At 33.8% G+C, this 72,089-nt stretch overlaps 2 protein-coding genes and 2 long non-coding RNA genes across 6 annotated transcripts in view; 2 read left to right on the top strand and 2 right to left on the bottom strand.

The window, feature by feature from the left end:
- Positions 1-2,818: 2,818 nt before the first annotated feature.
- Positions 2,819-20,252, top strand: LOC143073597 (heparanase-like). 3 transcript variants are annotated; one of them, XM_076249258.1, is made up of 11 exons: positions 2,819-3,117; positions 4,883-5,105; positions 5,751-5,929; positions 6,243-6,416; positions 6,646-6,820; positions 7,156-7,206; positions 7,645-7,842; positions 15,605-15,719; positions 18,357-18,472; positions 19,151-19,291; positions 19,760-20,252. In XM_076249258.1, the coding sequence occupies exons 2-11, from the start codon at positions 4,933-4,935 to the stop codon at positions 19,932-19,934; spliced, it is 1,497 nt and encodes a 498-aa protein (XP_076105373.1). In that variant the 5' UTR covers positions 2,819-3,117; positions 4,883-4,932; the 3' UTR covers positions 19,935-20,252. The 3 variants fall into 3 exon arrangements, with proteins under 3 accessions (XP_076105373.1, XP_076105374.1, XP_076105372.1); XM_076249257.1 differs by having other exon boundaries at positions 2,820-3,117; positions 4,897-5,105; XM_076249259.1 differs by lacking the exon at positions 7,645-7,842 and having other exon boundaries at positions 4,897-5,105.
- A 17,739-nt stretch (positions 20,253-37,991) lies between these two features.
- LOC143073599 (MICOS complex subunit Mic60-like) lies at positions 37,992-55,166 on the bottom strand. Its single transcript, XM_076249262.1, has 11 exons — positions 55,044-55,166; positions 50,150-50,259; positions 49,372-49,545; positions 47,426-47,513; positions 47,015-47,174; positions 45,887-46,026; positions 43,923-44,020; positions 43,103-43,365; positions 40,557-40,780; positions 39,181-39,409; positions 37,992-38,712 (listed from the first exon to the last, which is right to left on the bottom strand). The coding sequence occupies exons 1-11, from the start codon at positions 55,080-55,082 to the stop codon at positions 38,093-38,095; spliced, it is 2,145 nt and encodes a 714-aa protein (XP_076105377.1). The 5' UTR covers positions 55,083-55,166; the 3' UTR covers positions 37,992-38,092.
- A 12,238-nt stretch (positions 55,167-67,404) lies between these two features.
- Positions 67,405-67,833, bottom strand: LOC143073600 (uncharacterized). Its single transcript, XR_012977551.1, has 2 exons — positions 67,748-67,833; positions 67,405-67,449 (listed from the first exon to the last, which is right to left on the bottom strand). It is a non-coding gene; the product is annotated as an uncharacterized LOC143073600 (long non-coding RNA).
- Positions 67,834-71,496: 3,663 nt separating this feature from the next.
- LOC143073601 (uncharacterized) overlaps positions 71,497-72,089 on the top strand; it is a 1,629-nt gene continuing 1,036 nt past the window's right edge. The window contains exon 1 of the long non-coding RNA XR_012977552.1: positions 71,497-71,931. This is a non-coding gene — a long non-coding RNA (uncharacterized LOC143073601). The remainder of the gene's footprint in view (positions 71,932-72,089) is intronic.

A 72,089-nucleotide genomic window follows, 5' to 3' on the forward strand; every position in this document is an offset into this window, starting at 1 on the left:
TATTACTGAAAATAATGATAAATCAAAGGATACACGAGATCATCTTAATCATGTTAATCAACAAAATGTGAAAGATAACTCAGAAAATCAATATTCTCAACATAATTGGGGTTATCAAAATTATTATCAAAAATATCCATATTATTATGATCATCAGAACTCATATTATATAAACAGTTATGGAACTGAAAATGAGAGTCATAGCGATTTAGAAAGTAGATGTGATTATGAAAATCAATGGCTTCAATATACGTCTCCGGACAATATTCAAACTGTTACTCATGCGAATCTTATAGATGTATTGGCGTTAAACAACCAAGTAAGGACAAATTGTACCTTGACCAGTGTTTCACAAAGTAATCGACCTGAGAACTATTTGGGACAAAACTTATATTTCCAAAGTAATAACATTGCCAAAACTTTACATAGAAATGATTTTTTTTATGGAAAACAAGCCTCACTGTCCAACCAACATAATGGAACAATTAAATCATGAAAGTAGAGAGAATGATAAAAAGAAAGAATTATATTTTAACTTTTAATTGTAAAAATATACAAACATGTGGTATGTTTTTTGATGAACTTTTTAACTCAACAGATATATTTTTAATTCAAGAACATTGGCTGTTTAATTTTCAACTGAATTTACTTAATGAACTCCATCAAAATATCTGTGGAATTGAAAAAGCTGTCGATGATAAAGATCCTATAAATCCAACCAATGTACCTCGTGGTTATGGGGGAACAGGAATTTTATGGAGAAAAGACCTTGACAATTTTTTAAATCCATTAGATATAGGATATGATAGAATTTGCTGTGTTGAACTTTTAGGATCCTCAAAGCTACTCCTAGTCTCTGTTTATTTACCATGTAAAGGAACACCATCTGATTCATTAGAATTTTATAACTGTACAGATCAACTACATGAAATTGTTCAAAGTTATAGCGACTCTCACTCCATTATCATTGATTATAATTGGTGGCGATTTTAACGAAAATATCTTAAGTAAAATTGATACGAAAAGAAACAAATATTTAATAGACTTTTTGAGTGAAAATAGTTTACATACTGAAGAAAATGGAATTACTTTTGTAAATTGTAGTGGTAAAGGGACTTCAACTATTGACTTTTTACTTTTTAAACAAGATTTTAAAGAAAATGTTATCAGTATGGAAACAGTGGACAATGTGGCTACTAACGTATCTGATCATTTTCCTGTTAAAGCGAAAGTGAAATATGTCATCAATGCAAAAAAAAAAACTGAAATGTTCAAATTCAAATATTTTACCCATGCCTGGAAAAACTCCATGGAAAAAAATAGATGAAGACGCATATAAAACTTTAGTTGAGAATGGTTTAGATAATTTTTCATCATCTTTAGAAAATAAATATGAAGTGGATCTTGCTTTTCAAAATATGAACAGTTTACTCTTCAATTCAGCAAAAAGTTGTTGCCCAACTCCACGAAAAAGATATAGAAAACCAAAATTAAAAGTAATGAATGAAGACATTTCTGGCGCAATTGCAATGAAAAAAAGGCTTTTTATCAATGGAAGATTAATGGGCGGTCTGAAGATCCATGGAATGAACTTTATATTCAGAAAAAAAAGACAACTTATAATTTACGTAAACATTGTCTCAAGGATGAAAGAGAAAAAATAATGGAAGCAAATATCAAAAAGAAAAATTCATTCTATAGACTTATTAAAAAACAGAGGGGAAGATTAAGTAATCATATAGATGAACTATCTGTAGGAGACACAGTGTATAGTACAGAAAACAACATTCTAAGTGGATGGAAACATCATTTTGAAAATTTAACAAAACATTCTATTCATGAACATTTTGATAACAAGTACCAACAAAAGGAAGAACAAGAATATATTGATATAATTGACATTTGTAGAGCTATTTTTCAGCACCAAAGTATTACTGAAAATGAAATAGTAGAAGCTTTGAACTTATTAAATTTAAATAAATCACCAGATATATTTGGAGCTTCAACTGAAAACTTCTTATATGGAGAACAATCTCTTATTTATCACATTAAAGAACTTTTGGATAGTACTTTTAGACTTTGTTATATACCAGACGAACAGAAATTAGGGATAGTAATTCCGCTCTTTAAGAATAAAGGAAGTTGTAAAGACAGTAAAAAATATCGTGGAATAACAATTACTCCAACATTATCCAAACTCATTGATATATAAAAATCAATACTGAATCAAGCAAAACTTTATACCAGTTTAAAATATTTATCATTTATATTTAAACCAGGTCAATGTCATCCTATTGCAAATACAAATACTATGAATTCAAGGGAAATTATTAGAATTCCTACAAAATTGAAAATAGCTACTTGGAGTTCAATGACATTCTACAAACAGTTAAGAGCCACGTTTACAAATAATACAGAACTGTCTATATGCAAACTGTGTAATGAAATAGAAGAAACTTTACCACATTTTTTATTAACGTGTAAAAGTCTAGAAGATATCAGAAAACCAATTTTGGAAGATTTAATTAATTCCTGCAGTGAAGAGTTAGCTGTTTTTTATATGAAAGATGAACATTTTGACATTTTACAACTGATTTTTAATCCCTTTGCTTACATGTCAATGTTAAGAAATGAAAAAGCTTTTAAAGTGATACAGAACATTATAGATCCAAAATGTAGACGATTATGTAACAATCTGCATTGTGAAAGGTATAGACTGTTGCAATTAGATGATATAAAGAAAAAGAAGAGAAAGACTAAGTAGATAATAACATTATATGAATCCTAAGTGACTATTTGTTGTCTACTCTTAAACAGTGATATCTTTAGATACATATTTTAGATTTTAAAGTATTTTGAAATGAGTTGCTGCTGCCTATATTGACATTAAGCCCAATTTTATCGTCAAGAATATGATGTACAATGTAAATAGTGAATAGTGATATTGGTGGAAGATATTTTTATTCATGTTGTGAACTCCAATACTCGGAAGAGGTGTGCCTACATTGGCAGAATATATATATGACAGATTACAGATTACTTCCGATTGTATTTTTTAAAATAACATTTAACATTTCGTTTCTTTCCCATAGCTCAATATGGACCATGCATTGAAAGGTAAACATCAAATATTAACGTATTGGGTAAATATCCATCGATTCGGAATCTAGAATTTCGACTAATTTAGAAATGATTAGAAGAGATTGTCACACCCAAATGTGTATAAGAGAGGATACCAGAGAGACAGTCAAACTCATAAATCGAAAATAAACTGACAACGCCATGGCTAAAAATAAAAACACAAACAGACAAATAATAGTACAGAAGACAAAACATATAAAACTAAAGACTAAGCAACACACCAAACACTGGGGGTGAGCTCAGGTGCTCTGGAAGGGTAAGCAGATCCTGCTCCACATGTGGCACCCATCATTATGGATCATTATGGAAATCACTGTCATGACTGTCACACAGCCAGAATACATTTATATAATTAAAGTAATAGCAATTAAAATTCTAGTGATAGGTTAACACCTTGCTAATTAAAAGTATGAATGCTTGATACATGTAGTTACTTGCATAATGTGAATTCAAGTGAAATTGACTATTTCCTGCAAAGGAAGAACAAGGAAGAATTTAAGATTCATGTGGACCCTTTGGCTAAAATGGTTGCATTTTCACATAAAAAATTACTCTGAGTACAGACAAAACTGTGTATCATAGCATGCCCTAGATAACTAGAATTCAAATGCATTGTACATGTATGATCATGATGATTCAGAAAATTCATAACTTGAACTCTTTTTCGTCCCTGCAGAAGATGATAAAATTAACAAACAGTTGACTTTTGCTTGATATGGTCAACACAGTACACATTTTAAATCACCAATTATTGTCAGGTATCTATTGTCCATCTACTGCCATGATGTCAAACAAAACAGCTCCCTTCAATAATTACCTGTGGGGAAGATCTCAAACCTCTTTCCCAACTTAGTTTATTTTGGTACATTGTACCTCCTGGAGAAATAAAAAAAGTGCACTGCAAAATCCTTTTAAGTTTTTGTTTTACTATAACATAGAACATATTTGAAATTTATTTATCTAGGGTATGCTATGTCTTAAAACTTTTCCAGATGCACAGATTTGTCTGAACTCAGAGCAAATTTTGAGGTGAAAACATGGCCATTTTAGCCAGAGGGTCCACATGAACCTTAAAGAGAAAAGAAGGGGGCATGTCTTCATAAATTCCTGTAAAAAGCATTGAATTCTTTCCTATATCTCCAAAAATATATCAATTCCTGAGTCCCATTGAATGTAAATTCTGAACGCCCCTTAAAGTTCTGTACTTCTCCCTTTTAACAATGAAAATTTTTATAATATTAAAGCAGATTCTGTGGTTATTTAAGTAAAATATAATTAACAAGAGAGGAGTATGCACAAGCAAAATGAACACAAAAAAACGATTGAAATGTTTAAAAAAAAATCTCTAGTTCTGAGACCTAAACCATGTAAACTGTACCTGAATTTTTCAAGTTTCTAGTGCCTAGGTAGTAGTTACATGTTGCATTACTCTGTCTCAAGTCTGATATTATTCTTCTTATTTTGTCGTTTCATTCATTATGTCAAAATATATATTCTTTATACTCATGTATTACATGGTTTTACTGGCACAACAGGGTTTACTAAAATAATTATGATTTTAATTGAACATTTTTTTTCTTCAAACCTGAGCTGATTATTCAAATTCCTTTTTATTATTTTTAATACTTTGTACACTCACTATACATGTTTTGTGATTTCTAGTACAAAAGGGGGAAATAAAGAGACTGATCTTCTTATTTAATCAGAAGGAAACGCTGCAATATTCATTCAAGTCACCTAGATTTCTCTTTACAGGATAAGTAATTAAAGACAGTAAAACAGGAAAAAAGAATGGAATTTGGATGGAAACTGTTCCTTTTTCTGTCCTTTTTGAATGCTGTAATTGAAGCCATTGACCTGAAAATTGCCACAGACAGAGCTGTTCAGATTGTATCAGATAAATATCTGAGTATTGCTATAGATACGGGTATCATCAGACATAACTGGGAACGGTTAAACTTCAGGTATGTATCACCAGGGACATAAATGTTGTTAACCATTTTAACAAAAAAGTAGTCATTTAGCATGTTTAGTAGAAATTTTGGAAAAATTAATGAAATAGAAAAAAGAGAAGATGTGGTTTGAGTGCCAATGAGACAACTTTCCAGTCAAGTCACAATGTGTTGAAGGTAAACAATTATAGGACAAAGTATAGTATACAACAGTGAACACAGATCCTTGGTGCACACAGAACAGCAAGCTAAAAAGGTCCTCAAATTGATTGTTGTAAAAAAATTATAATAAGGAAAACATCGGTCTGAAATTGACAATTTTACTAAACAAATTACTGATCTACAGATTAACCAAAGCAACATAGGTATAGATGTAGTACAAAAATATGTAGTCTTGTCTAACCTTTCCAATTTCCATGAAAATAAATGAATCCACAGTATTCAGACCTTTGCAGAAAAAAATTGTTTATGTGAACTTTTCTTTTCAATAAATGATTTTTTACAACTTCAACATGTTCAAGGTAAAAAAAGTGTCAGAATTAGGTATGGTTGGAGTGTCTACAGAAAATTACACTGCCTAAATTACCCATAAAATTATATAGAGCCACGCTAGATTTTTTTCCTTAGTTTAATGCCAGTGACATGTCTTTTTTGTAGCTCACCAAAGGTAGAGTCCTTAGCCAGAGCCTTGTCACCATGTTATCTCAGGGTAGGAGGGTCAGAGGCTGATTTTATGAAGTTTTCACCGGACACACACAATGTCAGATTCTACAATCAAAGTGACCTGTATATGTCGGATTATTATGATAATAAATTTGTTAATTTTACCATGTTTTGTAAGTAATGAGAATGTTTACTTTATTTCTTTTGGATATCTATGATGAGTTCATTTATACTATTTTTCTCATGTTTGGGAATTATTTTTATTTAAATCTTCTTATTAGGCGATTTATGTACTTATTAATAGGAAGAAAAATGTGTTAGGAGTCCTAAATTTTGTATTTTATAGCTTACATGTAGCTTTTTGACAATTTTTTCCTACTGGTCTGAATAAGCAGAGATATCAGTGTTTTTTTTACCACGAACCAATTATAATGCCCACACCTTTAAAACATGTTCATGTATTTCATTTTCACATTATTTTTTCAGCAAATCAATTTGATGAGCTGAATAATTTTGTGACAAAGGTTGGTTGGAGTCTGATCTTTGACCTGAACTCATTACTGAGAGAGGGTGGACAATGGCTACCAGATAATGCCAAACTGCTTATGGACTATACTTCACAGAAAGGTTACAAAATAACTGGATGGGAACTGGGCAATGGTGAGAATTTTTTAAATTAATGTAAATATAATTAATTTTTATTTAACTGAGGGAAACTGTAAAACACCTCTCTATAAATAGAATGACCTTAATTCAGAAAATGGACTTGACTTATACCACATCTTCTAATTATATCTACAAGAAATTAATTAAAATCAATTATAACCAATCAATTAGATAACCAGCAGATGTGTGTAAATTATGTACACTATTCATGATATCTTTGTAGAGCCTAACTCATACAAACACCATATTGGATATTCCATCTCTGGTTCCCAGAGAGCTAAGGACTACAGTAAACTTCACAGTCTGTTAAACCAGTACCCACAGTGGAGAAATAGTGTCATAATAGGCCCTAGTACCACACAGCTATCAAAGACATCAGCTGAGAAATATTTCACAGAGTAAGTTATCAAGTTAAGGATAAAGAATTATGTGTTTGTAGATAAAATAATTTCTTCTTTCAAGCTGTTTTGAAATCCATATAAGCAACAGAGTGAAAATCACAAAAATGAAATTGATCATTTGTTCAAATAAAGTTATAAAACCCTCATATTTATAGTAAATGACGATTGAATTTATCCAGTGGCAAATATTAAATGCATATCAGTATGAGAACTTGTGAACATGATGAATATGAAATGAAGATGAACTCTGCTTATAAGACATGTAAATTTAGAAAAACTATTACATTTTGTTTAATTCAATTAGAAATGATTTTGAAATATTGCTTTTTCAGATTTTTACAAACTGGAGGACCAGATATTGTTACAAATCCAACTTTTCATCAGTAAGTTTTATTAAATTGTAAAAATGTAATGAAACTGGTTTTGAAGAAAAACCTACTTGAACTTTAAAAAAAATAAACCAAATCTAAACAGATGGTTAGCAAAAATATCACACCAAAACAATTTAAACAAATGAACATCTGTCCAGTCTATCATGTCTATAAATATACTTAACATATCATTTACCATTGTAATGTTATGGAAATAGTTCAAATTTCACTTAAATCATTTGGAAATTATCCTTGACCTTTAGTGCTTTTGATCTTTGAATTGATGATACAGTTAATACAAATGTATCTATGTTTTAAATATTATTGATTCATTCCAATGGCTGTCAATTTTTAGTCAATTTGAAAAGAAAAACTAGCAAGATATTGCTTGAATTTTCCAAACTACAATGAGTTGTTTTTCATGCTTGCTGTATTTTTGTTTTGAAACAGGTATTATATAAATGGTAGAGAAGCTACAATTGACCAGTTCATGGATATTGACATCTTGAATAGTTTAATGCCTGAAATAAATAAAGGCAATAAAATAGCAAAACATCCTCCATATGGGAAAACATGGCTTGGTGAAACAGGATCAGCTTATGGAGGTGGTGCTCCAGGATTGTCTAATACCTATGTGGCAGGTTTTATGTAAGTGAAGGGACTCAGGTGATATGGAGGTGGTGCTCCAGGATTGTCTAATACCTATGTGGCAGGTTTTATGTAAGTGAAGGGACTCAGGTGATGTGGAGGTGGTGCTCCAGGATTGTCTAATACCTATGTGGCAGGTTTTATGTAAGTGAGGGGACTCAGGTGATATGGAGGTGGTTCTCCAGGATTGTCTAATACCTATGTGGCAGGTTTTATGTAAGTGAAGGGACTCAGGTGATGTGGAGGTGGTTCTCCAGGATTGTCTAATACCTATGTGGCAGGTTTTATGTAAGTGAAGGGACTCAGGTGATATAGAGGTGGTGCTCCAGGATTGTCTAATACCTATGTGGCAGGTTTTATGTAAGTGAGGGGACTCAGGTGATATGGAGGTGGTGCTCCAGGATTGTCTAATACCTATGTGGCAGGTTTTATGTAAGTGAGGAGACTCAGGTGATATGGAGGTGGTGCTCCAGGATTGTCTAATACCTATGTGGCAGGTTTTATGTAAGTGAGGAGACTCAGGTGATATGGAGGTGGTTCTCCAGGATTGTCTAATACCTATGTGGCAGGTTTTATGTAAGTGAGGGGACTCAGGTGATATGGAGGTGGTGCTCCAGGATTGTCTAATACCTATGTGGCAGGTTTTATGTAAGTGAGGAGACTCAGGTGATATGGAGGTGGTTCTCCAGGATTGTCTAATACCTATGTGGCAGGTTTTATGTAAGTGAGGGGACTCAGGTGATATGGAGGTGGTGCTCCAGGATTGTCTAATACCTATGTGGCAGGTTTTATGTAAGTGAGGAGACTCAGGTGATATGGAGGTGGTTCTCCAGGATTGTCTAATACCTATGTGGCAGGTTTTATGTAAGTGAAGGGACTCAGGTGATATGGAGGTGGTGCTCCAGGATTGTCTAATACCTATGTGGCAGGTTTTATGTAAGTGAGGAGACTCAGGTGATATGGAGGTGGTGCTCCAGGATTGTCTAATACCTATGTGGCAGGTTTTATGTAAGTGAGGAGACTCAGGTGATATGGAGGTGGTGCTCCAGGATTGTCTAATACCTATGTGGCAGGTTTTATGTAAGTGAAGGGACTCAGGTGATATAGAGGTGGTGCTCCAGGATTGTCTAATACCTATGTGGCAGGTTTTATGTAAGTGAAGGGACTCAGGTGATATGGAGGTGGTGCTCCAGGATTGTCTAATACCTATGTGGCAGGTTTTATGTAAGTGAAGGGACTCAGGTGATATGGAGGTGGTGCTCCAGGATTGTCTAATACCTATGTGGCAGGTTTTATGTAAGTGAAGGGACTCAGGTGATATGGAGGTGGTGCTCCAGGATTGTCAAATACCTATGTGGCAGGTTTTATGTAAGTGAAGGGACTCAGGTGATGTGGAGGTGGTGCTCCAGGATTGTCTAATACCTATGTGGCAGGTTTTATGTAAGTGAAGGGACTCAGGTGATATGGAGGTGGTGCTCCAGGATTGTCTAATACCTATGTGGCAGGTTTTATGTAAGTGAGGAGACTCAGGTGATATGGAGGTGGTGCTCCAGGATTGTCTAATACCTATGTGGCAGGTTTTATGTAAGTGAAGGGACTCAGGTGATATGGAGGTGGTGCTCCAGGATTGTCTAATACCTATGTGGCAGGTTTTATGTAAGTGAAGGGACTCAGGTGATATGGAGGTGGTGCTCCAGGATTGTCTAATACCTATGTGGCAGGTTTTATGTAAGTGAAGGGACTCAGGTGATATGGAGGTGGTGCTCCAGGATTGTCTAATACCTATGTGGCAGGTTTTATGTAAGTGAGGGGACTCAGGTGATGTGGAGGTGGTGCTCCAGGATTGTCTAATACCTATGTGGCAGGTTTTATGTAAGTGAGGGGACTCAGGTGATGTGGAGGTGGTGCTCCAGGATTGTCTAATACCTATGTGGCAGGTTTTATGTAAGTGAGGAGACTCAGGTGATATGGAGGTGGTGCTCCAGGATTGTCTAATACCTATGTGGCAGGTTTTATGTAAGTGAGGGGACTCAGGTGATATGGAGGTGGTGCTCCAGGAATGTCTAATACCTATATGGCAGGTTTTATGTAAGTGAGGAGACTCAGGTGATATGGAGGTGGTGCTCCAGGATTGTCTAATACCTATGTGGCAGGTTTTATGTAAGTGAAGGGACTCAGGTGATATGGAGGTGGTGCTCCAGGATTGTCTAATACCTATGTGGCAGGTTTTATGTAAGTGAAGGGACTCAGGTGATATGGAGGTGGTGCTCCAGGATTGTCTAATACCTATGTGGCAGGTTTTATGTAAGTGAGGGGACTCAGGTGATGTGGAGGTGGTGCTCCAGGATTGTCTAATACCTATGTGGCAGGTTTTATGTAAGTGAAGGGACTCAGGTGATATAGAGGTGGTGCTCCAGGATTGTCTAATACCTATGTGGCAGGTTTTATGTAAGTGAGGGGACTCAGGTGATGTGGAGGTGGTGCTCCAGGGTTGTCTAATACCTATGTGGCAGGTTTTATGTAAGTGAAGGGACTCAGGTGATATGGAGGTGGTGCTCCAGGATTGTCTAATACCTATGTGGCAGGTTTTATGTAAGTGAGGGGACTCAGGTGATGTGGAGGTGGTGCTCCAGGATTGTCTAATACATATGTTGCAGGTTTTATGTAAGTGAAGGGACTCAGGTGATATGGAGGTGGTGCTCCAGGATTGTCTAATACCTATGTGGCAGGTTTTATGTAAGTGAAGGGACTCAGGTGATATGGAGGTGGTGCTCCAGGATTGTCTAATACCTATGTGGCAGGTTTTATGTAAGTGAAGGGACTCAGGTGATGTGGAGGTGGTGCTCCAGGATTGTCTAATACCTATGTGGCAGGTTTTATGTAAGTGAGGGGACTCAGGTGATATGGAGGTGGTGCTCCAGGATTGTCTAATACCTATGTGGCAGGTTTTATGTAAGTGAGGGGACTCAGGTGATATGGAGGTGGTGCTCCAGGATTGTCAAATACCTATGTGGCAGGTTTTATGTAAGTGAAGGGAATCAGGTGATGTGGAGGTGGTGCTCCAGGATTGTCTAATACCTATGTGGCAGGTTTTATGTAAGTGAAGGGACTCAGGTGATGTGGAGGTGGTGCTCCAGGATTGTCTAATACCTATGTGGCAGGTTTTATGTAAGTGAAGGGACTCAGGTGATGTGGAGGTGGTGCTCCAGGATTGTCTAATACCTATGTGGCAGGTTTTATGTAAGTGAAGGGACTCAGGTGATGTGGAGGTGGTGCTCCAGGATTGTCTAATACCTATGTGGCAGGTTTTATGTAAGTGAGGGGACTCAGGTGATATGGAGGTGGTGCTCCAGGATTGTCTAATACCTATGTGGCAGGTTTTATGTAAGTGAAGGGACTCAGGTGATATGGAGGTGGTGCTCCAGGATTGTCTAATACCTATGTGGCAGGTTTTATGTAAGTGAAGGGACTCAGGTGATATGGAGGTGTGTTTTATGTAAGTGAAGGGACTCAGGTGATGTGGAGGTGGTGCTCCAGGATTGTCTAATACCTATGTGGCAGGTTTTATGTAAGTGAAGGGACTCAGGTGATGTGGAGGTGGTGCTCCAGGATTGTCTAATACCTATGTGGCAGGTTTTATGTAAGTGAAGGGACTCAGGTGATGTGGAGGTGGTGCTCCAGGATTGTCTAATACCTATGTGGCAGGTTTTATGTAAGTGAAGGGACTCAGGTGATGTGGAGGTGGTGCTCCAGGATTGTCTAATACCTATGTGGCAGGTTTTATGTAAGTGAGGGGACTCAGGTGATATGGAGGTGGTGCTCCAGGATTGTCTAATACCTATGTGGCAGGTTTTATGTAAGTGAAGGGACTCAGGTGATATGGAGGTGGTGCTCCAGGATTGTCTAATACCTATGTGGCAGGTTTTATGTAAGTGAGGGGACTCAGGTGATGTGGAGGCGGTGCTCCAGGATTGTCTTATACCTATGTGGCAGGTTTTATGTAAGTGAAGGGACTCAGGTGATGTGGAGGTGGTGCTCCAGGATTGTCTAATACCTATGTGGCAGGTTTTATGTAAGTGAAGGGACTCAGTTGATGTGGAGGTGGTGCTCCAGGATTGTCTAATACCTATGTGGCAGGTTTTATGTAAGTGAGGGGGCTCAGGTGATATGGAGTAGGTGCTCCAGGATTGTCTAATACCTATGTGGCAGGTTTTATGTAAGTGAGGGGACTCAGGTGATGTGGAGGTGGTGCTCCAGGATTGTCTAATACCTATGTGGCAGGTTTTATGTAAGTGAAGGGACTCAGGTGATGTGGAGGTGGTGCTCCAGGATTGTCTAATACCTATGTGGCAGGTTTTATGTAAGTGAAGGGACTCAGGTGATATGGAGGTGGTGCTTCAGGATTGTCTAATACCTATGTGGCAGGTTTTATGTAAGTGAAGGGACTCAGGTGATGTGGAGGTGGTGCTCCAGGATTGTCTAATACCTATGTGGCAGGTTTTATGTAAGTGAAGGGACTCAGGTGATGTGGAGGTGGTGCTCCAGGATTGTCTAATACCTATGTGGCAGGTTTTATGTAAGTGAGGGGGCTCAGGTGATATGGAGTAGGTGCTCCAGGATTGTCTAATACCTATGTGGCAGGTTTTATGTAAGTGAGGGGACTCAGGTGATGTGGAGGTGGTGCTCCAGGATTGTCTAATACCTATGTGGCAGGTTTTATGTAAGTGAAGGGACTCAGGTGATGTGGAGGTGGTGCTCCAGGATTGTCTAATACCTATGTGGCAGGTTTTATGTAAGTGAAGGGACTCAGGTGATATGGAGGTGGTGCTTCAGGATTGTCTAATACCTATGTGGCAGGTTTTATGTAAGTGAAGGGACTCAGGTGATGTGGAGGTGGTGCTCCAGGATTGTCTAATACCTATGTGGCAGGTTTTATGTAAGTGAAGGGACTCAGTTTGTGAGATTTAGAACAAGACATGAAGAGTTACATTGAAAATCGTCAGTTCATATCGTAAACTTGGATATGTATGATTGGTTATTTAGAAACTCTTGAATTTTACATGTTATATTTCAGCGAACAAAGTGTGATTATTGAAATTTTGTTATTTACCCTCATTAAATAACTTCAAAGTTTATACATCTTTTTTGAATTATCTTCTGGTCTTCTTGAGTGGTACAGCTCAATCAATTGTTGAAAATAACACCAATTACAGTATCATTGCAATAAGACATTTGGTTTTCAGGATGTCATTGTGTTCCTCTTTTAGAGGCACATGGAATATTGACTCATTTACAGAAAAGTGGAAAGTTACAAGTATTGTTTGACACATACTTAACATTGTAGAGGAGGTATAATCTACATATTATGGAAGTGCTTACGTGTTGTCCAGCACTTTCTTTTCAACAACAACCCTATATTTAGAATAGGTTTTACATGATTATTATATCTGCTATTGGATATTGATTTTATTGTCAAATGTGTAGTTTATCTGCAGGTGCTGCTGACAATGATTAAGTGTTAATTGTCAGTGTTTTGATTACAATTGTCCTCAGTCATTGTCAGTCTTTTGATTACAATTGTCCTCAGTCATTGTCAGTGTTTTGATTACAATTGTCCTCAGTCATTGTCAGTGTTTTGATTACAATTGTCCTCAGTCATTGTCAGTGTTTTGATTACAATTGTCCTCAGTCATTGTCAGTGGTTAAATTACAATTGTCCTCAGTCATTGTCAGTGTTTTGATTACAATTGTCCTCAGTCATTGTCAGTGTTTAAATTACAATTGTCCTCAGTCATTGTCAGTGTTTTGATTACAATTGTCCTCAGTCATTGTCAGTGTTTTGATTACAATTGTCCTCAGTCATTGTCAGTGTTTTGATTACAATTGTCCTCAGTCATTGTCAGTGTTTTGATTACAATTGTCCTCAGTCATTGTCAGTGTTTAAATAACAATTGTCCTCAGTCATTGTCAGTGTTTAAATTACAATTGTCCTCAGTCATTGTCAGTGTTTAAATTACAATTGTCCTCAGTCATTGTCAGTGTTTTGATTACAATTGTCCTCAGTCATTGTCAGTGTTTTGATTACAATTGTCCTCAGTCATTGTCAGTGTTTTGATTACAATTGTCCTCAGTCATTGTCAGTGTTTTGATTACAATTGTCCTCAGTCATTGTCAGTGTTTAAATAACAATTGTCCTCAGTCATTGTCAGTGTTTAAATTACAATTGTCCTCAGTCATTGTCAGTGTTTAAATTACAATTGTCCTCAGTCATTGTCAGTGTTTTGATTACAATTGTCCTCAGTCATTGTCAGTGTTTTAGAATGCTGTGGATTCATTTATTTTGTGGGTATCAATTTTTCGTAAATTGAAGAAAACTAACATTCTGTTGATATTTATTTTTATACGACCGCAAAAATTGAAAATTTTTTGGTCGTATATTGGTATAACTGCGTCATCGTCGTCAGAAGACATTTGGTTTTTGCACTATAACTCTAGTATAAGTAAATAGTTAAATTGATTTTGGGAGTTTTGGTCCCAACAGTTTAGGAATAAGGGGCCAAAAAAGGGCCCAAATTAGCATTTTTCTTGGTTTTTGCACAACAACTTTAGTATAATTAAACAGAAATTTATGAAATTTTAAAATTTAAGGTTTATGACCAAAAAAGGAAGGTTGGGATTGATTTTGGGAGTTTTGGTCCCAACAGTTTAGGAATTAGGAGCCTATAAATGGTCCCAAATAAGCATTTTTTTCTTGGTTTTTGCACAATAACTTTAGTATAAGTAAATAGAAATCTATGAAATTTTAACACAAGGTTTATGACCACAAAAGGAAGCTTTGGATTGATTTTGGGAGTTTTGGTCCCAACAGTTTAGGAATTAGGGGCCAAAAGGGTCCAAATTAAACTTTGTTTGATTTCTTCAAAAAATGAATTATTGGGGTTCTTTGATATGCCAAATCTAACCGTGTATTTAGATTATTAATTTTTGATCCTGTTTTCAAATTGGTCTACATTAAGGTCCAAAGGGTCCAAAATTAAACTTAGCTTGATTTTAACAAAAATTGAATTCTTGGGGTTCTTTGATATGCTGAATCTAAACATGTACATAGATTTTTGATATTTAGGCCCGGTTATCAATTTGGTTTACATTGAGGTCTAAAGGGTCTAAAATTGAACAGTATTTGATTTCATCAAAAATTGAATTCTTGGGGTTCTATGATATGCTGAATCTAACCATGTATTTAGATTTTGGATATTGGACCATAAAAGGTAAATGTCCAATTCAAAGTTTTTAAGTTTAAGTTCTTAGACTACATTCATTCTGTGTTAGAAACCTATGTTTTGTCAACTATTTAATCACAATCCAAATTCAGAGCTGTATCAAGATTAAATGTTGTGTCCATACTTGGCCCAACTGTTCAGGGTTCGTCCTCTGCAGTCGTATAAAGCTGTGCCATGCGGAGCATCTGGTTGTTGTTTTGGCAAAGTCTGCATACATTCCTTACGAGAACTTGTAATTTGTTGAACATTTAATTTGTGGATCCACTGTACCCACAAAATTGATGAACATGTGTATCAAACAAATATTAATAAATCCAGAGTATGTTACAAACTTTAGAATATATTTTTTTTATCCATGCTCAGCTTATTTTGATTGTTGTACTCCATTAATGGATTCATTTATGACAAAGAAAAATTATAATTACGTTAACAAAAATGAATTGTTGTTTGTTTTAATGCAATGCACCTATTATTTTCCTTAGGTGGTTAGATAAGCTAGGAATATCAGCAATAGGTGGATTAGATGTTTTAATCAGACAAACTTTTTATGGAGGACATTATTCCATTATAGATGACGAAACTAGTGATCCATTACCTGTAAGTACTTGTTACCATAGAAACATAAGACAAATATCTATGAAGGCTGACATGTCCTTATTGATGTACCAACATGTGATACATTATCTATAGGTGCTTGTCACCATAGCTATACAGGTGACATAGGTTTGAAACTTTTGATCTTTTTATTCTTTTAAAAATATAAATATCTAACATAGCAATTCTTTGCCAAATTCCCTCATTTACCCTTCAGAAGCCAATGTGAAAAGGAGTAGGTTTGATAAGGCTCAATTCTGGCCTCAAATTTCAGGTTTATCTAATGAAGGATTTTTGATACTTTTTAAACACTTAAATGTCTACTTCAGTCGATTCAATTAGTTTATGTGAAAGATTTGAACTGATTTAGTTATTAAAGATGCTCAAATTCAAGCTTTAATATGACTCATCTATCAAAAATGCCATAATATGTCACTTTTTAGATGGTTTTTGTCAAGAATGAAAGTGGCCACATCCTTGTTCACTCTCAACTTTTATATATGTTATTTATTATCATAAAATACAACTTACATTTGAATATTAGAATGAACACAAATGTGGCCACTTCCATTCAAGACGGAAACCACCTAAGATTGTGAAGATTTCAGTAACCCTAACCCTAACTTTTGTGACTTAATAATGCTAGTACCATATATATGTGCATTGTATTGTCAAAAGCAGCCCATATTTATGTTACAGAAGTATTCTACTTTCCAATAAATAGCTAAAAACTTACATTTTAACAATTTTATAAAACTGATATATTTTAGGGCCAAAAAGGGGTCTTACTTGACCTGGATTTAAGGACATACGATACAGTTACAGGGAAGTTAATGACGTTGCTAACATAAAATGTTATTTTCGCAACGTCAAATGGTGACATATCGGGAAAAGATGCTTTTTCAACTAATTTTAACCATTCAAACTGATTTAATTTGAAAACGAGTTCATGGACACCTCTTTTTTAAAATGACATATGGTTTGATTTCTTATGAAGATAATTTGTACCAATTTTCAAGAAAGTGTAAATAATGCAATTTTTTTTAATTTGATAAATATACAGCAAAAAATTATGTTTTTTTTTTCTACATTCATGAATATTTGATAAGTATGAGTTATTAGTAAAAATAAAATGCATAAATTTAAAGAACATTTTTATAAAACAGAAATGACAGATAATTAAACAAAAAACAGCTTGTGTTTTTCTTTTAAAATAAAAAAGTTATGTATTTCTGTCGAAAGGAAAAATATGTCCACAAATCCTAATTTTGAGTAAATATCTGAAATTTCAATCTTATTTTACTCAAAAAGTAGCACATGAAGGTATATTTTTTATTACATATTTGATTTAATCAGGTAAAAAATGGTCTATATGGAAATTTTTATCAAAATGTAAATACTGGATCAAAACTGTATCGTATGCCCTTAAGGGTCTAAATCAATTTTTTTTCCTAATATAGGATTTCTCTATATTTTTTCATAAATGAACTTCATCATATACTTAATAGAAAAATGAAATAAAAATATGGTGTCACCGTTCATTTAAGCTCATAATCTGCCTCCGAAAGAAGCATACATTTTTGTAAATGTCCTTTTTTTCTGTTGATCTAATAGGAGAAATAAAGGTAATATCGAAATAAAAAAAGAGCTAAATTACAGAAATCGCTAAAATTTTATAATTATTTAGTTTATGTAAAGCTTATTTGAAAACAATAATAAAAAATATAGGTCACCGATGAGTTAAAAAAGATATTTCAATTTTAATGCCCAAAAATGGCATTTTTGCACCAAAGGGAGATAATTTGGAGCTTTTTATGCCCCACCTACAATAGTAGAGGGGCATTATGTTTTCTGGTCTGTGCCTCCGTTTGTCCGTGCGTCCGTCTGTGCGTCCGTTCGCTTCAGGTTAAAGTTTTTGGTCAAGGTAGTTTTTGAAGAAGTTGAAGTCTAATCAACTTGAAACTTAGTACACATGTTCCCTATGATATGATCTTTCTAATTTTAATTCCAAATTAAAGTTTTGACCCCAATTTCACGGTCCACTGAACATAGAAAATGATAGTGCGAGTGGGGCATCTGTGTACTTGGGACACATTCTTGTTCAATGATAAAAACATTTTAAAAGTCATCTTGGGCCAAACCGAATCGATTTTTTTGGTTGATTTTTGTACCATATCATAAAGTAATAACTTATAGTGTAATAAATAAAATTTGTAATGAAAAAACAAATGTTTAATTTTTTGCCGAAATTTTTATACCCGCAACTAAAAGTCTTCAATAATGAGTAAAACCCATACTATTAAGTAAACTATAGAATGCTTCAGTTTGTTTAAATGTTTTAAAAAACACAAACAAGAAAACCAATGGCTTGATTTGTGACATTATTTGATACATAACTTAACAATTAGCTAGAATTGGGTAAGTATCTCTTGGAAAAAACTTTACAATTTGATTCTTTCAGTATTTTGTTAATTGTAAATAGATACCTCAATTTCACTTTTTATTTGAATGCCATTTTAGAGGAGTGATAATATATATCAGCACCAATAGATTTTCATTTAACAATTTCCATGGAATTTGAGGAGTTATATTAAATTTAGACCAATATAATATAAAACAAACCTTTTCTGTATTTTGTAGGATTATTGGTTGTCATATATATATAAAACTTTGGTTGGGAGATCAGTGCTGAATGTAACAGTTGACGACCCAGAAGGCTTGGTTAGAATGTATTCTCATTGTACTAATGTAAAAAGGTTGGTATAATAACTTATTATGTATTTATCAATACACACAATATCATTAAGTTATATATTTCTATTGGTTATCTTTTTAAGTAATGCCTTAATGAATTGAAAAGGAATTTGGTTTGTTTGCAATCATATCATAAGAATTTACATGTATATAGGGTTTGCATTTTGTCCAGTTAAGTTCTTTTTGCCGTCCTTTGAAATGGAAATTTGAAAATTGTATAGAATTATTGCATAGGAAGTAAGACATTAAGTTAGAGTTATGTTTTGGTTGAGCATTTTACCATTCATCAGTAAGACAATAGCTACTTAATGGTAGGGATAGTCCTAATCAAAATGAAAATAAAAATGTGTTAAATATTACAGTCAGTAGGAGACATTGTCTATATATATATATCGTAGCAATAACCATGGAGCATGCTTAATGAAAGGTCAACACTTTTAAATAACACAATATTTTAATAAAAACAGATATAGCCTTTTAATATCGGTCAATACAATGGAGAATGGAAATGGGGAATGTGTCAAAGAGACAACAACCTGACCAAAGAGCAGAAAAATAGTACCATTTTTATTATTGCCTTATTAAGGTATATTGACTAAGTCAATATACTTTAATCAGGTTGAGGAAAGACTAACATTGACTTTTATAATAAGAGATTATTGTATACTATTTTATTTCAGGTCTAATTATACTGCTGGAAGTATAACAGTATATGGAATGAATCTTGGTGACGACTTCAAAACAATAAACTTCCCACAATATGGAGATGATGTAACACTACATGTATATATATTACAGCCCCAGGATAACTTAAAATCACAGTAAATATAAATATATACTGAAAATATTATTCTATAATTTTCTTCATTCTTGCTATAGACGTAAGAAAGCAATTTTCTTTATGGAGTGTTCACAAAAGATAAAATAAAATCTGACTGAAGTGGAAGACATTATGAAAGTTAAAAAAAAACCAAATGGTTGGACTATCTGACTATACAGGAAAATTATGATGTGTAAGGGAAAAAAGCTGTACAACATAGTTTTTATATATGCATGCAAAAAGTGTCCTACATGACTGTTCTTTATAATTGAGTCAAATACATTGTATGTAGCAGTCATCCCAGATAAAAAGTAAATAATATGGGGAAAAGTCAAAAGGTTCTTATATTTCCTACAATGAACTATTAATACAAAGGATTTCAAATATGACTTGAAATTTTTAACTGATTTTATAAGTCATTGACCATTGGTTAACTTTGATAGAATAGCCTTATTTCTTTTCTTTTTAGGTCAGTAACACTGAATGGGAGACATTTAAAACTTAATGAAGATTTCACATTACCTAATGTGTTGACACCTGTGACAAGAACAGGAAATGTGTCATTCCCACCACAATCATTTGGATTTATTGTTCTACCAAATTTTAAAGCTAAAGCTTGTCAGACTGCATATTCATATTTATAGTTATTTGGAATTCATCTCATGCCTGAAACAGTGTCATGGAAACAAGACTTCTACGTGCTATTTCTGACAAAGGAAACATACAAAAATGTTGAACTTTGTAATTAGATTAGTTTTAGGGGAGACACATAATGGTAAATCAATGATAACTGGTGTTAAGTTGTCTTAGCATTGACAAATCTATATTAAGGCCCCTTAGTCATGGTCTATTGAATTTGAAATATTTGTATTGGTTTACATGGTGTAATATTTGCATATTTAAGTGTTGCCATTATTCAGTTATTTTTTGCATAATACCATAAAAATTACATGTAACTGAAACTTAAAGTTAATCTCTGTGTTAACAGTTTATTAGCTTATATCCATTGAGCATATATATAGAATCAAATGAGCTGTAATCATCACTTAAAGAGTCCAAATGTCTTAAGACAATTTAGTATCATAATGTTTCTGATGCAACAAGTTTATTTTCAATCGAAATATTATGAAACTTAAGGGAATTGATGATTGGACAGCTCTGTACAAATGGTCCTGATAAAAGGTGGGGTAAAAAAGTATATAAAAAATACCTAACTTAAAGGCTAATTCAAAAAGGGGAAGGCAACCATAAAATATAACGAAATCAATCGCTATCAATCAATGGAACAATTAAATGTTGATCATGTGGAAAACTTGGCCACAATGGTGGCACAACTTCCCATTTAAACCCTATGGAAAAACACTCATATTGCAATCCTTGAGTCAGTCTGCAACTACTTGGCAAGGTTTAACAATTTAACTTTGTTGAACTAATGTACAGGTATTTTAGTAGTTCTCCTTATTTGGTTTTGAACAAATGAACAAATGATCTGCAGGGTAGTCTTTGATCTTTATTGAACATTTATAAAAGATGACCTCCAAACTACTACCCATTAAGATGACCTCCAAACTACTACCCATTAAGATGACCTCCAAACTACTACCCATTAAGATGACCTCCAAACTACTTCCCATAAAGATGACCTCCAAACTACTACCCATGTGTTATGAAAATTTTACTGATTGATGATAGGTGATAATTCTCAGTGGCATATACAGTTTGCTTTTTTTTGTTATTTTACTTTATATTAAATCTTAAATTAAAAAGCTCCTAGTGCAATGCTCTATAACCTGCAGCTGTTAAAGTCACCAACAGTATATTGCCTTGCTTATGATATTTACAATAGGTTACTGTAAAATTGAGTTTATGAAGTCATCCAAAGTACAGGGTTGTGGAATTTTTAAGTTGTTCGCTCCAAATTTAAAAATGATGGTTTATGCCCTAAATATTTCATTTGGAACAGTTTTGGGAGTTACAGTATATAAAGAAAGACCACACATTGTCTCGTAATATTAATTCTATTTGTACTTGGCTCAAACAGGATAGAAATGCTTGCTTTGTACCTGTTTCTAAGCCTTGAACAAATAATTTTTTTATTCAAGACAATGTATGGTTATTCTATACATATAGTCCCTTTGATAATTAAAACAAAGATCATCCCCATCCTGTTGATTATTAAAACGAAGATTCCACATCCATTATCGCCTTTCATTAATTGTTCTTTCTAATATGAAATTCTAGGAATTTCAAACAGCAAAAAAAAAAAAAAAAAAATTGAAAGTAATTAAGATTAATGGTACACAATAATCAATTTCCCAATATACAGTTGACACATTTATAATACATATTTTTGGCAGTTCAAACAAATCTTTATATGAATCTCTTACTGTGAAAATATGCTAAAAAGTCTTTCTCTTTATGTACCTGTATAAAACAATGGTGATGTGGATAGGCATGATATGCCATAACAAAGATATTTAAACTGAGACACCGTTTGTGTAACATGGGGTGTGAAATAGGGTTGAAGTAAGCTTACATTATTTAAAATATAAACATTTCTGTCAATTTGGATCTTTGTAGACAATCTTTGTAAGACTCTAGGTCCGTAATATTTCCGTAAAAAAAAAAAAGAATTAATATTTTTCTCTAACAGAAGTTTGAAAGTTTGAAAGAGATTTATGTTGTTATTAGATAAAAATAGTACTTAACTGAGCTGTGAAGATAGATGGTCCTTCAGTTTGAACAAAGACTTTGATTGGAAAAAAGACATGACTTGGTATAAACTCCTTAAATTGTTTAAAACTTCATTGGTTCCATATAAAATAAAACACAGTATCTTGAGATACAGAAAAGCGGTGAATTTTCTTTCAGCAATTAAGTTTTTGAAGATTTTGAGCATATATTTTGAAAATGTCATAAAATAGAAGAGCTGCAGATAAAATTCCATGACTGAACCAAGCACAAATAATAATTCCTTTTAACAAGGATGAGATTAGATTTGGAATTTGAGGATGATTGGAAATGATAAAATTAGATACTCTTATCAAAATACTTCATTCATTGAACAAAAATGTGTGACAATCAAATAAAATTTTACAGGACTAAAAAATCTCTTAAGAAGATCTAATGCCAAATATATGTATATACAAAGAACATTTCCTTTAATTCAATATTTTTTACTGAAAGAATTTGGCACTACCTGCTGTAGTGTTACTGTGTTTAGCGTTATCCACACCACCATGTGTTTTATATATTATACATTTTATATTGTTATGTTTATTTTTGTAATTGTTATGTACTTTTGTTTAAAAAAAAAATGATAATTAGTTATGCTTATATGATTATTTTTGGCAGTGTTTTGAAAGCTGTATTTTAAGACACATTTAACTCTGGAAATATGTACCGGGTATTATAAAATTTTGATTTTCAGCAAGAGTATATAATCTTGCTGAAAATCCAAATTTCAGTGTTATTTAATAATTGTGTTCTTGTTTTGTATTCAATATGTAAAAAAAGATAGGCCTTTATTTCACAATATTATGGAAATAAGGGATACAAAATGATAAAGTAATGTATTTTTCAGAATTAAGAACACTAACAAGTATTTAAAAGTACTACCTAGTTCTATTCAATTCTACTTAGTGTTTTAAAAGACCAGTATTTTCTGTATCCAACTTACAATTGTTCAAGTTTTCAAGAAAGTATGATTCAATTAAAAGAAAAAAAGAAAGAACATGGTTATAATATCAATAATTAAATGTTTCATTTATTCTCTTTTAAAAGAAATTGATCCAGTACTAAGCATCACATATTGCTGTTTTTGTTTATTTTAATACTTATTAAAGGTCAAAGTTTTAACACACCAATAAATGACATTTATGTTCAAGTTTATTTTTGATAAACAATTTTGTGACCTTCACATTTATCCCAATATTTCATTGGCTAGTTTCCATTTTTCCATTTTTTTAATGTCTTTATATGTTTGTTTTGATAATTTTTTCAAGAAAAGATACTGACCATAGAAATTGATTAGATATTTAATTTATGTGACAGTGAGTACTTACAGGATAGGAAACTTTGTGTGGTGAATCACACACACTAAATGTCAACAAACATGACAAACGCACACTTCTCTGTAAATTGATTAAATTGTTTTTAGCACAATAATATTTCATTGTAAATTGTTTTTAACAGCAGTTAACTCAATGCAGGTAAGCATCTGTCATTGAAGTCATTAACACACCTACATAAAGTGTAAGTTTGATAAAAAAAAATGTGTGGTCAACAACATTTTAATTTGAGAGTGTACATCATGTTTTATCATATTTATACCTTAAATTCAAAGAGTTAAATTTTACAATAAAATAAATATTGAACAATGTTCATGCATGATCTTGTCATCAGATTCGAATGCAGAACATTAATCACAAAATGTTCAGACTACATTTTTGTTTGCAAATTTGACTGAGAATACCAATGATTAGGGAAGGTAGGGACCATGGGCCATAGACACACTGTAGCTGTAAATGGTTCATTGAAAGGAGAATCTTTAAGAACTTTGAAAAATAGGGACAGTCAAACTAATAAATCAAAAATAAACTGACAACGCCATGGCTAAAAATGAAAAAGACCAACAGACAATTATTATGCTAAAAATGCTAGAAATGACTCATTGCGAGAATTTTTTTCCCAACCACTGGAACATGTTTTAACAGACGACTGTGTGCCAATGTTTGAGAAAATAACATTTGTTTAGCCTTCAGGACTCCAATGATCTTGAATAACACTAAGAGAGTATGAAGAACAATTTATTATTGAAAATAGTTTACATCAAGATCAAATTAATATAACTAACCTTAATGTGTGTGTTTTGGTCACCACATTTGTAAACAGTTTTTTTTTTACTCCGTTGATAAAGATATAATTTGTATTTTGAACAAGATTAGATCTTCTTTTTTTTATATAGATTGTTATTTTATGTCATACTGAAGAGTTTTATATATTTTATATGCTTAAAGATATACACATATTTAATAAAATATATTTTTTCTAAAATAATATTGTTTTATATTGAAAAGAGATATGGGGTAAAAGTATATATAAGTTAGTTAGAAGCAATAGTAGTTTACAGATGAATCATAACTATTAAATCCATTTTGAATACATTATAACCAAGACAAAAACACCAGAGGAAATCGTGTGAACAAAAAAATGTATTGAGACTAGATGCATAGAAACTATAGATAAATAGTATCATTAGTAAAATGATGTTCCAATCTCATCAATCCATATAGAAATTCTATAATTGCATGAACTCCGAAAGGTGCAATACTGAGTGTGTAAATATCTCCTGATACAAAAGTATCACATGTCATTGGAATCTGTGACGGAAATACTTAAACACTATTTATTAATATAACAGAAGTTCACAGATCTGGCAGACACTACCATATATCAACATGTTAAAAAAGTATCAATTTGTATAATGAATTCAAAAGAAAAGTTATTTCAAAATATGAGGAAAAATAAATGCTGCTCATGCTGTTTTAATACCTGCGTCTTTTCAGAATGAAGTTAGTGAGAAAGATGTAGGATAATATTTTTGAAATAATGTAAAAGAAAAAAATCAAATCTTAGATTTAAATGTGTTATTAAATAATGAAATTGTTAATAAAATATATAAATATATGCATAGACAACTGAAAGTGTAAACAGATACTGACTGTACTGTATTCTTGTCATGCAACGTTGTCATTTTAGTGGTAATTTTAACATTGCCATTAAGCCCGAGGTTTGGCTAAACACAAAGCCAGGTTCAACCCACTATTTTTGTCTCGCCTTGACGGAGTCAAAAAGCGTAACATAGGTATGCCGTCTCATTTCTATGGAGATTTTTTGCCCCCCCTTCTCCCCAGTCATGGTCTATTGACTTCGAAACTTTTGCTTATTTTACATGTATTAGTTTGTGATTAGGTCAGTTTATGGGGAACCACAAGTGGTAGGTCAATGATATTTGGTATGTAGTTGTGTAAGCATCGGCATATCTCATTTCCATGGAGATAATTTAGCTCCGCCCCCTTAGTCATGGTCTATTGACTTTGAAAATTTTTCTGAGTTATCATGTACAATTTTAGGATTATGTATTCAGTTGTATAAGCATTGGCACATCTCATTTCCATGGCGATTATTTGGCCTCACCTCTCAGTCACAATCTAATGACTTTGAAACTTATCTTAGTTTACATGTATTTGTTTGTGATTAGATCAGTTTAAGATGAACTGCTAATGTTAAGTCAATTATATTTGGTTGTAAATTTATTGGCATTTGCACGTTTCCATAGAGATCATATAGCCCACCCCCTCTTATAGACTTAGTATGCAGTTGTATAAGCATTGGCACATCTCATTTACATGGAGATTGTTTAGCCTTGTAGCTCAGTCATGGTTCATTGACTTTGAATATTATCATAACTTGTGCAAGATGTTAAAGTATTGCTATTTTGATTTCAACATTTGCATAATCAAAATTACAAAAAGGCGAGACATATCTCTGTGATAACAGTTTATTTCTTAAAATTTCCTGTACGAAATCAGGAATATGGTAGTTGTTATCTGATAGTTCCTTTCTATGTATGTTGCAATGTTGTTTGTTTTTGTTGCAATAGTGTTTCTAATGTTCTGTTGTTCTGTTGTCTTATAGTTGATCGATGTGTTTCCCTTGATTTTAGTTTGTAACCTGGATTTGTTTTTTTCTCTCAATTGATTTATGACTTTTAAACAGTGGTATACTACTGTTGCCTTTCTTTCTACATATTCTGCTACCTATTTACAATAAAAAAAAAAAGGGGGGGGGAGGGGTTTAAAAACATTAGCACATGCATTTCATTTTCAATGCTAAATATTCTAAAAAAAAGTATTTCCATATCTGTTAATGCTTGTGTCTCTCAATCGATTTATGATCTTAGAACACCGGTTTACTACTGTTGCCTTTATATATACAGATACAGCTATTCCTCCCCAAACCTATAATATAACTAAGACAGTTCAAATGTAACATCACATAACAAAAAAAAAAAAAAAAAAAAAGATAATTAGTCTTATTAAGCATGCTTGCCAAAACACTTTAACAAAAACAAGGAGAGAAGACTGCAGTGTACATTTATTCCACTGTCTTATCATTGCTATGGTCATTAGTATAAATTAATTGTTTACAAACCTTTGAACTTTTAAAAAACTAAGGCTTTGTTTCCTCAGAAATAGATCACCTTAGCCGTATTAAGAAAAACTGTTAGGAATTTTTGGTCCTCAATGCTCTTCAACTCCGTACTTCGCATTAAGCCCTTAACATTGTTTGATTCGAGCGTCACTGAGGAGTCTTTTGTAGACGAAACGCGCGTCTGGCGCAAATGAGAAATTTCAATCCTGGTATCTATGATGAGTTTATTTAATTTAAGTAGTTAAAATATTTTTTTCTCTGAGTTGTATAAGTTCACCATACACGATGGTTGGGATGTGAATTTGTGTTTAAATTGCATGAGTATTGAATAATTGGTCATCTGAGCTGTAAATTATTCTGAGGCATTCCTCTTATTGCTGGCAGACCATATGGACGTCAGGAGAAATGCAGCTGCTAAAACTCTGGACCACCATTCCAGGATCAACAATTTTATTCTACTTAAACACATTCAAGCATATAAAGGTTCATGTGGACCCTTTGACTAATATGGCTTAATAACCTTAAAACGTTTCCAGATACACAGGTTTGTCTGTACTCAGAGTAAATTTTGAGATAAAAAATGCAGCCATTTAAGCCAAAGGGTCCACATGAACCTAAACGACAGATTTACAATGAAACCACCGACCTTCGATAGGAAAACTCACGATTCTTGTTAATTGAGATTGGAGTCGAGCACGATCGGTGTTCTTTATGGTACAAGTAAAATAGCTTGTTAAGTCACCAAAACGGAGTTTTTGGCGACTTATTGTTTTTGTCCCGTTTCTTATTATGGCACCCTCAACGGAGTTGGGGTGACATATTGTTATTGTTCGTTTCTTTTTTTCTTATTATGGCACCCTCAACGGAGTTGGGGTGACGTATTGTTATTCTACGTTTCTTTTTTTTCTTATTTTTATTATTCTTCCACACATTTTGTCCATCGTGTTTCTAAGAATTGAGTGATCCAATAATGTTGGAACTATAACATAATGAGGACCCCCATGTGAAGTTGTGCATCTGACTCTGGATTTTTTTTAAATGGCTGTCGTTTCCATGGAAACTGCAAAAAAGTGAAAAAATTTTAAAATTCTAAATCTTTCATTATAAGACCTAGCTGGATGAAACTTTATGGAAATGTTCCTTGGTATGCCTAGATGTCAAGACAATATTTAGAAATTCCAAAATGGCCGCCATTGTCATGGAAACAGGGCAAATGTTTAACATTGAGCCTATGGACAAATACATAAAAGCTGCATTTTCTTTAAGAATATTGCATAGAGATCAATGAAACTGTATTGATATATAACATGACATATGGCAATGAGATGTCTGCTTTTAGAATTTTGGAATTATTTACTGTAACCATGGAAACAGTATAAATATCAAAATTTGAAAAAAATCAAAATGCTGCAAACTGGATGAAACTTTACAGAAATGATAACTGGTATGGGCAGAATTGCATTTTGCAGTTGAAAATTTCAAAATGGCCACCGTTACCATGGAAATGACTAAAATGTCAAAAAATTCAAAATGCTCCAAACTTAATAAAACTTTACAAAAATCATAATTTCCATGTGTAGATACGCTCTTTGACTTTGGAAATTTCACCATGGCTGCCTTTATCCTGGCAATGAGGGGGACGAGGGTGCCATCTGTTATTGCTAGCAATTACAAATCTAGTTATTATTATTATTATGTCACCCGATCGACAATGTCGGGTGACATATTGCTTTTCCTCTGTTTCTTTACTATTATTATGTCACCCGATCGACAATGTCGGGTGACATATTGCTTTTCCTCCGTTTCTTTGTTATTATTATGTCACCCGATCGACAATGTCGGGTGACATATTGCTATTCCTCTGTTTCTTTTTCACTATTATTATTATTATTATTTTTCTTCCACCTAGTTTTGTCCGGCAGTTTTCTCAGAGCCAAAGGAACCAATCTGAATGATGGTGCACTATAACAAGGAACCCTGACTTTCCAGTTGCAGTGCAACTTTGGAACTAAAAAATGGCTGCCATCACCATGGAAACCGAAAAATATTGGAAAATTCCAGTTTTTGGTTTTGATGAATTATTTGGAAATGCTTTAACTTAGAATCATTATATTTTGATACAATGTAGGTGCCGGGCATATACTGGTTTTGGATGATTTTGGCAATCATTGGAACTGCTATGTTGCCATGGATACTACACCAAAAATTTCCAAAATATGGAAATGCTCCAAATTTTATAAAACTTCACAGTAATGATGAGCAACATTGGTAGATGTGGAATTTGGTGTTGCAATATCGAAAATGTCTGCCGTTACCATGGAAACAATGCAAAACAGGTCAAAATGGTCCAAAAACCTTTAAGTGGCATTTACTTTCTTAAAATGGTAGGTCAAATTGATTGAAACTTTGATGGTTTGGTCCCTCCCTTGTACCAATGTGGTATATGCGATTGAATTTTGGAAACGGTCTCTGTTGCCATAGGAACCATCCCAAATGTCAAAAATTTCAAAAAATTCAAAATGCTCCAAAATTGATGAAACTTAATATGATGGTACACTGACAAGTCTGAATAAGACTTTTGAAGTTGGAATTTCCAAAATGGCCACCGTTGCCATGGAAACTGCGGAAATGTCAAATATTTTCAAAATGCTCCAAACTTTATGAAACTTAATATTATTGTTAACTTGCATGTATAGATGAGACTTTTGACTTCGGAATTTTCAAAATGGCTGCCGTTGCCATGGAAACAGCAAAAATGTGAAATTTTCTAAAATGCTCTTAATGTACTGAAAATTTACAGAAAGATGTACTGCAATGCATATATGTGCATTCACTGTTAAACAATTTTGAAATGGCTGCCGCTTAGTGGCCATTGGGGGAAGGGTGACATCCGCTATTGCTTGCAATGGCAATTCTAGTTATTCTTATTCTTCCAATGATTTTTGTCCGGCAGATTTTTTGAAGGCAATGGAACCAATCTTAGTGATAGTCAACTATAATGAGCAACACAAAATTTCGGGTTGCAGTAGGTCATAGGACCATTAAAAATGGCTGCCGTTACCATGGAAACGGAACAAATGTGAAAAATTCCACTTTTTGGTTTTGGGGAATTATTTGGAGATGCTTTAACTTAGAATCATTATATTTTGATACAATGTAGGTGCCGGGCATATACTTGTTTTGAATGATTTTTGGCATTCATTGGAACTACTATGTTGCCATGGATACTACACCAAAAATTTCGAAAATATCAAAATGCTCCAAATTTAATGAAACTTCACAGAAACGATGAGCAACATTGGAAGATGTGCAATTTGGCGTTGGAATTTCGAAAATGTCTTGTGTTACCATGGAAACAAGGCAAAAATGGTCAAAACGCTTTAAAAAACCTTAAAAGGTGGCATTTACTTCCTTAAAATGGTAGGTCAAATCCATTGAAACTCTGATGGTATGTTCCCTTCCATGTACCAATGTAGTATCTGCCTTTTGAAATTTGGAATGGTCTGTGTTACCATAGAAACCAGCCAAAATGTCAAAAATTTCAAAAATTTCAACATGCTCAAAAAGTTATGAAACTTTATTTTTATTGTTGACTGTCAAGTCTGCATGATATTTTTGGAGTTGGAATTTCCAAAATGACGGCGGTTGCCATGGAAACTGCAGAAATGTTAAATATTTTCAAAATGCTCCAAACTTAATCAAACTTAATATTATTGTCAACTGGCATGTATGGATGAGACTTTTGACTTTGGAATTTTCAAAATGGCTGCCGTTGCCATGGAAACAGCAGAAATGTGAAACTTTTGACAAGGCTGTTATTGTATTGAAAATTTACAGAAAGATATATCGCAATTCATAGATCTGCATTCACTGTTAAGTTGTTTTGAAATGGCTGCCGCTTAGTGGCAATGAGGGGAAGGGTGACATCCGCTATTGCTTGCAATGGCAATTCTAGTTATTCTTATTCTTCCAATGATTTTGTCCGGCAGTTTTCTTGGAGACAATGGAACCAATCTTAATGATAGTTGAGTATAATGAGGAATACAAAATTCCGGGTTGCAGTAGGTCATAAGACCATTAAAAATGGCTGCCGTTTCCATGGAAACGGAACAAATGTGAAAAATTCAATTTTTGGGTTTTGGTGAATAATTTGGAGATGCTTAAACTCAGAATCATTATATTTTGATACAATGTAGGTGCCCACTATATACTTCTTTTGGATGATTTTTGGCATTCATTGGAACTACTATGTTGCCATGGATACTACACCAAAAATTTCAAAAATATCAAAATGCTCCAAATTTTTTGAAACTTTAACATAACGATGAGCAACTTTGGTAGATGTGGAATTTGGCGTTGGAATTTCGAAAATGTCTTGTGTTACCATGGAAACAAGGCAAAAATGGTCAAAACGCTTTAAAAACCTTAAAAAGTGGCATTTACTTCCTTAAAATGGTAGGTCAAATCCATTGAAACTCTTATGGTATGTTCCCTCCCATGTACCAATGTGGAATCTGCCATTAGAAATTTGGAATGGTCTGTGTTACCATAGAAACCAGCCAAAATGTCAAAAATTTCAAAAATTTCAAAATGCTCAAAAAGTATTGAAACTTAGTATGATTGTTGACTGTCAAGCCTGCATGAGACTTTTGGAGTTGGAATTTCCAAAATGGCCAACGTTGCCATGGAAACTGCAGAAATGTCAAATATTTTCAAAATGCTCCAAACTTAATGAAACTTAATATTATTGTTAACTGGCATGTATAGATGAGACTTTTGACTTTGGAATTTTCAAAATGGCTGCCGTTGCCATGGAAACAGAAGAAATGTAAAACTTTTGACAATGCTCAAAATGTCCTGAAAATTTACAGAAAGATATATCGCAATACGTTGATCTGCATTCACTTAAATTGTTTTCAAAAGGCTGCTGCTTAGTGGCAATAGGGGAAGGGTGACATCCGCTATTGCTTGCAATGGCAATTCTAGTTATTTTTATTCTTCCACACTTTTTTGTCCATTCTATTTCTCGGAATTGGCTTGAACAATATTGATGGAACTATACCATAATGTAGACCACCACATTCTATAGTGCAGTGGGGTATGGCACCATCAAGATGGCTGCCGTTGCCATGGAAACGAAACAAATGTGAAAAAATCCTGTTTTTTGTTTTGGTGAACTGTTTTGATATGCTTAAACTCAGAACCATTATATTTTGATACAATGTAGGTGCCGACCATATACAGGTGTTGGATGATTTTGGCACTCATTGGAACTACTATGTTGCCATGGAAACTATACCAAAAATTTCAAAAATATCAAAATGCTCCAAACTTCATGAAACTTCACAGTAACGATGAGCAACATTGGAAGATGTGGAATTTGGCGTTGGAATTTCCAAAATATCTGTTGTTACCATGGAAACAATGCAAAAAGGTCAAAACTTTGAATTTTCACAGAACATTCCAGAACATCAATGTTAAATTTACTCTAGAGACAGTAAATGGTATATATGATTATGGAGGGAAAAAATTGCTGCAGGGGTTTGACTTTGGAATATTCAAAATGGCCGCCGTTACCATGGGAACAGCAAAATTATGAAAAACTTCAAAATGCTTTTAATTTAATGAAACTTATAACAAATTTTGCCTAGCTTATGTAGACTTAACTTTTGAGTTTCGAATTTTCAAAATGGCCGTCGTTGCCATGGAAACAGCAAAAACTTTCTAAATGGCTGCCGCTGGCCTGGCAATGGGGAAAGGGTGCCATCCGCTATTGCTTGCAATGGCAAATCTAGTTATTATTCTTATTCTTCTCTTTCTGACCCCTTAAACTGTCCTACCATTTTGGGGGAAGCAGTTGAGGATGGAAACTTCATATTTTTTCTGGGTACGGGTCTGCATCATGGGGGTTGCAGAACCCAATGTCCATGATACCAGGGTGTCATCTTGGCATAATTAGGGGGGCTCAAAGATGGGTGGGGTCATTTTTTTTTACATTTCCTAAATATTTTTCTGTATGTAGAGTAGATGGAGTTATGATTACTATTATGAATATTTAGAGACACATGTCTGCTCCAATATGGAACTTATTTTATTTCAGTAGGGGGTCTCCTTGGCATAATTTTAGGGGGGTCAATTTTCATGGAACATTCCAGAACATCAATGATAAATTTATTCTAGAGGCATTAAATGGTATATGATGGTATATTATTATGGAGAGAACAATTTGCAGCAGAAGTTAGACTTTGGAATTTTCAAAATGGCCGCCGTTACCATGGAAACAGCAAAAAATATGAAAAACTCCAAAATGCTTCAAATTTAATGAAACTTATAACAAATGTTGCCTAGCTTATGTAGACTTGACTTTTGAGTTTGGAATTTCCAAAATGGCCGCCGTTGCCATGGAAACTGAAAAAATGTGAAAAATTTCAAAAGCTTCAAAATTGATGAAACTTAAAACAAATTTTGCCTAGCATATGGAGACATAACTTTTGATTTTGAAATTTTCAAAATGGCCACCGTAACCATGGAAACGGCAAAAATGTAAAAACAATCAAAATTCTTCAAATTTAATGAATCTCTACACACATGTTATCTGGCATCATGGATACCGCAGAACAAATGATTTCGGGTCCGTTTTGGTGACTTTTGTGTTAGCATCCTAACACAGGATTACTTGTTGTATTTGACTTTATAGCAATTGAAATTGTTTCTTATAAATTTTGTTTAATCTCTTGGGCAAGTCCTTATATTCTGGGATGTCATTTCGAAATTCATCAGGATAAAGTTTAGAATATATAAAAAGAAGATGTGGTATGATTGCCAATGAGACAACTATCCACAAAAGACCAAAATAACACAGACATTAACAACTATAGTCACCGTACGGCCTTCAACAATGAGCAAAGCCCATACCGCATAGTCAGCTATAAAAGGCCCCGATAAGACAATGTAAAACAATTCAAACGAGAAAACTAACGGCCTCGTTTATGTAAAAAAATGAACGAAAAACAAATATGTAACTCATAAACAAACGACAACCACTGAATTACAGGCTTCTGACTTGGGACAGGCACATACATAAATAATGTGGCGTCGTTCATAAAGTTTTGAAAATAAATAGCATCCATAAAGCATTCAATTAAGTAAAATAAAAACAATTCTTTGTGGTTCTTTCCTTTCCTGCTTTTACCATCATTATCAGTTATAGGGTGCAACTGCCTGCATATCTCCGCATAACTACCGTTCGTGCAAGGTGTGCTCATGTCAACTCCATGCTTTGTTAAAACTACTTCAGTTATACCGGACAAATCCTCGGACAATTTTAACACTTTAATCCTGGATTCACACCACTTATCTATACACCAATTCTCTCATTTCAGTTTCAGAAAACATATACCGACGAGTACATGGTTGAGTGTGCTGATATTAAACTACTAAAACGCTTTGATTTGTAGCTGATTAGAAAAATGGAACAAGCATTTTATCTAAATAATTTATTAAAGAGGGACGAAAGATATCAAAGGGACAGTCAAACTCATAAATCGAAAATAAACTGACAACACCATGGCTAAAAATAAAAAAAGACAAACAAACAACAGCACACATGACACAACATAGAAAACTAAAGAATAAACGACACGAACCCACCAGAAAACTAGGGTTTATCTCAGGTTATTATCTTCAATGTTTAGAACTTGCATGTATCAGAAAAACATGAATACAGACAAACCAATATATGAAAGCCACAAAAGGCCATGGAAAAATCTGACCTTGGATAAGAGTTGACATTAAATGAAGGTTATAACTTAATTACAGTATTAATTATTACCGTGGAATATGGAGATTGTGGCCTCACAAGCAAGAATTTTGTTTATAAGGGATGATCTTTTTATATAAAAAAAGAAGATGTGGTAGGATTGGCAATAAACAAATGACTTACAAGTAAGCAACTATAGGTCATTATACGGCCTTCAAAAATGAGCAAAGCCATATTGCATAATAAGCTATCAAGGCAAACAAATGCCAAATGTAAAATATTTGAAAAAGGAAACCAATGACTTGATTATGTACAAAACAATAAACAAAAACAAATATGATAAACAGTAAACACACCATTTTAGTACAACTACGTAACCCGGAAAAAAACCTTCAAAACAGTGTTTAAAAGGACTTAACTCATCAAACCAATACAAAGGACAAAGACAACTTCTAACATCCATAGTACACGGATGCTCCACTCGCACTCTCTAATTTGGCACATAAATTAGAAAGATCATATCATAGGGATCATGTTTACTAAGTTTCATGTTGATTGCACTTCAACTTCATCAGAAACTACCTTCACCAAAAACTTAAACCTAAAAATGGCACTATTGTTTTCTATGGTCAGTGGACCGTGAATTAAGGTTCAAAAATCTAATTTGGAACTTAAATTAGAAAGAGCATATCATAGGGATATGTGTACTAAGTTTCAAGTTGATCGGACTTCAACTGCATTAAACATTTCCATGACCAAAAACTTTAACCTGAAGCGGGACAGACGGACGGACGAACGGACGCACAGATACTTGTCTCAGACTGAAAGGAAAACAAATCTGAGACAAGTGCCTGTGAGCACAGACCAGAAAACATAATGCCACTCTGTTTTCGTAGTCAAGTCATAAAAACACAGAAAAAAAGTACAGATCTAAGAGTACTTGTAGTTACTGAAAGCTTGTTCAAAGCTTACATTTGTACTTGTTTGGCTTTAAAACTATTTTGATCTGAGCGTCACTGATGAGTCTTATGTAGACGAAACGCGCGTCTTGCGTATTGAATTATAATCCTGGTACCTTTGATAACTATTATAACAACTAATGATAAAATTATATATCAAAATAAAGGCAACAGTACTATACCCCTGTTCAATAGTCATAAATCGATCAAACGAAAACAAATCCGGGTTACAAACTAAGACCGATGAAAACACATATACTATCAGAAGAAAACAACCGAAAAACAAAAACACTCAACTGCAACAAAAAACAAACGTCAATATTCATAGACCAGGTCTATTTTCTAACAACTGCAATATTCCTGATTTGGTATAGAACATTTTTAAGACAACATAGAGAGTTGAATTTGGTTATATGACTGTAATATCAATCAATACACATCCATGAGCTTTTGCCATTCGATTAGGGCCGTCTTTGATTTTCCTCTGAGTTATGTATTCTGGTGATACTTATACTTTCTATCGGCAATAATATTAAATGTAGTAGATTGAACTATCTGACAATGTATCACACAGTTTAGCTTACAAATAACAGGAACCACTCATTTGTAGTAGAGAAAATGCAATTATCAATGTCAAGAACCTATATGTAGTCAACAGGGTGAATCAGTAGAAATTGTATCTCCAGTGATTAAATGGATAACAGTCCAGTGCAATGCTGAATGAATATGGCATTTTCTCCAACAGGAGAAAAGTGGCTCTGTGTGCATCCCGTTTTTGTGCTCTTTTAAAACATTTTTGTATTCTTGTCTTTGGTTTTGCTAATGTGCTTTGTCGATATGCCTTGTTTCTTTGATACATATATGACGTAGCTCTGTACTTATACATGCCATCATTTTGTTATTGTGCTAGGGTAAATTTGTGCATTCTTGTTTTTAAATTTAGCTAATACAAGACCTATATACTCATACCCCGTGACACCCCTCATATTTTTTCTCTAGAAGCCCTGGAATAGGCCCACCCCTGCTTTTTTACCATTTTTTTTCAAATTTTGAGCTCTAGTTTTATATTTTTTAACATAGCATCCTTTGATCCCTTGCACAAAAGTAGCGCCTGTTTCTCCTCTCCAAGGCGTATATAGTCATGCCCCGTGACACCCCTCATTATTTTTCTCTAGAAGCCTTGGAATAGGCCCACCCCCTGTTTTTACCATTTTTTTCAAATTTTGTGCTCTAGTTTCAGCTTTTTGAACATAGCACCCTTCGATACCTTGTGCAGAAGAAGAGCCTGTTTCTCCTCTACAAGACGTATATAGTCATACCCTGTGACACCCTTCATTATTTTTCTCTAGAAGCACTGGAATAGGCCCACCCTCCTATTTTTTACCATTTTTTTTAAAATTTTGTGCTCTTTTTGAACATAGCGCCCTTTGATACCTTGCACAATTTTGTGATTCTTCATTTCATATGTTTGTTTTATAGTCTATATGCCATTTAGTGCTTCTATTTTTACATTATTGATTTAGATATAATACAATGTTGACTGCTGTACCTATATTTTTGACATTTTTACCTATTATGTTGGTTTGTTTTGTTCACACCTCGTTTTCCATGTAAGGCAATTGGACGAGACTGTCATACAAGTGAGAGGTTTAGCTAGCTGTATAACCAGGTTTAATCCACCATTTTCTCATTTTCTACATAAGAACATGCCTGTACCAAGTCAGGAATATGACAGTTGTTATTCATTCGTTTGATGTGTATAAGCTTTTAATTTTGCCATTTGATTAGAGACTTTCCGTTTTGAAATTTCCTCGTTCAGTATTTTATTATTGTTATTTTTCATCAAACTGGTCAAAAGCATTCTGTTTAAGAGAAACCAATATTCCGTCATATTGAACATCGGAGATGATTGCATGAGCAAAAAAAAAAAAACAACTTTACTATATGATCTGCAGCTGTTTACTGGGATATTTGTAGGATTGCAGGTGTTTTGTATTAATTTTTACCAATTTTTCTTGGGATTTTTCTTTAATACAACTGTCTCAAGCCAATGTTTTTTCTTGACTGTTAAAATTCTGATACTCTTCAAATCCTTTGGAATGAAAAAGCAGAAAATGTTCAAAACCAAAGACTAGTCTACATTTATCAATCCAAATAACAACTTTTGATCCAAGCATACTAGAGCTAAATGCTTATAACTATCTGAGTGTGTGCTTACATCTGACAGTAAATTAACCACATTTTTACGCCCTTATAGCGAACTATACGTTACGGACTTTGCTCATTGATGAAGGCTGTAAGGTGACCTATAGCAGTTACTTTCTGTGTCATTTGGTCTCTAGTGGAGAGTTGTCTCATCGTAAACCATACCAAATCTTCTTTTTTATAGAAACATAAATAACAGTACCACAAACTTAAGCATTATAAAGAAGATACATCACTATTAACCTGGCAAGGATTTCATAGAGCCAGACCGACATTTTTCTTATTTTTAACCATTTAAACCATTTTGTATTTAAAACTAGACAAATTTAAGCAAAATAAAACAATCATTAAGAGCACAAATGTTGGACAAACTGCATGAAATAATGAAGTGTACATTGTTTGAAGTGTGGAATGTCAGAGTGCTGAAGGTTTTGTTATAAGCTTCATTAATGCAATGTATTTTTTTTTATTTAAACTTTGTTTTGCTAATACAATGTACTAGACTTCACAGGGATGAAAAACCAAACAGTTTGATACATTTTACATTTTTTTTCACAACCAAAAGAATTTAAAATTCTTTATTTCTTTTTTTTAAAGTTTTTCATTCATAATTTCAAACATAATATTAATTTATAAAATATTTAAATAGTGTAATTTACAATGATTAAAATATTGTTCCCAAACCACTGGCTGATGCAAAAGCCATGAGTGCTTGTGTAGCTTGTCTTGTTTCTAAATGTAATTTTGATTCCTTGATCCATTCCTCTGCCACTCTCCTGGCTTCACCTTGTAACTGATTCATATATCTAACAGCCATCTCAAGATCATCTCGGTCCATCCAATACTTGGCATTTGCTAAAATTTGGTATGTAGATAGTTTGTCTAGTTCAACTTCATCACTTGTTACTCTTGCATATACAGATTCAAAAATAAAGAAAGACTGAATATAGGATAAGAAATATTTCCCAAGACCACCACCGGTCTCATCTATCATGGCAACTCTCCGACACACACGGTGGACTTTGTTAAATCTTTCAATCAAACTGTCATCAGTCCACACTCCTCTCTTGTATGATACCTCAGGGATACTTTTCACAATCGATTTCACATAAGGATGATTTCCAGCTGCATCAGATACAGCAGCAATTTCATTGGCTAGCGGTTTAATTTTGAGTTCCCAAACGTCTATATCCTCTATTCCATGCATCAGAGCTTTATTAAGTGCTACACAGGCCAACCAAAGCTGCTGGGCTTTTCTTGATACTCTCTCTGATTCAGCCCTTCCTGAAATACAGTTACAAAGTTATTTTTTAAAAAGTGTACATATATATCTTTTACAAAATGAAAGAATACTACTTTCATTCAAACACATCACTGAATGATAATTTATGGATATATATTTAAACTTAATTCAGAATATCACATGAATTTTAAGAGAGAAGTTTTGCTATTTTGTACTGGTATTTTAATAGAGAAGTTTTGCTATTTTGTACTGGTATTTTTTAAAACATCATCTAGGAATAATTTGATTGTTTTGACTAAAATGAGAAAATATTCACATGTTGGGAGTGAAAATGTTTATATAAATGAAGTAGGTGCACTTTCCATAAAATATGTTTCATGACCTCCACAATCCTTTACAATGACCTCAAAATAAGTGATATATATTGGATCCATTAGTGAACAAGAGTTGAATCACAAAATGCCTATAACTAAATGTTTTTCTTTATACAATGTACAATAACTGATTACCTTCTACTGCACTCTCTATCCCCCTTAATCTAGCTATCCAGTTAGCTACTTCAGTATGGAAGCTCTGTCGCTCCTCAATCAGTTTGGTATTTAACTCTCTCTCAAAAACCTGTTCTAATTCCTTTTCTTGTATTTTAAGTACATCCTTCAAATGATCACTATGTGCAGCTGCTTGTCTGGCTAAATGCTGACGTAATTCTTGTTCAAACACAACCCTAGAATCACTTTCCTGAAATCATTTACAAAGACATTATTGGTTTATTTGCACTATTCATTAGACTTTTTACAATGTTAAAAGACAGGGAAATTGTAGCTGTCAAGAGTTTATTATCACTGATAACCTAAAAATCTTTTAGCAAATTAAAAACTTTCCATAATATTTGTAAACATACTGAGATTAAGTTAAAGATTAAATTTAGAAATTATTGCCATGTTTTTAATATTGATGGCAAACATGCGAGAATATCAGGTGCACTATAATAAAAACTTGCAGTAGTGACTTTCTTTCCTTCATAAAAGTTTTGAAATTTCATTCATAAGAAACAGCTTTTCTAACAGTTGTCAATGATTCACAAAAATAAATGAATGCATTGTTTTGTAAATTTGTAAATTTACAGAATAAATATAGGAAGATGTGGTATGAGTGCCAATTAGACAACACTTTATTCAAGTAAAATTTATAAAATTTAACTATTATAGGTCAAGGTACAGCCTTTAACACGGAGCCGCCTTGGCTTAAGGTGGTATGGGAGTCTAAAATAAAAATGATAGAATTTGTTCATACTTTGCCAAAATGTAGTATCTATTGATATATGTTGAAATATATAATAAAAATGATAGGTCACCGCGCATTTTCTCAAGCTACAGGACACGACAAAATGACATATTTTGTAAGGATTATACAGGAAAAAACACCATTTTGTGGTTAGAAACTAAACAAAATGATAGAACTGTTAAATACTTAAGAAAAAGATAGCTTTCAGACAATGCTTTGAGAATTTCAAAAGAAAAGATATGGTCACCGTGAGTTTTTTCCGGCTAAAATACAAAATAGGAAAATTTCATGTAGAATCCTTCAGAAAATGCACTATTTTAGAGTTACCTCCCCTTAAAATGGCAATTTTAAAATAAATAAAAAACAAACAAAAATAATCAACGTTTGCAAAAATATTAATATTTATAAGTTATATTCTTATAAATTGGTTCCTTTAAATGAAAATTCATATTAAATATCTGCATTCCTGCCGCAAATTTTGCTAACTTGATAGAAAATCTGGACCTTTGGTTCACTGTTTTTTACAATCCAAGATGGAGGAAGACACCCATACCACCTTAAACCTAATAGCAAACCCTATTATTTAACTAGGAAAACTTACCCATTTTTCTTTCTGTATCAAGAATTCATTTTTAAGTCTCTGCTGTTCATTGGCCACTCTTTGATCGGATAGTCGGTCATCTTCTTGTATTTGTTGCTCTAAAGCCTGCTGAATTCTTTGTTGCTCTAGAGCTATCTGTTCAGCCAACTGTTTCTGAAGCTGTTCAATCCTTCTATGAGCATGAGCAATCAGTGAATTTAATTCTTCCTCAGTTAATTTTTTACCTATAAAAAATGTATTTATTTATTTCAAAAATATAATTTAATTAAACTGTCAATTGTTCTTGAACAATTGAGAGGTCTTTCCTTTTGTAATGTAAAATACATGTTCAAATAGACGTAGAATGTATTAAAAAGCTTTAAAACACACTGAAAAACCTTTAAATAAGGTTAAAAACACCAAATTCGCTATATGGGACATGACCTTGACCTTTGACCTTTTGACCTTTGTCAAGGTCATTAGTCCCCAATGTCATTGCCGAAGACCCCATGGGTCTAGGACCTTTGGTTATATAGTAAAAGATGATTTTGTCTTTCCAGAAACCTAAAACAGGTGTTATGCCCCTTAAAAAAAAGTCAAATCTCTTCGGTCAAAATATAACAAAGTTGCGCCGTAATGACCCAAACATTTTCCACTATTTAAAACTTCTGTAAGTATAATGGTTTTTGAGTTGTTCTGATAACAAGGTGTTAGGTCAAAGGTCAAGGTCAACATACACATTTGACCTTGAGGTATTTTTGAAAGTCTCATGAATTGTTGATGAATGGTGAAGATCCTAGGTCTCTACGATTTACGGTTTCTGAGTTTTGGTGGTCCACCGACACCGGTTAATTTTCAAAGGGGCATAACCCTACCAATGAGTCGTTGAATCTTTTCGAATCAAATGTAACGAAGAACCGGGGTCTGGTCCTGAACAAATTTCACCCTTCGTTTTTTTTCTATCTATTACGGTTACGGTGTTGGAACGATAACAAGGTTTTTTGGTTTCGGAGGGATTACTCCGAACCGACAAAATATTTCGACTAACAGGGTGAGTTCCGGATAGGTATTCATGACACCGATACAAAGTGAGAACATGAAAGCGACACGTCTTACGGTTTAGGCTGCTAACTTCGTCAAAGTTTGGCGGAAAAAGAATAATAATAATAAACAGAAGAAATACAGTAAGGTCTTTCCTTATAGAAAAAGGAAAGACCTTAATAACAAACTCAGCATTATATTTTGTTATTTTGAAGTCTTTTTGTAGTTGGTTTATATTAAAGACAACTATAACAAAAATTCCGCAAAATTGTAGAAAAATCTCAATGTGAATTGATCCTCTTAACAGATTGATCCTAAAGGAAATCTAGAAAAAAACAACCACCTAAATGTAGGCCTCACATCATTCCAAAAACAGTATTAACCTAGTATAACCTTGTATTTACCTCTAGCTTGACCTAATATAACCTAGTATTTACCTGTAACTTGACCTAGTTTAACCTAGAATTTACCTATAGCTTGACCTAGTTTTTACCTGGAACTAGACCAGGGCTTCCAAAAAATATTTGAGCCAGCCGGACATTTTAAATCTGATCCTGTTTTTAATCCCTTAAGACTTAGTCACAAAAGGCAATTATGGTAATCAGAAGGCCATTCCAATGATTGACATTAGATTAAAAAAAAAATGTAAACTGTTAAATTGGCAGTGCATCATTCAAAGAGTGCATATCAGCGTGCTCATATATCTGCCCAAGACTCTTTATTTGTGCAAAATGACATTGTCAAAAACTTTACTTTGGTTTTTAAAATCACATTTTTCTCAAACCGGATGTTGACTTGACAATGGTAAAACATGGACCATAAACGGATACATAAAATCTGTGTACGTTTACAAAGCTTGACTGAGCGAAGAAGCTCTTTCCACGTTATTTCTTCAACAAAATACTTAAAAATGAATGTTAGATACAGGTATCAATGATAATTTTAGCATTTTTGAAGAAATGTAGAATGCATAATTAAATTTCCCACCTGTGCACATGTGCACACATGTTCTAGTTCTGACGATTTTTCATTTAAAACCTTTTTAAATTTTTCATCAAATTATGGGATAAACTACTTTCTTATAATTTTAATCTTTTGGACTAAATCAATTAGATACAAATCGCTGAAATGAAAGAAAATAATTGTGAATAGACCGATCAATTTATACAATGTCCGGTACTGAAAATAGTTCACCTGTTACCTGAACAGGTAGATTTCAGCTGTCCAACAACTAATTAGCCTTGATTAAAATTAGGGAGTATTGAAGTAGGGATTGTTTTGATAGTAATTAATCATCATGTCACTTTTATGACCGGAAATGTGACACAGTGTGGATGTTAAAGGCAAAAGGTTATGTTAAAAAGATCGTGAATTATGTTAAAATGACCGAAAAAGCCTTGAAAACTAAAAAGTATATGACCGTTTCATGCTTTGCCCAGCCGGACTTTTACCGGAATTAAACAAATGTCCGGAATATATGACTGTTTTGAAGCCCTGAACTAGACCTAGTTTAACCTAGTATTTACCTCTAGCTTGACCTAGTTTAACCTCTGGCATGATACTTTCCAACTCCTTTTGGAACTGTTTCTTCCCTTGTTCTACAAGGTCTTTATATTTTAACATCATTTTAGATTGTGATTCCACCTTCTTCACTTGTGTTTCCTGCTTGTTTAGTTCACTATTTAATTTGTTGAACGTTTCCTGTGCTGAGATCAGAATTTTATTCTTTTTGGTCATTGCTTGTGATTTTCCTTCAGTGATGGCATTCTTTAATTTTTGTAATTGCTCTCTGAAAAAAATTTAATAACAGTTGAATTTAGTAAAGACACATACAAATGGAACAGTTTGATGAAAGAATAAACACATTTTAGGTCTACAGTTCAAAGAAAATTTTAAAAAGCCAAATTAACAAGTGAAACTTGATGATACCTGTCACAACTGGATAATTTTAATAGTTTAAAATTATGTAAGTGTTTGGTAAACAAGAAGTGGTTGAGTGATGAATCTGAAAACGTATCACAAATTATAGATGACTCATATAAACCCTAAAACCATATTTCAGAAATCCTTGTAATACAGGAGAAAAATTTCATGGGATGGACGAATTGAAGGACTGCCAGATGGATAGATGGACACACAGAGGTAAAATATTATACCCCTAACCCCCCACTTGTTTTTAAAGAGGGGGTATAAAAATAAGTTAGGTTTTGGTAAAGGTGGCACTTTTTAGTTTGTTTAAATTATTGAAATCCATTAGAAACATTTTAGTTTGACATTTTCTATAAATTTTTCAGTTGCTTGTTTTCATTATGAAGTATACAGTTGTCTGAGAGGATTATGTAATACCTGGCTTGAGTAACCAGTCTGTCAGAAGAAGTAACAGCATCAAGTCTGGCTCCATAGGCTGAGGATACCTCCTGCCACTGACTATCTTTATTCAGAATCTGTAATATAGGATATAGAGATATATACAAATAACTTTCAGTAGCAAAATGGTCTCCACTAATATCCCTATAGGTAGACTAATATCCCTATAGGTGGACTAATATCCCTATAGGTGGCAGATTCAAACAGCTATTCATCTAGACATATGTTAAACATTCAAGGTGAATAAGAGGTCTGGGAGATATCATTAGGGATTCCCCTTTTGTGCATAATTCAAAAAAATATGAACTTGATATCTTGACCTCTAAACCAATAGTGACCTTCCATTCATATGGAACCATATTTGCAAGTTTGAGTTCAATAATCTAATGTAAGTTTATGAGGTTATTCCCCTTTTCTGCACTTATTTCAGTCTATCTTAGCAGCTATATCCAACTCTGGAAGCAGTGATTTGAAAATTAGGATTTTGATCACAAATATGTAAACATTTGCTTGCAATCCCATGTAAGGCTCTGGAATTATTATCTAAAAATTTGTAAGGGTTCCGCGGAACCCAGTGTCTCGCCTATTTTTGCTGTAAATCGCAGGCTCAACAACAATGAGGAAAAAAATCAATAAAAATATTCCTCTTGTTACTATTTTATGATTGTAAGAAAATCTAAGTCCATTTGAAAGTAAATTACAGAAAAAAACAGAGTAATCTTTTTACAAACTTTACTTCTGGATACAATCTTATGATCATAAATAAGGTTATTTCCAAGTTTGGTACAAACCCAGGATAGTTTAAGAAAGTTATTTAAATTTTAAAAACTTTAACCACAGAGTGAATGTAATGGTTCCCTGCAGAAAAAACTAAGTCCATTTATAAGTAAAATACGGAAAAAATTGAATTTTATTTTTACAAAATTTTCTTCTGGATACTATCTTATGATCATAAACAAGCTTCTGTCCAAGTTTGGTACAAACCCAGGATAGTTAAAGAAAGTTATTAAAATTCTAAAAACTTTAACCACAGAGTGAATGTAATGTTTCCCCGCAGAAAAAACTAAGTCCATTTATAAGTAAAATACGGAAAAAATGGAATTTTATTTTTACAAAATTTACTTCTGGATATTATCTTATGATCATAAACAAGCTTCTGTCCAAGTTTGGTACAAACCCAGGATAGTTTGAGAAAGTTATTAAAATTCTAAAAACTTTAACCACAGAGTGAATGTTTTGTTTCCCCGCAGAAAAAACTAAGTCCATTTATAGTAAAATACGGAAAAAATGGAATTTTATTTTTACAAAATTTACTTCTGGATACTATCTTATGATCATAAACAAGCTTCTGTCAAAGTTTGGTAGAAATCCAGTATAGTTTAAGAAAGTTATTAAAATTTCAAAAACTTTAACCACAGAGTGAATATTTGTTGACGCCGCCGACGACGCCGACGACGACGGAATGTAGGATCGCTTAGTCTCGCTTTTTCGACTAAAGTCGAAGGCTCGACAAAAATCTATTTTCTATACTTATTTCAGTGTATTTTAGTAATATTGACCATTTGACACAGTGATCTCAAAATGAATATGAATATGAAACCTGATATAAAGTTTGAAAACAGTGAAAACTATACAAGTCCATAAGGCTATGCTGGAAGTGAAAAGATATTGAATCATTTTAAAATAATTGTGTACACTGTTCTTATACAAAATATACACCAACAAGAATGTGTCCATAGTATGTGTCACTTGCACTATCATTTTCTATATTCAGGGAACCATGCTGTCAAAACTCTAAATTGGCATTTAAATTAGAAAGATCATACATATCATAGGGAACATGGGTACAAAGTTTCAAGGTCTAGAATTTCCCCCCCCCCCCCAAATTTTTTTTTTTTAAATAACTGATGTGTGGACTAAACAATGCAATCAGTAATACAAACCTCAGATGCATCATCCATGGCTTTCTTTAGAGCCTCAATATGTTGTTTAGTGGTTGTGATAACTTCAGTTTGTTTTTCTAGAGCCTGTTTTATGGTCTTGTTACACATGTCTGTCATATTCTCTATGTAAACTTCTAAAGCTGTAAAGGCAAAATTAATTCATTCATTAAAGAAACAATGTCCTAAGGGAGTGAAAGTTTTGTGCAGTGTATCCATTAATAAGGCACTCATCCACACTATGTAGTTAGAACTTAGAAGCATTTAACAAAAAACATCAGGTACACATATGGAGGTGTTTGGGGTTCTTAAAAGGGTCTTCTGACCCTAACAGCATAGTATGATATACAGAATCTTAATATAATACAGCCACAAAATGCTATTCAAATAAATATGAAGTTCCTTTAAACAGAATCTTTCAGAGTTTTGACAAATTATAAGCATGTACTTCCAAAGAAGATATGGAGTTCTATGTGTTGTATTACTTTAAAAATTACTGATTAAAATTCAAAATTAACTGAGTTTAATATGATTACTTAAGATTTTCACATTGTGGTATTGCATTTTGAAAAAGATTTGCACTGATGAGGCCTTTTGTTGTGCCAAAATAATACCATTTCATCATATTCATATATAACTATCTTTTATCATTAATGTTGCAATAATATTTAGATCTGACTTTTATATATAAATGAATTGAAGACTTTAATGGCATGAATGGCCTGATAGCAATTCTTATAATTTGTTATTTGAAAGACCATATAAATGTTTAAGCCCACCAAAAAATGTGCTTGTTTAGGTTATTATTACTAAAATATTTTGAGTTCCAATACTAGTATTTTTATAAGGATTTCCTTTATGATAAACTTTTAATAAATATACTGGTACTAGTTGTATTTACTAACCTAATCTACCACTATACAAATAATACAGAAAGTTTGAAGACTAAATTGTAACCAGTGAGAGAAAGCGATTACACAAAACAGGAATCCCTCTTTCCCCTGAGGCCAATCCACCAGCACAAATCATTCACATTACCTTAAGTATCTTATCAACTTCATGCAACCTAAAAAAAACGTCAGTGAGTCTGTAAAACAATTATTTTATAGTTTGATTAATGACTTTCTATACCTGCATTTTCAGCAGCTTCTTCTGCTTCCTTCTGTTTCAGCTTTTGTTGAGCTTCCTCCTTCTTTCTCTCTTTTTCTGTCTTTACTGGAGCCGCAACAGGAGTGGGAGCTGCAGGGGGAGGGGCAGTCATGGGTGGAGCTGGCATAGGTGGTATATCAGCCTGCCAAGAAATGTAACACTTTAATGTGAAAATTAAGTGAAATATGGACAAGATTATCAATTTTTGAATGATAATATTCAAAAGCATAAAAGCTATTTTATGGCAAACAGAAATTCAATCAAGACCAAGTTCAGTGCTGAATATACAACAAAACACAGTTACACTAGATGGCAGAAAAGAACTTAAAGTTCAACTTGACCACATTAAAACTATTACTGTCATACCATATATCATTCTATTACCCTACATACCTGAGTTTGTGGAACTTTTCTTCTCATTTTACTCTCTTCAGGTTTAGGAGAAATATTTGGTATAAGGGGACCTGATCTCTCTGTGCTTCTGGAAAAGAAATCTATGTGTTAATGTTTTCTCAATTGTGTCAATAAATCAAACTTTAAATGTAGTTGTAGATATAGATCAACTTTTTCAAATTCATTTACGATTACTTTTTAAGTAAATTACACCATTTATTTTTACTACAGCTATATCTAAAGTTCTGGTTGTATTTACTTAATATTCTTTTATCCATATCCTCTGGTAGTGTTGTTCAACTGTGTAAAGTTTCATCAAAATCAGTCTAGCCATTAAAGAGGAGTTGTGCTTACAAGTTATTAACACATTGACATACTGCCCTATTGAAATACATGAATATATATATAGTTGTCAATCTCTTGTAAAAAAATGAATGGTTAAGGGAAGTAACTCTAGCTCCTTAAATTGTAAACAGACCGAGATGGAAATATTGTGTGTAAACAGCCGAAAATGAGTGTATCAGCGGATGGAAATAAATTTTAAGACAACTAGTAAGAAACCAACATTATGTCTGTGGTTTATTATGTATATTGGAATAAACATAATCTGCTAAAATATTTGTGCTAATATCTATATGATTTACATATCTGTTTTTATCTTAGGCCAACATTAAAAATATCTTTGTTTCCCCTCTCCCGACTGAGGTTGTTAGGGTATGGGTAGGTAGGTAGGCAAATTATTTTATTTTATTCCTTGATATGGTTTTCTATATTGAATTTGTACAAAATTCAACAGGTAAGGCTCAAGTCAAGAAAAGTGGGGTATTCCCTGTACTCTAATTCAGTGTACACCACAGTTTTCTGGTGTTAAAAAAAAAACAGTATACAGGGACCTTCTTTTTTTTTTCCTATTCATTTAATGTACTGAAATCTACAAAAGCGCACATTCTACTTGTGATAACAATGCTTAATGATAGCAAGTGTTTTTTTAGTTAAAAATCAAGCTTATTTCAAGTCTTATTTGATGCATAACTCACAACAAAACAATTCCTTTGTTCACCAATTCATACCTTGATCATCAATTATGAGATGACAAAAAGATACATGTATGTTAATCACTTGGGAATTAAAATTCAATGAATAAAAATTTTCAATAGAAGTGAACAGAATTCAGTTATGTTTAGTCACACCTGGATCATGCAGCTTGGTCAATTGATTCATAAACAAAGATTTGTATTGTTTTTTCGAGTTCTAGAAGAAACAAGGCTTCACTTTATATTCATGTTTTGTATTTCCTAAAATACTTTTAATAAGTATTTACGAATTCTACTGATGCAGTTATAACGTTAAAACGTGTCCTTTTGTAATTTTCATGCCATAAATTGAACAAGGAAATCCCATTTAAACTGTTTTTTTTTTTTACACCAGAAAACAGGGACATTCCCTGAAAGCAGGGAATACATGTATCCCACATTTCCTGACTTGTGCCCAACCTGTTCAAAGACAAAGTAGATAGATTTTAAAGCACGAGTCGGACCATTTTTACTCAAAGTCTTGAAGATTTTATCCTTTAAACAGGAACAGAGGTTAGACACAATGCAAATCAAGATGCACTCAGCGGGTTGAAAGATGCTTCAGTTTTTTTTTTTTATTTTCAAAAAAAGATCGTGTGGAAAGCATTTTGTTTGTTTTCCTTGATTCAGAATCATGTAGACGCTTCAATGCAAAAATACCTTGATTTAAAATGCTCGTTGACTACAGCATCGGAAAGGTATCACCAAAACCCAACGATCGTTGACTACAGCATCGAAAAGATATCACCAATAACCAACATAGCAAAAAAAAAATAGTGGACAAGAATGGCCAATAAAACTTTTCGGGTCGCGGTGATTTTACCAGGTCGGTCGTGTGAGGGGAAACAAACAATATTTTATTTTTGGCCTTACTGAATAGTTTCTGAAGTTGGTATTAACTGAAACAGAGCATCTAAAGCATCTTTACTGTATGGCACATTGTCTTCTATCTGTTTCCTGAAGTTAGAATCATACCAGGCATACCCTACCACTCCACCAGCTGCCAAGGTTGTCAACCCAAGAAACTTGAAGAAACCACCACCTTTCCTGGAAAAATTAACAATGGTAACAATGGTTATTGTATATATGTAAAAGTACCATTTCTCAATTCCTTGCAATTGGGAGTATGTAATATGGCATGTATGGTGTCAACTTAGTTCTGTTAAATGAATTTCAGTTCCCTTGCACTAATAAGTTTTAAACATAGCGTGCTTTCAGAATTGTTTAAATTGTGCCGTGGGTGCATCAGAAGTTTATGTATGATATGCATCAAAGTTGTATCTTTTGTATCAATTTCATATTTCAGTATTTATAAATCTTATTTTCTGGGGAATTAATTTTCCTTCTATTTTATATATTCTATATGTATTATACATGAAATGTATATATATCATGTATATATATATGCAAATTACACTTGGTTGAGTAAACATGTAGTTTAATAGCTACTTGTATAAAAACATGTCTAGTAAATTCAATATTTATCTTTTATTAAAGTTCGAAGTAAATTAATTTTTTTAAATAGGCAATCAATTTCAACTATATCTATCCATGTCATTGCATGTGGACAGCAACATTTAATATTTTTATTAAAGCTATTTGTAGATGAGTTTGTTTTACAGGTATTATCCTGCTGATAGATAAATTATACTTTGGTGGTGGTGGCGGTGGTTGTTGTTGTTGGTTAGCTTCAAATGGTGTTGATAGAGGAGGTTGAGGAACCACTGGCGGCTTTGTACTTGTAGATCTTCTTCCATGAATCTAAAACAAAACAAAGAATGAAATAAATCTTTTTCATATTTCTAAAAATATTATCCAGTTCAAATGTTACAAGCAGGAAAATCATGTAAAGACGGTGCTTGTCATTTTGAAATTCTTAAAAATACAATTTGCTTGGCCTGTTTGGTCTGCCATTAAGATTGATTGACACTTAAAGGGAAACTTCGCAAAAAAATCAAAAATTGATATTATGTCCATTCTGTATAGAAATGCTCAAATTTATAGATATTAAAGTTTTATTCCGCTAGATAAGAGATCACCATCGATTTTAAATTTAGAGTAACAATTCTCTGCGTTCCGACATTTTGTCATCTTCTCCGATTTAAAATCACGATATGTCTATAAACCACAAAGGACCAAAACTGTAGTAACCGATGTAGTCGTAATTGCGTGTCGATATCTTGTCAATCGTACGGTTGTTTTACCTGACTAACGAACTTGATACGGAAAATGTTCTTATTTTTTTTAAATAACCATAGTCTGTTATTTTTAAACTGTTAATATTGGAATTAGTTAAAATGTCAAACTTCAAATCATAAATAAGTGTTCTGTGAAAATTGTTTTCGAAAATCTAATTCGTTTATAATTCTTTAAAGTAATAAATTTTATTCAAATAAATTCGTATCTTCCCTCATCTGATCACCAGCATGGCTAAAGGTATTACTCCCAAAGGTATTGTGAAGGGTGTGAGGTGACACGTCCAGGTATTCAAGCGATTTCCTGTCGGGCTTGCAAGTTCATGCATCGTTTCACTTCTGTAGGTATTGATCAGTGTACACGGCCGATAACTTACAACTCTCCATTTTGAACTATCAGGTGTATAATATACATCTCTGTCTTGCGTGTCCAAACGTGATATAATATACTAGTCATTACTAAACTCATACGCTTGTTTATAAATAACATTACAGGTGTAAAGAATATTATTTATGAAAATATAAATAATACCAAAAAAAAAAAAAGATTTGATGAATTATAAATCTATTTACATTTTTTTTCAAGGTTTAATTTGGGAAAATGTAATATATACTCGTTGTCAATAGTAAAGGACAGATTGGAACATACCAGAAATATTGATTTAAAAAAATGTACGCACTTGTCGACGATTCGTTTCTACGCCTGTATAGCCGTGAAGTTACGGAGCTATATTGCAATTTAAAATATATACATGTATACATTGAACATAAGAAAGAAACATACATTTTGTGTAAATCGAGGTAACAGTTTTGTAAATAGACTAGTCCACGTATGCCAACAGTATGTAATCATCGAATTCGATAGACTATTGTATACCAAAAGAAGAAGAAGAAGAGGACCAATTTGATTTAAATACAGGTCGATATATAACTTGCTTCGGTTCATCGAAGTTATGAACATAGTAAAATCACAAATTTATATATCAATTAGATAATTCTCGAATAAAGGAAGAAATTCGACTTCATCACAATTGTTCCGACATTCATGTAAAATATATGCAACTGGACGTACACTAACAAACCCCAAGGGATGTGAATATTTTCTAGGAAAACTATTGAGTATTAAAGTTTCAAATTAATTTCGGGATTTATTTTCTTTCTTGATATTCAATGACAGCAATTTAAAGAATAAACTGCTTGTACGCCTTAGGGGTATTCTTGACAGTTGAACAGACTTTAAGATGACATTAAATTCGTTGTCTTTTTTTTTTAAACATCGTTGATCAAATAGCTAAAGTATTATACGTTGTGAGAAGAAGACTATTTTAATAAGGACGCTCCCGATTATGAATAAATTTGGTTGAAGTTTTTCACACTTGAAAAGAATATCTATTCGTAATTTTTCAATTCCATTCCAAGAGGATCCTTAAATTTCCTCTCAATTTTTTAAAACATCTTTTTTTCAAATAGCTGAAGTATTCATGCGTTGCGAGATTTAAAATATTTTGATGAGAACATTAATTCCTAAATAGGTAAATAAAGATCGCTTTGGATGGACTAAATCATATAATTGCAATCTGTTTGAAATATTAAAGGTTGCCGATTCTAATTTAAAAAAGTACAATTTTTAGTTCATACACTCGTGTTTAGAAGGCTATTTTTATTTATAAATTTATTCAATTAAAATAATTCAGTATTTTATGGTTACAAAAGTAATCAGAAGTCATAATTCATTTAAAAGTGAGCTTATGCAAATTATATAAAAATATACAACAGCTATCCAGTTATTGTGCGACCTTATTTCTCCCGTAAATTCATTTTAATTCTTTTTCTTACATTTCTGTGTCTAAAACTATAACTGACTCCCATATATCATTCATACGAAATGTTGTTCACACCTGAAATGGTGAACCGTGACGCCTTGATGTCACTGAATGAAGATCAAAAGATTAGAATTACATAATGCTAATCTTTTAATTACCTTGAGTTTAACAACGCATTCAAAATTCACTAAGTGTCACAAATTAATACACATTTATTTCCACAGTACAAGCAAGTGAAAATGTTTGCTGGAGTGACGCAAAAAGTTCAGAATACAAACATGTATTTTTTAATACACTATCGATCGTGTCAGTTTCATATGTTTGTTTAAAGTGTTTGAAGAAAAAAATCATAAAAATGTTCTATTGTATTATTTACTTTAATTACTAGAATTCGTATAAAAAATCCACACATAAATCCTACAATCTAATTTTAAAAGTTGCATGGCTATCACTTACTTTTCGTTGGTTAATAGCTACACCAAAGGTCGTCGATGCGCTTTAAATAGCGTTATTAGATGGTTAACGAACAAGACTTAAAGGAGATTAATTTCACTCCCGGCATGCTCAAAGACTTAAACTACGTCACATAAGTCAGGAAGTTTGAAAAAAATAAATTAATAATTCCCAATTTTCTTCTTTATTACTTTTCATATCGAAATCAAACTTGGTGAATATGTTTTTTATGGTATTATGAACTTCAACATAATAAGATGAAAAGTGAAAAATCGCGAATTATCCCTTTAATGGAATGTTTACAAAGCTGGAGGCTGAAGACATGGAAGAGGGATTTTCTGAAGTTCTAAAATGTTTATAGGCATTTGAAGTCAGGTTTGAAATGGCCATTAGAAAATCTGCATTTCTGTATAATACTTAATATGCTTAAGAATAACAATGAAAACATATTCTGCACTAATTGTGTATGCTGGTATAAGCTTACTGATGTCAATGCAGAATTTTTCGGTGTGATAAGTACAATAACTAAGTCCAAACCAACATGATGACTGATTAGTCAGATTATATCCTGAAATGGTGATAAGTCGTTCATATAGGCACATTTTTTCTTTTTTTTCCCTGTAGACTGAGTTTTGTTTTATTATTACCATGTACAAATGTATTGTCAAGCAAGGTTACTCATCAATTTTTCTCAGTCACTGAATGTACTATGTATTCCATACTATAGATGCTGACCCTGTTAAAGGCCTGTTTGTTTACATTCACATACCAATGGCGTCAAAACCATGTGATGCATTGAATTCGTTCTACCCAATCAAATGGCTCTATTATCAATTAGGTGATTTTTTTAAAGACTGAGGCAATTATATTATTTGTTTGTGTGATATTGCTTTGAAATAGTTTGCAATAAATTCGGGGGTTTATTCAAAAAAAGCAATGAATTTTGACATCAATGGAATTTTATATGAATATTTATTATGTTCATGATGTCAGTATATTAATCTTTATATATTGATTGAATTTTTTTTTTATGAAAAATATATATATATGTATATTGTATTTTAATAACCTACTCTATATTCCTGAACAAAATTATGGCATGATCATATTTTTTTCCCCAAGTTTTCCTTTCATTTTGGATTGGGTTTTTTAGAGTGAAAATTGTGTAAGACGTAAGCATGGCAAGGTGCGTCATTTTGAATTTCTTAAAAATACCATTTCCTTGGCCTGTTTTGTCTGCCACTAAGATTGGTGAAGCTGAATGAAATGTACACAAAGCGATGGACCCCATAAGTGGGATTTTTTGAAATTCTGAAATGTTTTAAGGCATTTGGAAGTCAGGTTTTAAAACAGCCTTAAGAAAATTGGCATTTTTAGCTATGATTAAGAATAACAGTGAAAACGTATCTTAAAAAATGTTTTTATATTTAGAAGAGTAGAAAAAACGTCTTCTGCATTTTTTTTTACGCTGCCGCTGGTAGGACATAGTGACATCATTGCTTGGTTTTCCCATGTGATAATTACAATAACAAAGTCTGAACGAACCAACAAAATGACCGACTATCGACTAGGTAGGATCGACTAAAGACTAGGTAGGATACTGGAAATTAAACCAATGAACACAGGGGAAAAGTCAATATACAAACTTAGAATTTTTTACAGTGAGACTGTGTGTTCATTCATTGTGGGTCTCATTGGGGTCTAAGCGTGATAAGGGATTGCCGATTTTTTGTAAATGTGACATGTGAAAGTAAAGTTATTGTGCCGTGAAACCGGGAGTTGAAGTCTAGCGAGGAAATTAAAAAAAAAATTTTGCTTGTGTACATAGTGTAAGCGGGATACGGGAATCTGACAAAATAGTAAGCGGGATCCGGGATCGGAATCCCCGAATGAGACCCCCTTCATTTTTTAGGTATCCCATACTGGCCATAGCATAGAAGTGTCCAATGGCACCATGGCACTTGGGACTTTAATGACAGATTGGCATGACATGTTGTCCAGTACTGATTTTAATCAGCTGAAAAGGGAACCCTTAGAAAAGAAGATATTTTGCATCTTCAGTTCACTTGCTAACCTTAATTTTGGGGGGCACTCTAGATGTTGTCCTCCACATTGCTAATCAGTAGGACACCGGCTCTTCAATTTAACTTCCGGTAACCTTCATCAACGACTTTTGTACTCAGCAGATGATTAACATTGTAAGATTGTGCCGAATCTGAATAGTAACAGATAAAACTTAAACCCAAACAAGAAATTTTGATTGTAAAGCACCATAATGTACAGTTTCATACTGATACCAGTATCAACAAATGAGGAGAGAAAAAAAAAAAAACACAGAAAAAAACCCAAAGCTTAATTAAACTTATGAATCACTGTATTATATCTTATTTTTCTGTTTACCAACGTAATATAATCTTTTTCCCAATGTGTATATATATTGGACGCCTCCGGTTGCGGGAATTTCTCGCTGCATTGAAGACCTATTGGTGACCTTCTGCTGAGCCTTTTGTTTGTTCTATGGTCGGGTTGCTGTCTCTTTGACACATTCCCCATTTCCATTCTCAATTTTATAGTCCATGAGACAATACGTCAGTTTTGACTGAGAGAAGAAAATCATCAAGTGCCACGCCACAGTCTAATTATGGAAACTTTATGGTTGTCATATTTAATAGCCATACTTTTGTCATTTTCAAATACATATTGAAGTGAAGTTTATTAGAAAAGTGAGATGACAAAGAAGCATTTCAAAAAGAGCTGGTAAAATCATTTCAGTCTGTCTGTTTATAACTGACAATTTTAGAAAGAATACTAAAGAAAATAAAACTGTACTTATTAGGCACAGCTGGCTACGATTATATTGAAATTTTACAATAATAAAAAAAAATGTTACATTGGGGACTTATTGCCGGAATGCAGGGTTGGGCAAGGAACTGATTAATTACGAATGTAACAATAATAATTATGCCTACGATTAGATTGCGTTGTTGTTACATTAAATCATTATCATTGTTACATTTCCATGTAACCTTAGCCCGAGTGCCTTCTTATTGGAGACTAGTCAATTAACTTCAATGGTGTGTTATATTTTCCCCACTGATTACTCTGATCCACAATTTGATGAAAAAAGTATTCTGGTCAAGCAGATGACAAAAAATATTCCAAGTTTCACCTATACCTTATAGTGTTAAATATTGAAAAAAAAATTGATCGATAGGTTTGGAAAATATTTCTGACTCAGACAAAAAAACATACCCCCTTTGAAGTTAAACGGTTGCTCCCTTACATGATTAGCGTCGTCAGTTTTACTAAATGATATGTTTGTTGTATCACATGGTTCAAAAATGTGTCTCAGGTTTTTAAAATAAATTCCAGCAGAGCACCGACCATTCATCTGTTATGAGGAGCATGATTGTTCTTTTCTTAGGACAAAAATGTTTTCAGTTTAGTTTAAAAAAAAAAAGTGTTTTGCATTTAACTCATGCAATGTTGTATTTATTTTTTTCCCTAATTTTCAATTTATAAATTAAAAGTACTCATTCACTTCGCTTCTCGGGATCAGGAAATATTGAAAATCAAACTTATAAGTAGAAGAAAAACTGACATGACTATGTCGTTGTCTGTTTCTCTTCTAACTAACAGTCGACAAGTTTGAGCATCACGAACACCACGAAAGAAAACGGGTTGTGGGTCAAGTACGATGAAGGGTAAGCAGATTCTTTTTCACATGTGGCACCCGTGTGGAACAGGTGTTGTTTTTTTTTCTTCTGCAAGAAATCTAAAATCTAAAAACATATTAAAAATCCACATCCCCTACCACACTCATATGACCGAATAAGCGATGTCAGAAGTGTAAATCGATTGTTTAATATTTGTGATATATATGTTGTGTACAAGTTGTAATGTTGTACAGAATTTTTGTATAAGCTATCAGTGTTTTATGCCCTGCTGAACAAAAATGGATGGTGCAAGCACACAGTCTTTTGCTCCGCATATTTCTGTCAATTTTTCATAACTTCATGATACAGTCTAATAAGGAGCATTGATACAAAAACATTATAAGACCTCACAAAGATTTTGTATAGATATGAATATGGTATAAGGAAAAAAATAAAATTAGAATTTAAACCATTCTGGTATCCTCATTTCCAGTTTGAAGACAAGGAGAATAGCACTAAATGTTAGGTTGAAGTACATTTTTTTGAATTTAAAACATTACACTGCAACATTTTATAAGTTAAACCTGTATCACCTGTTGCAAGAAGGTAGGTGTCAAAACAAACTTATAACTTGTACAAAAACCCTGTACAAATTAAAATTTGTACAAACTTACATCTTGTACACTATATAAGGTCAGTGGAACAAAACAAATCTATTCCATAATAGAAAATAGATATTAAAAATGACCTGAGACACGGTTTCGGCGTGTATCATGTGTTTATTTGTGCAATACAAAACAACAATGTTGCTGCAAATATAAAGGTACTAATTACGGAAAGAGGAGTTATTTAGAAAAGAGGTTTTAACAATATGACTAGCTTTGTGTTTAAACGGTGGTTCATTGATTCTTGATTCTCTCCAATACATGCGTGTCTAGCACTTTTAAAGTTTAGTTTTTAATAGTAATGAAGGAACCAATTTTTTAAAATAATTCATCAATTTCAAGTTTTCAACTATATCTATCCATGTGGACAGCACCATTTAGTTTGGGAATTTTTTTATTAAAGCTATTTACAGATGAGTTAGTTTTACAGGTATTATCCTGCTTTTTACCCCCTTTGTCCTCAATGTGTACGTAACGTTCCAAGGGTACCACAAAACCAAAAATTATAGCTCTTTTGTATTGACATGGAATATTATTGATATTGCTCATTTTTGTAAATTTGTGGTTTATAAATTGTTGCATCATTCGAAATGCCAAGCCTATGTTTATCTACACCAGGTATAGATTGCATCAATCGTATTTAGCACAAGTTTTTGGAATGATCTGTTTTAATGATTTTCAACATCGTAATCGATTTTATAGTATTCCAACTGTTTTGATTCCAGGGCCAGGGCCAGTGGTGAGTTATATGTTATTTATAGACAAAATGTCTGGCGTATAATCCTGAATTATTTTTAGTTTTCTTTCAGCATATGACAATAACACCGTTTTAAACAAAAAATATTATGAAATATACAATGTGAAATATATGCTGTTTTTTTACATTCTGGTGGACAGTATCTCAAATTCCTTCTAAGACAGCCTAGTGTTTTGTTTGCCTTTTTTGCTACTTTGAAAATAGGGGTAGTTCATCTTAGACCTCTGAAATGTGTAGGCACAAGTATGGGCAAATCTGAACTACATATCTGTAAACAAAATAGTTTTTACGGGTCCTAATAAAAAGCGGCCGGGGTAAAGAAAAAGCGCCTGGGGAAGAAAAAAAAGCGCCCGGGGGAAAGAAAGGGCGCCCGAGGAAAATATATATTGTATTGGCATGAGACACCTTTGTGTTGATGAAATAAGTTATGTGCATTGATTTTTTTTTTTAAATAATAGACAAGTATTTAGCAAATTCAAATAATAGACATTTGTAATAAAGCACAAATACAAGTATGTACGTTTCAATTTTAACAATAATATATGAATACTATTTCGAAAGATAGATAATAATGGATCACTGTGTATACTGAAGATTTATAAAATGTTAGACATCAAAAGATATGTTTTTCAAAAACGATATCAAAATGAAAAATGCAAAAACAACTTAAATTTCACAGATATCAAATTAAAAGTGTTACACATTATTTCAGAACGATAAAAGTGACACACACATGTATATCAGCATTAGGAAATAAAACTTAACGAAGTTTACGTTTTGATCGAGGACAATGTCGTTCAGGCATGGTTCTTCTATATACTCTTATTTATAGTTACTTACTTACTTATATGTAATATTGAAATCTAAAATATAAAAGTCTTCAATACTATCTACACACTACTTTTGATGTAGCATCGTATATATCCCCATTTATATGAAGGACAAAGAGTTATCAAAGGTACCAGGCTTATGAATAAGCCATATGCGTAAACAGGAAATTTATAAAAATGACCATATAATTGATATTCATGTCAACATCGAAGTGCTGACTACTGGGCTGGTGAAAAATACGCATTTTTTAAACTTATCTAAATTTATTTAAGGCAAAAGCGAAGGCGAAGGCGAAGGCGAAGGCGAAGAAGAAGAAGAAGAAGAAGAAGAAGAAGAAGAAGAAGAAGAAGAAGAAGAAGAAGAAGAAGAAGAAGACCTTGATCCAGTGGTGTAAATAATTATCAAAGGTACCAGGATTATAATTTAAAAAGAAGAAGAAGAAGAAGAAGAAGAAGAAGAAGAAGAAGAAGAAGACCTTGATCCAGTGGTGTAAATAATTATCAAAGGTACCAGGATTATAATTTAAAACGCCATACGCGCGTTTCGTCTACACAAGAATCATCAGTGACACTCAGATCAAAATAGTTATAAAGCCAAGAAGAAGAAGAAGAAGAAGAAGAAGAAGAAGAAGAAGAAGAAGAAGAAGAAGAAGAAGAAGAAGAAGAAGAAGAAGAAGAAGAAGAAGAAGACCTTGATCCAGTGGTGTAAATAATTATCAAAGGTACCAGGATTATAATTTAAAAAGAAGAAGAAGAAGAAGAAGAAGAAGAAGAAGAAGAAGAAGAAGAAGACCTTGATCCAGTGGTGTAAATAATTATCAAAGGTACCAGGATTATAATTTAAAACGCCATACGCGCGTTTCGTCTACACAAGAATCATCAGTGACACTCAGATCAAAATAGTTATAAAGCCAAGAAGAAGAAGAAGAAGAAGAAGAAGAAGAAGAAGAAGAAGAAGAAGAAGAAGAAGAAGAAGAAGAAGAAGAAGAAGAAGAAGAAGAAGACCTTGATCCAGTGGTGTAAATAATTAAGTAATTCTTAATTTGTTAACGTATTTTCTTCATTCGTTTCATGAATTTCCACATTCTTTTTATGTGAAACTATTTCATTCTAGACATGTAAAACTTCTTGACTTTTTTGTATCTTGTAGTTGAAGAAAATACGTTAACTAATTAAGAAATTGCATATACAAATTAAGAAGTTACATTTCACAAATCAAGAAATGTAGAAATTCATGTAACAGATAGAAAAAGTACATGTTACAAATTAAGAAATGACATTTTACAAATAAAGTGTACTGGCCTGACCAGTGAGTGTAACCAAGACGACTGGGTTTAAGTAATCAAAGCGCTGTAAGCGCTGAAGGCAGTTAACCAAAAACCAAGGCAACCTTAATTATGAAAACTGTGGCTATGTTGCCTCAACATTAAACATTCATATATAGTACATTCATGTTTATCTAATGATTTATTTATTAAGGCAAATAATTTATATGTAATCAAGGTTTCAAAAGCAATGCATATATCAATGTATATTTTTTATGGTGAGTCTGCAGTGTACAAGTTCCCAATGATTGCAGTTGTACTACTTGGTAGTTAACCTTGGTTTTATTTGACTGCTAGAAGTTCAATTTGACTTAAGTATGAAAATGTAATAGTATGAATGGACTGGTTTCCCTGGAAAGAAAACTGAGTTTGTGTTCTATAGTACAAAAGTTATGAGACACAAATCAGACAAATGTTCACTACAACAGGGATCAAAGGTGAGGTCTGACTGACTTGCCCATAGTAAATGTAAATGATTTGTTATTTTGTCCCATACATATTAATATATATAATTTAGGGGTGGGGATCAGAACGGTTTTCAAGTTCTCAAACAGGTAGGGGTAGGCCGAGGATTTAGGGGGCAGGGGGCCCGGCCCCCTTATTTGGGGAAAACATTTGGTTGCTTATATAGGGAATCACTGAAGCGTGACTGGGGTGGGCCCCTCTTAGGTCAGTCAGTGGGCCCCACTTATGAAAATTTCTGGATCCGCCACTGGGGATAGGGTGACCTTAGGGACTTCCCCTACATTTCATTTTATTTGTTATATTGTCCCATACATGAATATATATGGTTTAGGGGTGGGGATCTCATTGGTTTCCAAGTTCTGAAACAGGAAGGGTATAGGGTGACCCAAGAGACTCCTCCTATATTTCATTTAATTAGTCATATTGATCCATACATGAATATATATTGTTTTGGTGTGGGGATCTCGACCGTTTCCAAGTTCTTAAACAGGAGGGTTGGGATCGATGACCACAGGGACTTCCCTTATATTTCATTTGATTTGTTTTATTGTCCCATACATGAGTATATATGGTTTAGGGGTAAGGATCTTGACCATTTCCAAGTTCTCAAACAGGAGGGTGAACAGTGACCTCAGGGACTCCCCTATCTTTCATCTGATTTGTTATATTGTCCCATACATGAATATATATGGTTTAGGGATGGGGATCTTGACCATTTTTAAATTCTAAAACAGGAGGGGTGGGGTGACCCCTCGCGACTCTTCCTATATTTCATTTGATTTTTCATATTGTCACAAACATGAATACTAGTATATATGGTTAAGGGGTGTGGATCTGGACCGTTTCCAAGTTTTCAAACAGGAGGGGGTGGGGTAACTCCAGGGACTCCCCCTATATTTCATTTTTTATTCATTATATTGTCCTATACTTGAATATATGCAGGGGCGGATTCAGACGGGGGAGGGTTGCGGGCTTGCACCCCTCTTAAATTTGCAAAGCATGGGTTAATTTTACCTCAATTTTTTTTTAGCCTCGCTCTGCTCGGCGTAAATTTAAGTTTGCGCCCCTCCTAAGCTAAAATCCTTGATCTGCCCCTCATATGGTTTAGGGGTGGGGAGCTCGACCGTTTCCAAGTTATCAAACAGGAGGGGGTAGAGTGGCCCAAAGAATGCCACCTATATATCATATGATTTACTTACATTAAGGTATATATAATATAGTTGCATTATTTGTGAAAATAAAGAATGAAACTTTCAGTTACTTTAATTGACCCTTCAAAATTGAGAAAAAAAAAAATAAACCCTGGAAATTGCAGTAATATGTTAACACTTTAAAAACATCTCACATGCATTATCATCATTTATCATTTGTAAAGAAAATTTAGACTGTGACCATGAACATGTATATTGTTAGATATACTGTTCCCAGCTGTCACGTTGTATTGGATTTTTAAATTAAAATTTGTCAAAAAGTAATTTTGAGTTTCTGAATAAAATATTTTTCTGCTTTTTCTTTCTTTTACATATATCTTTTGGTTTACAATACTAGTGTTTATATTCATTTACCATGCATAGATGTATTTTTTCACCTGCTTGGATTTATTTTGTAATTGATCGCCAAACCCGGAATTACCCTTATCCGCTTCCGGGATCGTATCCGATTTTATAAAATTTTGTCTTCACTGCCGCCATTGTTATGTGTTTACAATGTTGTTTTTGTCAATCAGATACGATTTTACTCAATTTATACAATATTTGTCGGCGATTTTCTGTATAAAGCTAGCGGTTGAACAAAATGAACATCGCCGTCAAGAATAATAATGATAAAAATAAGTTTTTAGCTCGTTTAATTGGAGACGTTGGTGAACATTGTGAAAAGGTTTGCAAAGTAATTTCTTATTTTCTTTCAAATGTAAGGTGACTACGTCGGGCGTAGCAAGAAACCAACTATCCTAGTCGAAATTCCGCTTGCAAAAGTGGAAGGTCGCGGACCTCGGACCACCGCTAATTTGCACACCTGCTTCAAATTGAAAAGCTACGAAAATTTCTTTTTTCTAATTTGAAATTGCCGCCAACAGCATGAACGGTTGAACTTATTATATAATAGACTACTGACGTAGTTGTACTACGTATTGATGACAAGCAATATTCCTGCGACTTTTGTCATTTGGGAAATCTAAACTACTTGTCTTAAGAGATTTTCGGCGATTAAATATTTCATACAATTGTTCTTTGACATCTTAGCTAAAAGCACAAGTCATAATGAACTACATAAGGATTCTTAATAAGCACTACTTCCTATGTGTAACTTTAAAACTTTTGGATAAATTGACGATCATTTAAGGTTTTTCTGGTCATTTTTTTTGTAATCCAGAATAAAAAGTATTAAAAAAGTGTTCAATTAGTTATATATAACATAGTAGCAAGCTAGATAATAGCAATGGCAAGTATTTCAGGATTTATTGGGTAGAACACAAATCTAGGGTGCTCGCATAATGCAGCTTAACTGCATAAAAATAAAACAATCAGGAGCTGACTTTTATTTCACTACCAATCCAAATGGTGAAAAACTGAAAATACAAATATAAATACAATTTTACAATGTGTTCAATCAGAGACATATAATACAAGAATCAATGATTTTTCGGGAAAACATTTATTGTTATAAAATAATGAATGAGTACTAGAACACTCCCCGTCTGAGGTCTATCTGACATCACTATTCCATTATCAAAAACAAATAAAATGTTATATATATATATATAACAACAGTCCAAAGTTTTACTTTGAAGTAGTCCAACGGGAGGCTGGGTATTTCACAGCTTCTATCCTAGACAAGGCGGTGTTTCCGACGAGATCGCGGCGATCTAAGATCCAACTCCATGGCTGTAGTTCTAATTGAAGAATCTCCTTTCGACACGGATATGCAATCCAACGAGGACGTCTTGCGAGACGGACGCTTTCCTTTACGTTTACGGCATACAGTAAACCATCCGGTGCCATGTTCCTTTTCTCTGTGACTTAAGTTGGAATTGTCTATTCTGCTTTCCTCTTGTCCTTGCGTATCCAAAAGCGAATTGAAGCTTTCCTTGGGAATTGAATGTTTTCGGATGTACTTTTCTTTGTTGGCATTTACTTTTGGTGGCGTTGCTTCCGAAGTGAACTTTTCGGCTTCTGCAAATCTGACGATTGAAGTCGCTGATTTCGTTTTCTGTTGCCCATGTAAACGGGGATAATGTTTAAACGACTCAGTTTGAATTTCATTTGACTGGGTGTTGGTTTTATTACATTCAGGTAATTTCTTTGTATGTGGTTTCACAATACTGCAAGTTGGATTTGTTTCCTTTGTAGTGGGTTCAAGGTGAACATGTTGCTTATCGGAGCGTATTTCTCCAACGATAATCCAACCCAGGTTTAACTTTTGCGCAAATGGAGCCTTTGGTGGTCCTAGACGTTGATCAAGGACATGATGTGCCTCTATAAGGTCTCTTCCAATGAGCAATAGGATTTTGCATTTTCCATCAATCGGGAGAATATGTTTTTGTAGTTCTTGCAAGTGTTGATATTGCAATATATCCTCAGGTGTAGCAATTTTGTTCCGATTATTGGGAATGTTATCGCATTCAATCAGTTCAGGCAGATTGAATCTAGTATTGTCTTGTACAGACTTCATGACAAAGCCGTTTCCTCGTTTACCGGAAGTAACCTTGCTGCCGGAGCATGTGGATAACAAAAAGTCTTTTGTTTCTGCCTGTACGTTGAATAGGCTGAAGAATTCAGGCGCCACGAGAGACCGGTTGCTTTGGTCGTCAATAATTGCATACATGCGAATTACTTTGTCCTGATTATTTTTGTGAAAGACATTCACAGGAAGTATCTTGGCACAAGATTTACTACTGTTGCCGTCTTTGGATATATCTGTGCAAGTTGAACTAACAGAGGTTAGCTTGGTTTCAGCTAACTCAAGTTGCTCCCCGCCGTCGACTGATCTAGGCGGTGAAGGCGGTGCACCTTTGGTTTGGTACACTCGATTAGTGTGTAATGCGGTAATGTGTTGTTTACTTCCGCATTCATTGCAACTGATACTCGCGTTGAAATCACGACTTCTGTGGATAGTCGAATCACAGCATTTGTAACAAAGATTATTTTGCCTCAACAGTTCCTTGCGTTCCTCTATAGTTTTAGCTCTGAACCCACGACATTCATTTAGCGAATGTTCGGTATTGTGTATTATGCACAGATTTTGTAGCTGTGCAGTCTCTCCAGATCTTTGTTCGACCGCTGTCAGTGTCTCGTGAACGTTGATTTTTGTTCCAGGCTGAGGTGTGAACCTTGGCGCAGCACCTTTTGTACTTGGTGTGACTCTTGACCCAAAAATGAATCCAGGATCGTTTTTAATTCTGCTGATTTCACTGATAAATGCAGATAACTCTGTAAAAGGCGGAAAGGCAACGTCGTGGTTAGATTTGTATCTAGACGCCCTTGTAATCCACTTTTCCTGAAGTCCGTATGGTAGTTTTTCAATGACAGGGTTTATTCCGGTCGGTGAATCAAAATAAGCTAGCAGACATCCCAGCTTGGGGTTTTCCTTGTGGTATTCTATTTCTGATAGAATGTCAGACAGTTCATAGAGATATACGTTGTCCTTATTTGTCAATATTGGGAATTTATCGAGTTTACTCCTGAGAGAGGCTTCCAACATTTCTGGAGCACCATATCGCTCATCTAGTCTTTGCCATAACCTCTGTAGGCCTCTAGTAGGGTTGTTGGCATTTGATGCCCTAATACTTATGGCATGTTTAGCAGACTCAGGACCGAGCCACTTGATCAATAAATCAATCTGTTCCGAGTCAGATACTTGTAACTCGTCTGTCACGTTTTCAAAGCTTGCTTTCCATGTATGGAAGGATTCTGTCCGATCGTTAAAGCTTGTTAATCGGGAGAAAAGCAGGTCCTTACGCAAGAGAAATCTAGTAATCTCCGATGTTGGGTTGATTTGTTGCTGGTGTGCAAAGGGATCTCTTCTTTTACACCTTGTTTTTTGTGTTCAGCAAGGATCTCTTCTATAACGTCTTGTTTTGTGCGTAAGACAGGGATCGCTTCTTTAACATCCTGTTTTTGGTGTTCAGTAGGGCTCTCATCTGAAAGGCCTAGTTTTTGTATGCCGGTTACTAATCCCAGATCTGGGATTAAGGTAACTTCCGTTGACTTAGTATCGGAAGTCAAGACAGCAGATGTCTGCGACAGCAAGTACAGTGCCACGGATGGCACGAACGCTGGTGCTTCGTGACTCAGCTCGATCTTAACAGGAATTTGTTTTTTCTTTTGAGGTCCTGTTACTTCCTTTACAACAGTTGATACAGGAAGTTTATTGACGGAATCTTGCGCACGCTGGAACGGGTCTTCCTTTTCGTCTGGGAGATCGCTAAATGCTTGGCTGTCATCGTATTCTAGGATACGAGCCTCGGCTTCTGCGGCTGCAGCTTCTCTCTGTGCTTCAAGAAGTTTAAATTTGGCTTTCAGCTCGGCTTTTTCACGGCCTACCCGTACGGCTTCTTGTTGCATTTGAGCTTTCCTGCGCATAGCCTCTTGTTCTAATTGCGTTTTTCTGTGAGCAGCCTCCTGTTCTAGCTCAGCTGTTCTCTGTGCGGCCTCCAGTTCAGGTTGAAATTTGCGTTGAGCGACTAGTGAGGCTTCCTGTTCCATTTCAGCCTTTTTGCGTGCTGCTTCCTGTTCCATTTCAATTTGTCTGAACAGGACTTGTTCCTCTAACATTGCTTCCTGTTGTAGGATGAGTGCATGTTTTTCTACAAAGGCTATTTTAGACCTGGCAGCCTCTGCCTTGGCACGCTTTCTCCGTGCTAGGCTTGACATGTCAGAGACGTGTGAGCTCCCACTGTGCGAGGTGGTCTTGCCCTTAGAGGTCCTCGCTTTTGTAGATTTAGCCTTTGTCAATGTAAGGCGATGCTCGTGCAAAGTCTCAATTGCCAATTCGACTTTAGACATTTGGATATCCGTTGAAAATTTGCACGTATCAATGTCTTGAAGGCTGTCTAATGATTTTGTATTTTTCAGAAATGTCAAATACTCGTCTGTGAGCCAACGATAATTAGTACAGGCTTGTACAATTTTATCTTGTGCTGTTAACAATTGCTGGAGGTCGTTAGGAGGCTTGGCCGTTTCTAATAACTGAGAGTCTAGGTTTGACCATAGGGCCTATAAGTCGTGATAGAACTTGTCACGTTTTTCTATAAAGGCTCCCTGTTCCTTTTCGGTAAGTTCACGCAATCGCCTAGTCTCGGCATTTTCATCTACATTTGTTGTTTTAGACGGATTTTGTAATAGTTCTAGATCTGGGACATTTCCCTCTGGGGGCTGTATCTCTTCTTGTTGTTCCGCATGACTGGGATCCATGATGTAAATCAACTATTTGTAGGGAATGTTTGTTCAACGTTGTTGGTTTGTTGCCTAGGACGCACAAGCTGTGTTGCGTAGTGTCGATGTAACAGCTACGAACGATGCTCCGTTGTATTTCCTGATCAGGAGATATGTAGACAAGTTGTTGTCAATTTACTAGCACGAAACGTTGTCGTTGAAACTACGTTGTTGGTCTGTTGACTGTCGTGGAGTGGCGTACGTTATCCAAGAAAAACAACAGGCAAGTTGTAGCTTTTTCACTGTACTGGCCTGACCAGTGTGTGTAACCAAGACGACTGGGTTTAAGTAAAGATAAAACAATCAGGAGCTGACTTTTATTTCACTACCAATCCAAATGGTGAAAAACTGAAAATACAAATATAAATACAATTTTACAATGTGTTCAATGATAATTAAAGTCCATTAAAAATACGGATAAACAGTTCGTAGATATATAAAGCTGTTAAAGTTCTTAATAATTATAAATAGATGAATATTCTTGCGCACGTCGGGTTCTGTCTTGAATTAAATTGTGTTATCGCAGATACGTACAGTTTGAACGATTTATAAATGTTCATAGTTTCTTTATAACATATGAAAATATATTAAAACAGTTCGTCGCTGATGTAAATACATAATTTGTAATGTTTTGAAAGTAACTCACGCTGTGGTTAGCCACGAATTGTTCCTTTGGACAACGTGTCCGCTGAATGTTCTTTGCAGTTGTGCTCACGGCCTGCTGAGCAGTTTTCGTCATTAGAAGAGAGGGGAAAGTAACGCGGATTCCCACACTGTCCTTTATAAAACTCCTAAAACTGGCGCACATAAAGCGATGTACGCAATGAAACGTTAACAATATAAAATGATGATCACATGAAGAATAAATAATGAATGAGTTCCGGAACAAAAGAAATTGCATGTTACAAATTAACAAATTACATTTTACAAATAAAGAAATTTATAATACAGTAGTTCAGGGAAAGCTTGTTCGCGACCTAGAATTCTGAGTGGGTCAAGCGTTTAATTAAAACTCATGCGAGAATATACGAGATTTGGTTGAACTGGGGGCAAAGTCATATATGGTACACATCAATATTCGGTGTTTAATAGGCGTTTATTAGGACGCCTGCCGCTTTCCCGTTTACCTGTGAAGTCGTTGAGTGTCATCTGTTTTTTGTTTGTTTATGTTTATGTGTAATAAAGTAAAATAAGTAATATTTTGAAAAATTTCGGGACATAGTGTTTAAAAATTACGGGAGAAAATTGGAAAAGAAAATTGAAATTACTGCTTGCAAAAAGCCAAAACGAAATGTTTGATAAAGAAGGAACGAGGTCCTTCAAGTCCCTGGAAGCTGTTAAGAACTTTGAAGAAGTTTATGTGCAGAAATATAATTTTTTGTTGATTGAGAATAATTTCCAGAAACATGCTGGCGTAATGGCATTAATTGCCAAAACAGTATAGCATACAATGGTGACACTACATAATGTATTCTCTTTAGCCTTTTTTCGGGAGAATATAGATAAACAATCTAAACCATATGATTGTCATGTAAGACGGAGCTTTTTGAAAAGTTGTTGCTGGTCATAACACATAGTCGCTATGAATGATATTATGCGATGTATTCAATAAAAAATAAACATCATGGCTTCATAAATGTTATGTTTTCAATATTGTATATATAATCTGACCGTTAAACCTTGGTACAGTATATACGTTCCTTGTTCAAACCATAATAAAAATATAAAGTTCCCATAAAATCAAACAGCTACAGATCGTCATATGGAATTAAAATCTTAGCAAAAAAGCCACACCCACTTATAAGATATATAAATGTCTTTCAGTGGCGGATCCAGAAATTTTCATAAGTGGGGGCCCACTGACTGACCTAAGAGGGGACCCGCTCCAGTCACGCTTCAGTGATTCCCTATATAAGCAACCAAATTTTTTCCCAAAAAGGGGGGGCCGGGCCCCCTGCCCCCCCCTAAATCCGCCTCTGTCTTTACTCTGACTGTTGCATTTTAAATACACGAGTGAAAGTCCAGCGCAATGTAGAACAAAATAGTTTCAACATTCATATATTATTATCATGATCTTGACCTGCATGGATATGCATTTAACATGTTTAACTTGCAACTGGACGATTAAACAAAACGGTTATTGACGACTGCACGAAAACCTTTACTTCAGACAAAACATGAAATTAACTGTTCAGGAAAAACGAAGTCCATCTAGTAGTAAACTACGGAAAAATGAAAATAAATATTTGCAAAATTTTGCCCTGGATACTGTATTTTGGACAGAAAGAAGCTCCCAATTTCCCGAAATTCCATTATGTTTGACAACGATTTTGATGTAAAACAAAACTTTAACCACAGACTGAACCTAAATGTTGAATTAGTCGGCATGAATGATGATGACGGAACCTAGCATCGCTAAGTATCGCTTTCGCGAAACTTGTCAAAAAGAAGGATGTATGTCAAAAGATCCAAGTAGGCAGCTATTTCACTCATAAATCTTAAAGACCTCCTTGCTTTCGACAAGACGACAATAATTGTTTTCTTTTTGTCTACGGGGGGGGGGGGGGGGGGGGGGGGGTCTTTTTTCTATAGTAATTGTAGTATAACAAAAAAAATCGCATTTAGTATCATTTTTCTACCTACTAACGTGAATTTTCTGACACAAAAATAAATATACGACAGAACTGTGCATTAAAAGTATGTAATCAAATGCCAAACTACATTATATATTGGAATTAACTAGATGTTCTGTATACAATATTATGTATGCTTCACAATATATCAAAATAAAATGCTGAACGACCCATCTCCCCCTCCTTTCAAAAATTGTCAATATCCGATGCATTTGAATTAAGCACAAAACATTTATGTAAATACACGCATGCAATCAGGGCTAGCATTTTGAACATATATTTTAATGGTACCTAACTGTCAGAACATGATTACGATTATTAAGGGTATATAAATTGTCTCTAACTGTCGCCTGGTGAGATTAATAGTTTAAGGTAAAACTTTATGATAACATATGGCCTAGGTGTTGATTGACTTTTATTTTTATGACCTAAGATCAGTTCCTCAGATATGGTAATGAAATAGCACCTGTACCTTCTTGAATATACAGACGATCTGCTAAGTGAACATCACAGCATGAATCTGTCAATTTTTGCGTGAAGGTAACATTCAAAGTCAGGTGACATATATCTAACCGTTCCTTTTGTAATTAAGATTAATTAACATAACGGTCAAAATAGTCTGTTTTAATATGTCAGTGGAATCTTCAGCTTTAGAAGAATGTAACAAACTTTGTATTTATAAACGATATAAAGTAGTATTTGGTTTTGAAAGATACTTAGATTTTCATTGTAATGTATCTATATTAACAAAATTGCGTAGCGGCACACTTAGATTAAATGTTGAAGTTGGTCGTTATCTGAATACTCAAAGAGAAAAGAGAATTTGTATATGTTGCAATATGAATGTTTTGGAAGACGAATATCATTTTGTTTTATCATGTCCAACGTATAGATCTGTGCGCATAGAATTTTATATTTATTCTACTATTCTTGGCCAAATCGGCACAAGTTAGATAATTTATTCTAAATCTCTGACAGTAAAACTATGCATTTATTCAAATGCAGCCGCTTGGAAAATTAGATCACATATAATGTCATAATATTATTGTATACTCTGTAACTTCTGTTCTCTGCTGCCTTTTATTTGTCATATGTTGTATATATTTTCGTTTGCCATAGCATGTGAAAATAAATTATGCATATGACTACAGTAATAACGATGCCGATCTGGTAAATCAATAAACTGATAATGCCCCCAGTTTATCAAATCTCGTATCTAATTAGTCGATAACGCAAAATCACGATCGATCTTGCACATGCGCATTGCTTCCCTGAACTAGAGTATTATGGCGGATATTCCCTTCCATGAAATACGGCTTATGTAATCTATTCCTGGGATAAGAATCAATGATTTTTTTTTTCGGGAAAACATTTATTGTAATAAAATATTATTCTATTCTCCTGGGTGCTTTTTCTTTTCCCTGGCGCTCCCGGGCGCTTTTTAGTAGGACCGGTTTTAACTTGGCTTCTGCATACCTAATTATCGGCCAGTATAATAACATATTTCAATTTTTCAGCACCGGTAACACATAAAATTGCTATTTTGCCGGTGCTGGCAAAATAGTCACTGCCTTAAATAAAGCATCCAAAAATTTGGAAATAGTCCGTTGTGGTGTGTTGTAAAACAAACATGAATTAGGTAACCGTCAATTTTTTTTATGATCCCAACTGCGAACAACCGGAGGTGACCCAATCTTTGTAGTGTAATAGACCAACTTCAGAAATGGCTGCGCCCATGAAAAAAATTACAGGTAACAGAGACCGAAAATTTATCACTATATGCACAATTTTGTAGCATCCAATAAAATTTCCTGAATACATTTATCACGAGCAGGAGACAACATTATTTCAGCATTTTAGTGTGTGTTGTTCTCTTGTATATTTCACTCAAAAAAGTCTCTATAGAGTAATTATAAATTACTAATATAAATATAATTTTCTATCAAGGATAATATACCTTAAATCAGTTTACAGCTAAGTGTATAGATGAATAAATCAATAATATGAGGCAGGCATAACCTGTGAATGGGGACGAAGTCTGTATGTATTATTTTTATTAATTTAAACATGTTAATAAAAGAAACGGAAATACGGTAACGTTCCTGATTTTGGTTCTGTTGTTAGGGATTTAGCTGTGACGTTCTTTAAGTTATGACGTCATATTCAATGTAAACAAACTGAGAAACGCTTTCATCAGGTGACGTTTTTTTTCATATCAAACAATAATTAAAAATGAATTTGTATTGAGTTCCAATCTTATATTTTACTAGACTGATAAATATATATATATATTTTATTCAAAGTCTCATGGAAAGAAAGTAGATTTCTGCGCAAATGCGGGGAAAACTGGTCAGG

The sequence above is a fragment of the Mytilus galloprovincialis genome, chromosome 4 (genome assembly GCF_965363235.1).
Source record: "Mytilus galloprovincialis chromosome 4, xbMytGall1.hap1.1, whole genome shotgun sequence".
In the NCBI taxonomy this organism is placed as follows: domain Eukaryota; kingdom Metazoa; phylum Mollusca; class Bivalvia; order Mytilida; family Mytilidae; genus Mytilus; species Mytilus galloprovincialis.

Coding starts and splice junctions, on each gene's coding strand:
- LOC143073597 (XM_076249258.1), top strand. CDS start 4,933: ATGGAATTTGGATGGAAACTGTTCCTTTTTCTGTCCTTTTTGAATGCT. Junction 6,417..6,645: donor TGGATGGGAACTGGGCAATG/GTGAGAATTTTT, acceptor ATATCTTTGTAG/AGCCTAACTCATACAAACAC. Junction 18,473..19,150: donor CATTGTACTAATGTAAAAAG/GTTGGTATAATA, acceptor ATTTTATTTCAG/GTCTAATTATACTGCTGGAA.
- LOC143073599 (XM_076249262.1), bottom strand. CDS start 55,082: ATGTGGAGGACAACATCTAGAGTGCCCCCCAAAATTAAG. Junction 40,781..43,102: donor TAAACTAGGTCAAGCTAGAG/GTAAATACTAGG, acceptor CATTTTTTATAG/GTAAAAAATTAACTGAGGAA. Junction 39,410..40,556: donor TGATACAGAAAGAAAAATGG/GTAAGTTTTCCT, acceptor AAATGATTTCAG/GAAAGTGATTCTAGGGTTGT.